This window comes from Triticum aestivum, chromosome 1D (genome assembly GCF_018294505.1).
Source record: "Triticum aestivum cultivar Chinese Spring chromosome 1D, IWGSC CS RefSeq v2.1, whole genome shotgun sequence".
In the NCBI taxonomy this organism is placed as follows: domain Eukaryota; kingdom Viridiplantae; phylum Streptophyta; class Magnoliopsida; order Poales; family Poaceae; genus Triticum; species Triticum aestivum.
The window spans coordinates 56459479-56531567 of record NC_057796.1 but is presented as its reverse complement, the minus strand read 5'-3'; the positions used below and the strand labels follow the sequence as shown (position 1 = coordinate 56531567).

At 44.7% G+C, this 72089-nt stretch overlaps 3 protein-coding genes across 5 annotated transcripts; 2 read left to right on the top strand and 1 right to left on the bottom strand.

Annotated features, from left to right (window-relative positions):
- Positions 1-19081: 19081 nt before the first annotated feature.
- LOC123180278 (dnaJ homolog subfamily B member 13) lies at positions 19082-24481 on the top strand. Its single transcript, XM_044592267.1, has 3 exons — positions 19082-19366; positions 19462-19901; positions 23794-24481. The coding sequence occupies exons 1-3, from the start codon at positions 19208-19210 to the stop codon at positions 24227-24229; spliced, it is 1035 nt and encodes a 344-aa protein (XP_044448202.1). The 5' UTR covers positions 19082-19207; the 3' UTR covers positions 24230-24481.
- A 646-nt stretch (positions 24482-25127) lies between these two features.
- LOC123180277 (uncharacterized) lies at positions 25128-27764 on the top strand. 3 transcript variants are annotated; one of them, XM_044592265.1, is made up of 4 exons: positions 25148-25712; positions 26426-26529; positions 26694-26857; positions 27023-27764. In XM_044592265.1, exons 1-4 carry the CDS (start codon positions 25618-25620, stop codon positions 27188-27190), a joined length of 531 nt encoding a protein of 176 aa, XP_044448200.1. In that variant the 5' UTR covers positions 25148-25617; the 3' UTR covers positions 27191-27764. The 3 variants fall into 3 exon arrangements, 1 of the variants encoding a protein (XP_044448200.1); XR_006490843.1 differs by having other exon boundaries at positions 25128-25414; positions 25568-25712; positions 26426-27764; XR_006490842.1 differs by lacking the exon at positions 26694-26857 and having other exon boundaries at positions 25165-25712; positions 27023-27759.
- Positions 27765-46226: 18462 nt separating this feature from the next.
- LOC123180276 (jasmonate-induced oxygenase 1) lies at positions 46227-50979 on the bottom strand. The gene is made up of 3 exons (XM_044592264.1): positions 50418-50979; positions 49971-50307; positions 46227-46674 (listed from the first exon to the last, which is right to left on the bottom strand). Exons 1-3 carry the CDS (start codon positions 50900-50902, stop codon positions 46420-46422), a joined length of 1077 nt encoding a protein of 358 aa, XP_044448199.1. The 5' UTR covers positions 50903-50979; the 3' UTR covers positions 46227-46419.
- Positions 50980-72089: the final 21110 nt, after the last annotated feature.

The following is a 72089-nucleotide window of genomic DNA, read 5'->3' as shown; positions in this document are numbered from 1 at the left end:
ACAGGTACCAGATAGTATGTGGCATGCATGCAAATCTAATAATAGATTCTGCAGATGACTCCGGAGTGAATCCAGAGGTCGTGATAGGGAATGAGCCGCATGCCCAACGACAGCTAAAGGCTGGTGAGCGTGTGCTTAAAAAGGTTAGGCAGGAGAAAAACAATCTCCAATATGCCAATATCCAGCTGGGCGTGGAACTGAAAGATGTTCGGGCCCAGCTTGCTGACTCCGTAAAGGAGAATGAGAGGCTTCAACGCGGCATTTTTAGTAAGTGCTTGAACGAACTTTTAAAGAGTTCGGCGAAGAAACCGGCTAACAGAGTTATATCTGCAGGTATGCTGACGGGTCGTCCCGAGGAGGAGATGCCCGGGTCTGCGGGTGATCTTCTGCCAGAGCTCTCACAACTGCACGAACAAGTTCGGCAGGTGATGCAGGGCATTGCCCAAGCCTTGTGGCCATCCGTCTCCCTGCCAGGAGGCATGGGGGAGCTTGTAGAGAAGCTCAAGGGAGCGCGGCGGCGCTTCCGATTATGGAAGATATCAGCCTGCCGACAAGGTGCGAGGGAAGCCTGGGCCATGGTGAAGACGCGGTATACCAAGGCTGACCCTAACCACATGGCCGAGGTCGGACCTGTGGGGCCTGATGGGAAAGAGATCCCCGTCAGTTTGGTGTATGACCAAGTAGAATTAGCCGCAAAGTATTCCCAACAGGATTGTAGGCTAGACAGCCTGTTGGATGGTATAGAAGAAGAATTTAGTCAGTCTAAGTGACTGTGTACTTCAAGTGACATATATTGTCCCTAGCCGGATTGTAAATCATTTGTCATGGCGGACCTTTTCGCTTCGACCTCTGGACCCGATAGTCCGGAGTGTATCCGAATACCCGCTCAGTTATGTAAAAACCGGGGTACGCGTGGAAACCAGGCGTAGGGGTCATAAGTGCTTGAACAGACAAGTACCCAACTAGCTATGTTATATTACATGGATAGTAAGAAACATCTTCCAGGGAGAATAGTTCCGTTAAGGGTTCCTTTCCCTGGGTACGCATGCCCTAATGTGCATGTCCGAACTGCGAAAAGAGACGCAGGCTATAAACATCTGGGGGCATGTATTAAAATAAATAAAAGTCATCTTTTGTTCACCGACCGAGTATTCCCTTAAGAACGCTAGCTTTCGGCTTCACCCAGTCTGAGGTACACATCCGGCTGACCCGGCAGTAACAATCGCAGAGGTGCTCCCCTTATGCCCTAGCCGAATTAACGGGAACGTAGGGCATAAACACAAGAGCCAGGCAACCCAGCTTGGCCAAAACTTAAGTCATATCGATGCATATAATGGCGAAAAAGGTACATGTGGAAGAATAACACATGTGTGGGGCATAGAGCCCGGAAAATAGTTATATTAAGCTTCTGTATAAGAAGCCCCCAGGTATAATGAGCGCGGTTAGCGCGTCAAGATTGTGTAGTCAAGACACAATTTAGCCTTTTAAGGCCTTGAAGAAAAAGGAAAAAAGAAAGAGATAAAAGACAGATAACGGATATGTAAAAAATTGACGGAGGTAAGGAGACGAACATAGAGTCCGGCACTAGGCGTAGAACCTTCGGAGTCTGGCTGCGTTCCATGGGTTTGGCTCGAGTCGATTGTCCGATGCATCCCGCAGACGGTACGCTCCACCGGTCAGAACTTGGTCAATAATGAAGGGACCTTCCCATTTGGGCTTGAGCTTGTTCTTTTTCTTCTCCGGTAGGCGTAGAACGAGTTCGCCAACGTTATAAGTTTTGGCCCGTACTTCTCTGCTTTGATACCTTCGAGCCTGTTGCTGATAGAATGCGGAACGGGCTTTTGCCACGTCACGCTCCTCCTCCAGGGCGTCCAAACTGTCCTGCCGATCAAGCTCGGCTTCTTTCTCTTCATACATGCGCACTCGAGGTGAGTCATGAATTATGTCGCAGGGCAGTACCGCCTCTGCGCCGTACACCATAAAAACGGTGTGTATCCGGTAGTGCGATTCGGCATGGTCCGCAGCTCGCATAGTACGGAGTCGAGCTCCTCTACCCAGTGCGTCATTGATTCCTTTAAGGACCGCACTAATCTGGGTTTAATGCTGCTCATGATAAGACCATTTGCTCGCTCGACTTGATCGTTAGTTTGCGGGTGATAGACAGAAGCATAATCGAGCTTGATGCCCATGTTGCTGCACCAAAGTTTTACCTCGTCGGCTGTAAAGTTCGAGCCGTTATCGGTGATGATGCTGTGGGGGACGCCATAACGGTGTACAACCCCAGATATGAAGTCTATCACTGGTCCGGATTCGGCCATTTTGACTGGTTTGGCTTCTATCCATTTGGTGAATTTATCCACCATGACCAATAAGTATTTTTTCTTATGGCTTCCCCCTTTGAGGGGTCCGACCATATCAAGCCCCCAGACCGCAAAGGGCCAAGTAATGGGGATTGTTTGGAGAGCGGTAGGCGGCATATGGCTTTGATTTGCAAAAAGCTGGCAACCGACGCAACGTTGGACGAGGTCCTGTGCGTCTGCTCGGGCCGTCGGCTAGTAAAAACCTGTACGGAAGGCCTTGCTTACAAGGGCCCGAGCTGCGGCGTGGTGACCGCCGAGTCCAGCATGAATTTCTGCCAAAAGTTGCCGTCCTTCCTCTTCGGAGATGCACCTTTGAAGGACTCCGGTAGCGCTTTCTTATAAAGCTCTCCCTCGTGGACCTTGTAGGCTTTAGACCGCCGCACAATGCAACGTGCCTCATTTGGGTCCTCAGGTAGTTCCTGCCTAGTTAGGTAGGCCAGGAAGGGTTCTGTCCACGGGGCGATGACAGCCATAATCACGTGGGCGGAAGGTGTTATTTCGGTGGCAAAGCCGCCGATTACGTCAGAGTGTTCGGTATCTGGTTGTGTGGCCGGGTCCGGACTATTGTTACCGGTCTCTCCTTCCCATACCACGGATGGCTTAAACAGCCTTTCCAAGAAGATATTAGGTAGGACAGGGTTGCGTTTAGCGCCTATGCGGGCGAGGATATCCGCCGCCTGATTGTTTTCCCGGGCCACATGGTGGAATTCAAGCCCCTCGAACCGAGCTGACATTTTGAGGACGGCATTGCGATAAGCCGCCATTTTTGGATCCTTGGCGTTGAAGTCTCCATTTATTTGAGATATTGCGAGGTTCGAATCCCCCCGCACCTCTAGGCGTTGAATGCCCATGGAGACTGCCATCCGGAGACCGTGTAACAGGGCCTCGTATTCTGCTGCGTTGTTGGAGTCTGTGTATAGTATTTGGAGTACGTACTGGACTGTATCTCCGGTGGGGGATGTCAGGACGACACCAGCCCCCAGACCCGCTAGCATTTTATAGCCGTCAAAGTGCATGATCCAATTGGAGTACGCGCCGTATTCTTTAGGGAGTTCGGCTTCTGTCCATTCGGCGACAAAATCAGCCAGTACTTGCGACTTAATGGCTCGTCGTGGTTTATATGTTATGTCGAACGGGAGGAGCTCGATAGCCCATTTAGCAATCCGGCCCGTGGCATCGCGGTTATTTATTATGTCATTGAGTGGTACTTCTGAGGCCACCGTAATTGAACACTCTTGAAAGTAGTGTCGTAATTTCCGGGATGCCATGAATACCGCGTATGCTATCTTTTGATAATGTGGGTACCGTGATTTGCATGGAGTGAGGACAGTGGATACATAGTATACCGGCTTTTGAAGTGGGAACTTTATGTCCGTCCGTCTCTCGTTCGACGACGAGCACTGCGCTTACAACTTGGTGCGTTGCCGCTATATATAACAGCATCGGTTCGCCGACATTTGGCGCGGCCAAGATTGGGTTGGTGGCCAGGATGGCTTTTATTTCTTCCAATCCGGCCGTGGCCGCATCCGTCCACTCGAAGTGTTCGGTGCGCCGAATAAGGCGATAAAGGGGTAGTGCCTTTTCTCCTAATCGGGAGATAAAGCGGCTTAAGGCCGCCACGCATCCAGTTAATTTCTGAATTTGCTTGAGGTCTGTTGGGATAGCCAACTGTGACAGAGCTCGGATTTTAGCCGGATTTGCTTCGATTCCTCTACTGGAGACGATGAATCCCAGGAGCTTTCCGGCGGGCACGCCGAAAACGCATTTTTCCGGATTGAGCTTGATGTCGTATGTTCGGAGATTGTCGAACGTGAGCCTCAAGTCGTCTATTAAGGATTCGACGTGTCTGGTTTTAACGACCACATCGTCTACGTATGCCTCCACTGTTTTGCCGATCTGTGTTTCCAGGCATGTCTGAATCATGCGTTGATAGGTTGCACCGGCGTTCTTAAGCCCGAAAGGCATGGTGTTAAAACAGAAGGGGCCGTATGGGGTGATAAATGCCGTTGCGGCTTGGTCGGACTCCGCCATCTTGATTTGATGGTATCCGGAGTATGCGTCGAGGAAACACAATGAGTCGTGTCCTGCAGTAGCGTCGATAATTTGATCGATGCGGGGGAGGGGGAAGGGATCCTTGGGGCAAGCCTTGTTAAGGTCCTTGAAATCGACACATAGGCGCCAGGATTTATCCTTCTTTGGTACCATCACCAGGTTTGCTAGCCAGTCCGGATGTTTTATTTCTCTAATGAATCCGGCCTCCAGTAACTTGGCTAGCTCCTCTCCCATGGCTTGTCGCTTAGGTTCAGAGAAACGCCGAAGAGTCTGCTTGACCGGCTTGAATCCCTTTAGAATGTTAAGGCTATGCTCGGCCAGCCTGCGTGGGATTCCTGGCATGTCTGAAGGATGCCAGGCGAATATGTCCCAATTCTCGCGCAAGAACTCCCGTAGTGCGGCGTCTACAGTGGGGTTTAACTGTGCCCCGATGGATGCTGTTTTTGTAGGGTCCGTTGGGTGGACTTGGAATTTGACTATTTCATCCGCTGGTTTAAAAGAGGTGGACTTGGATCTTTTGTCGAGTATCACGTCGTCCCTGTCCACTGTGGAGCGCAGCGCAGTTAATTCCTCGGCCGCGAGGGCTTCGGATAACGCCTCGAGGGCCAGTGCGGCTGTTTTGTTTTCGGCGCGGAGTGCTATGTCCGGATCACTAGCTAGAGTGATGATTCCATTGGGCCCGGGCATTTTGAGCTTCATGTACCCGTAATGGGGTATGGCTTGGAAGATCGTGAATGCCTCCCGCCCTAGAAGGGCGTGGTATCCGCTATTGAACGGGGCCACTTGGAATGTGATTTCTTCGGACCTATAATTCTCCGGCGTGCCGAATACCACATCTAGTGTGATTTTCCCAGCACATCGTGCCTCCCGACTAGGGATGATTCCTCTGAAGGTCGTGCTGCTTTGCTCAATGCGGTTTCTGTCTATTTCCATTTTTTGAAGAGTCTCCTCATAGATGAGGTTTAATCCGCTGCCGCCGTCCATGAGCACTTTAGTAAGCCGGAAGCCGTCCACAATTGGACTAAGGACCAAGGCGGCTGGTGCTCGGGCTGTTCGGAATTTAGGTTCGTCACTGGCATTGAAGGTGATAGCCGTATCGCTCCATGGATTTATTGCTGCCACGTGGCAGACTTCGGCAAGGCTGCGGAGTGCTCGCTTACGCCTATTATTTGAGGCGAAGGTCTCGAAGACTGTCAATACTGTATTGTTGTTTTCCACGGGATGGTGCTCTGCGGTATTGTTAATGAGGAGATCCTCACCGCTCTTGGCCACCTGCCGGAGTACCCAACATGCTCTAAGGCTGTGTGTTGGTATGGTATCCGCTGTACTGTGAATTTTGCATGGCCCATTAAGCCATCCCTCCAATACGGTTCCACGCCCTGTAGTGGGCTTTTGCTTCTTTGTAATTGGGTCGGGCGACTTACGAGAGTGCACCCTTTTAGTTCGGACTGGGGGTTTTGTCAGAGCCGGAGGATCCCAAAATTTTGTTTGGGTTTTCCAGGCGCTTTCCATCGCACAGTACTTCCGTACTATGGCCGCCAAGTCAGCGAAGTGTGCTATGTCACGGCGACTTATGGCGTTGAGGATTCCCTTGTCCGTGCAATTATTGCAAAAGAATGAAATTGCGTCTTCCTCGCGACAGTCCTTGACCTTGTTCATTACAAGGAGGAATCTGGCCCAATAGTGGTGTACTGTCTCCTGGGGCTCTTGTCTAATGTGGGAAAGATCGTTTATATCTGGGTGGGTGGGTGGATTTAAGTCCGAACCTTGACCCGATCTGAGACCCAGGGGCGGAGGAGTTTCCGATCTTGGAAGTTCGGGCTCCGGGATGTTGCCCAATAGGTCTGGCCCGCTGCCTGATTCTAGGTTCAGGGTTTGGGCGATGTCCTCCCGTAGACGGGTATCCGGCTCGGAGAGCTCGGGAATCCGGACATAGTTTGTCCTCAAGATAGAGGAAGAATCGCCGCATTGCTCCTCCACCACCGCTATCTGATGGGTGACCGGCGGGGAGTTAATCTCCCTTTGGTCGGGTTTAAGCCCGATCTGATCATAGTCCGTAGCGACTCCCAAAGCGGCGATGCGATCCAAGAGCTCGTTCAAGGAAGAGAGCTCTATTGGATCCAACTGCTCGGCGAGTCCCGAGCTGACGTGGAGGTTGTTTTCGATGACCCGAGAAGTCATCGTCGGCGCAGCGGCCGAACAGGCGGACATGACGAAACCGCCTAGTCGGAGAGTTTGGCCTACAGCCAGGGCTCCCCCAGAGGTGATGTTGTCCTTGACAACAAGGCGAGCCATCCAGCCTTATGATGACGGCACAGTGGAACTCTCAATGAAAGCACCAATGTCGGTGTCAAAACCGGCGGATCTCGGGTAGGGGGTCCCGAACTGTGCATCTAAGGCGGATGGTAACAGGAGGCGGGGGACACGATGTTTACCCAGGTTCGGGCCCTCTCGATGGAGGTAATACCCTACTTCCTGCTTGATTGATCTTGATGATATGAGTATTACAAGAGTTGATCTGCCACGAGATCGTAGAGGCTAAACCCTAGAAGCTAGCCTATGGTATGATTGTTGTTGTCCTACGGACTAAAACCCTCCAGTTTATATAGACACCGGAGGGGGCTAGGGTTACACAGAGTCGGTTACAAGGGAGGAGATCTACATATCCGTATTGCCAAGCTTGCCTTCCACGCCAAGGAGAGTCCCATCCGGACACAGGTCGAAGTCTTCAATCTTGTATCTTCATAGTCCAACAGTCCGGCCAAAGGATATAGTCTAGCTGTCCGAGGACCCCCTAATCCAGGACTCCCTCAGATAGAGCATAGCCAGAATATATGATTTTGTAGGGATAGCTTTCTTTGGCCATGTTATTTTGAGAAGACATGATTGCTTTGTTAGTATGCTTGAACTACTATTATTTTCATGTCAATATTAAACTTTTGTCCTGAATCTTTCGGATCTGAACATTCATGCCACAATAAAGGAAATTACATTGAGAAATATGCTAGGTAGCATTCCACATCAAAAATTCTGTTTTTATCATTTACCTACTCGAGAACGAGCATGAATTAAGCTTGGGGATGCTTGATACGTCTCCAACATATCTATAATTTTTTTATTGTTCCATGCTATTATATTATCTGTTTTGGATGTTTAATGGGCTTTACTAAGCACTTTTATATTATTTTTGAGACTAACCTATTAACCGAAGGCCCAGTGCAAATTGTTGTTTTTTTGCCTATTTCAGTGTTTCGCAGAAAAGGAATATCAAACGGAATGAAACCTTCGGGAGAGTTATTTTTGGAACAAACGTGATCCAGGGGACTTGGAGTGGACGTCAAGAAAGAAGCGGGGAGGCCACGAGGCAGGGAGGCGCGCCTCCACCCTCGTGGGCCCCTCGCAGCTCCACCGACCTACTTCTTCCTCCTATATATCCATATACCCCACGAAACCCTATTTCCACCGCCGCAACCTTCTGTACCCGTGAGATCCCATCTTGGGGCATTTTCCGGCGCTCCTCCGGAGGGGGAATCGATCATGAAGGGCTTCTACATCAACACCATAGCCTCTCCGATGATGTGTGAGTAGTTTACTACAGACCTTCGGGTCCATAGTTATTAGCTAGATGGCTTCTTCTCTCTCTTTGGATCTCAATACAAAGTTCTCATCGATTCTCTTGGAGATCTATTCGATGTAATTCTTTTTGCTGTGTGTTTGTCGAGATCCGATGAATTGTGGGTTTATGATCAAGATCATCTATGAACAATATTTGAATCTCCTCTTAATTCTTTATGTATGATTTGTTATCTTTGCAAGTGTCTTCGAATTATCAGTTTGGTTTGGCCTACTAGATTGATCTTTCTTGCAATGGGAGAAGTGCTTAGCTTTGGGTTCAATCTTGCGGTGTCCTTTCCCAGTGATAGCAGGGGCAGCAAGGCACGTATTGTATTGTTGACATCGAGGATAAAAAGATGGGGTTTATATCATATTGCTTGAGTTTATCCCTCTACATCATGTCATCTTGCGTAATGCGTTACTCTGTTCTTATGAACTTAATACTCTAGATGCATGCTGGATAGCGGTCGATGTGTGGAGTAATAGTAGTAAATGCAGAATCGTTTCGGTCTACTTGTCGTAGACGTGATGCCTATATACATGATCATGCCTAGATATTCTCATAACTATGCACTTTTCTATCAATTGCTCGACAGTAATTTGTTCACCCACCGTAATACTTATGCTATCTTGAGAGAAGCCACTAGTGAAACCTATGGCCCCCGGGTCTATTTTCCATCATATAAGTTTCCAATCTATTTTACTTTGCAATCTTTACTTTCAATCTTTATCATAAAAAAACCAAAAATATTTATCTTATTATCTCTATCAGATCTCACTTTTGCAAGTGGCCGTGAAGGGATTGACAACCCTTTTATCGCGTTGGTTGCAAGGTTCTTATTTGTTTGTGTAGGTACGAGGCGACTTGTGTGTAGTCTCCTACTTGATTGATACCTTGGTTCTCAAAAACTGAGGGAAATACTTACGCTACTTTGCTGCATCACCCTTTCCTCTTCAAGGGAAAACCAATGCAGTGCTCAAGAGGTACCAGGAGCATCATGGAATTGGCGATGGAGAAGGGTTGGTGATGATGAAGAACGAAGATCCCCCTCTCCGAAGCCCCAAATGAACTCCAGATCTGGCCTCCCGATGAAGAACAGGAGGTGACGGCGGCTCCGTGTCGTGGATCGCAATAAATCTTTCTCCTTGATTTTTTTATGGAAAAATAGGATTTTATAGCGCCGGTTTCAGGGTCTGCGGGGCCACCAAGTGGGGACAACCCACCTGGGCGTGCCAGGAGAGGGGGGCGCACCCTGGTGGGTTGTGCCCACCCAGGTGCCCCTCTCCGGTGGATCTTGGCTCCAGAAATTATTATTTATTGTATAAAAAATCCTCACAAAGTTTCGTTCCATTCCGAGAACTTTTATTTCTGCACAAAAACAACACCATGGTAGTTCTGCTGAAAACAGTGTCAGTCCGGGGTTAGTTTCATTCAAATCATGCAAATTAGAGTCGAAAAGTGTTAGGAAAAGTAGATATGTTGGAGACGTATCAACTCCCCCAAGCTTAAACCTTTGCTTGTCCTCAAGCAATTCAGTTGATAAACTGAAAGTGAAAAAGAAAAACTTCTACGAACTTTTTTGCTCTTGTTTGCATAAATAAGCTTAAACAGCACCCAGGTTTTCGGCCAAGATTATAACTAACCATGCCGACAATAACTCTTAAAGATTATAATGACTCATATCAATGACATAATCAACTAGCGAGCAATAATAAGGTATCTCAAATGGCAACACGTTGTCAAAACAACCATGATATAATATGACAATAGTGGTATCTCGCTAGCCCTTTATGAGACGCAAAACATAAATGCATGCACCTCCAAAGTTCAAGCAGCGACTAAACATTGTAATTCATGGTAGAAAAGATCCAGTCATGATGCACCCAACATTAGCTACACACAATGCATAAGTCATGACAACTGTGCTGTCAGGTTCTAGCGCTTGTTTTAGAAGGTAATGACACAACATAAAACTAAATAGATAGTCCCTTCGCAGAGGGAAGCAGTGATTTGTAGAGGTGCGAGAGCTCTGTTTTTTTAAACAGAGATAAATGATATTTTGAGACATGCACCCTTCTCATTTACTTCACGACTATCAGTTATCAATATCTTCCATGCTAAGCATGCTAGTGGCGGTTCCCAAGCGATAGAAGTAAAGGTTTACTCCCCCTCCACCAAAAATCACATTCCACGGCTTGTCCGAAACAACGGGTGCCGTCCAAACCAACAACAGTCCCGGGGGAGTTTTGTTTAATTATTTGCATTTTTTAGTTCGGGAATGGGAATCCCTATTACCGCCCTTTTCTCGTGCGATGGCGAGTGAATAAACACTCAACCTGAGAATAAACCGCTTAGCATGGAAGATACCGACCACCTCCTGTCGTTTCATGAACGATCCGGGCACACAAAAGGGATATTTATTTAGAAGTTTTTTAGAGGTGGCACATGCAAATTTACTTAGGACAGCAGGGTAATACCGCATATAGGTAGGTATGGTGGACTCATCTGGAATAACTTTGGGTTCAAGGTTTTTGATGTACAAGCAGAATTCCCACTTAGTACAGGCGAAGGCTAGCAATTAGATTGAGAAGCGGCCAGCTAGAGAGCAACAACGGTCATGAACATGCATTATGCATAAGTAACATTGGACACTAGCATGAGTAGGATATGAACACCATGAACATAAATATCATAGAGGCTATGTTGGTTTTGATTCGACTACATGCATGAACATGTACCAAGTCAAGCCACTCGAACATTCGAAGGAGGATACCATATCATCATACTACATCACAATCATTTTAATGCAATGTTGATATCCAAGATAAATCATTATCCACTCCCAGCTACTTATGCATGGCATGAGAAACTATAATCTCTAATTGTCATTGCAAACATGTTTAATCATAATGAGCTGTATCATGGATACTAGGTTAAACATATTTACACAAACAGAACAAGTCGAGTTCATACCAGTTTCTCTCTGCCACGGCCAGTTCATCGAATGTCGTCATTATTGCCTTTCACTTGCACGACCGAACGAATATGAAAATAATAATAGTGCAAGAGAGCCATGGACTAAGCTGGAATCTGCAAACATTTTATTCAACGGGAGAAGACAAGGTAAATTGTGCTCTTTATTAGATCAACAATTATTCATATGAGAGCCACTCAACATTTTCATCGTGGTCTTCTCCTCGGTACGACTCGAATAAAAGAAAAGAAATTCAGAGAAACACACTGATTTTTTTGGAGTTTTTGGTTTTCTTGAACAAGGAAATAAAAGGGAAAAGCAAAAACGAGAAAAACTATTTACACGGGAAAGCTCCAACAAGCAAAAGAAGAACAAGGAAATCTTTTGGGGTTTTCTTTTTAATATTACTACTAAGCTACAACTATTTTTTTTTAAGTTTTTCAAACACACAAGAAGAAAGCATGAAAATAAATTTAACATGGATAATACAATGAAAAAGTGTGAACACCGACTAATGGAATAAGTGAACATGAATGTAATGTCAGTGGAAACACGTACTCCCCCAAGCTTAGGCTTTTGGCCTAACTTGGTAGTCGATCAGTAGCCTGGATAGTAGTTGGCGTGGTAGCTCACGGAGGCTCTCGGTGCGGATGCCTCGGCCCGCCGTGCTGCCTCCATTGCCGCGTTGTGAGCTCGGGCCTCGCTCTCAAGGACAAAGTATCTTCCTTTGCTCTGAAATGTAGGGACCGAGACCGGCATTGTGAACATATTGCTCAAATTCCTCCTTAATGCCCACACACATCATATACTCATCGCAAGGCCATATGCATGTTTTGGTGGTGGGATCTCGTGTGGAACTTTCACTTGGTTCAACATAAGACCGACGAGCGGAGCTGTCACTAGAAGATGCCCCCGAGGATCGCCTACTCGAAGAACTCCTTCCAAAAAAGTTCATCGTGTTCACGTACAATTTTCTAAAAAAAATTGAGTGTCAAAAATTTATCAACAAAAATTTACAAAAATGATACCAACTACTCATAGGGATACATAGAGGCCATAGCAAGCATTCAAACTACTTAGAACTCTAAGAATTCAACATGCAAGCTCATCTACAGCAACACCAAGAGTAGCTAATTATTCAAAATATAAACCACTAAAACAAAAACTAATTGGACAAACGATGGGGTCACATACCAAGCAACAATCCCCCGAAACAGTTTCGGAAACGGAGCTTCGAGCAAAGAGATCGAAATCTGCGGGTTTGAGAGCAAGAACACGGGAGAGAGAGCAACGGAGATTTTTTCGTGAGGTAAGTGATGATGTGGTGTGAAGGGATAAGTGGAGGGGCCCACATGGGGACCACAACCCACCATGGTGCGCCTGGGGGTCCTGGCACGCCCAGGTGGGTTGTGCCCACCTGGTGCACCTCCCTCTGCTATTATTTGCACCAGGAATTCAGAAATATTCAGAAAAAAATCGTATTAAATTTTCAGGGCATTCTGAGAACTTTTATTTTTTGGTCATTTTTTATTGCACAGGAAATTCAGAAAACAGATAAAACATGGCATTTTATTTTATTTAACTAATAAAAACAGAAAACAAAAAGTAGGGACAAAAGGTAGTGCTTACTAAATTCATCAACTTCATACCGCTCAAAAATGATCCATTAATAAGGTTGATCAGGTCTTATTAACAACCACTTTCGATTAGCATGAAACCGAAGAACTTTCGTAAATCACTAAGTTACCTCAACAGGGATATGAACATCCCTGGCAATAAGCATTTCATATTTCTTTTTTACAGTAGGTAGAGGTATTTGAAAACTTCCAATAGTGATTGTCAGAGATTTTTCAATAACATTAATACCATTCACTTGGAATTGTTTCTTCGGAAAGTGCACCATATGCTCATTACCATCGATATGAAAAGTGACCTTGCTTTTATTGCAATCAATAACAGCCCCTGCAATATTCAAGAAGGGTCTACCAAGGATAATCGACATGTTGTCATCCTCGGGCATCTCAAGTATAACAAAGTCAGTCAAAATAGTAACATTAGCAACAACAACGGGCACATCCTTATAGATATCGATGGGTATGGCAGTTGATTTGTCAGCCATTTGCAAAGATATTCAGTAGGTATGAGTTTATTCAAGTCAAGTCTTTTATATAAAGAGAAAGGCATAACACTAACACAAGCTCCTAAATCACACAAAGCAGTTTTCACATAATTCTTTTTGATAGAGCAAGGTATAATTGGCATTCCCCGATCTCCAAGTTTTTTAGGTACTGCATCTTTAAAAGTATAATTAGCAAGCATAGTGGAGATTTCAGCTTCCGGTATTTTTCTCTTATTGGTGATGATGTCTTTCATATACTTTGTGTAAGGAGGCATTTTCAAGATATCAGTCAAGCGAGTACGCAAAAAGACTAGCCTCAGCATTTTAGCAAAGCGTTCAAATTCTTCATCATCTTTCTTTTTAGTTGACTTGGGCGGAAAAGGCATAGGTTTTTGAACCCACGGTTCTCTTTCTTTACCGTGTTTTCTAGCAATGAAGTCTCTTTTATCATATCTTTTATTCTTAGGTTGTGGGCTATCAAGATCAATAGGTGGTTCTATCTCAACATCATTATCTGGTTCTTTTTCATTATTTGTTTGAGAGTCTTCATGAACCTCCTCATTATCTTTTTGCATTATCAGAAGGTGAGTGTTCATTACCAGATTGAGTTTCAGCATCAGAGATAGAAGTTTCATTATCATTATCACGAGGTTTTTCTATTTCAGGTTCACTAGAAGTATGCAAAGTCTTATCATTTTTCTTCTTCTTTTTCTTTTTAGAAGGACTACGTGCATCAGTGTTAAATCTTTGTGAATCTTGTTCAATTCTTTTTGGGTGTCCCTCAGGATAAAGTGGTTCCTGAGTCATTTTACCTCCTCTAGTTGCAACTCTAACAGCAAAGTCATGTATATTATTATTCATTTCATCAAGCAATTCTCTTTGAGATTTAGCAACATGTTCTAACTGAGTTTGAACCATAGAAGCACGCTTTCCAACACCTCTAACATCATTTGAGATTCTAAATAACAAGTCACTCAAGCGAGCAATCATATCAGAATTGTATTTCAATTGTTTTATAACATTTGCATTGAAGTGATCTTGTTTTCTAATGTAGTTTTCAAACCCATAAAGACATTGGCTAGGGTGCATATTGTGAGAGTTGTCGTTATCATTGAACTTCATTAGAGAATTTACCTCTACCACCTTAGGCAGTGGTGGTGTATTAAGCCCATGTATTTCTTCAATAGGAGGCAAATTTTTAACATCCTCGGCTTTAATACCTTTTTCCTTCATAGATTTCTTTGCCTCTTGCATATCTTCATGACTGAGATATAATATACCCATCTTCTTCGGAGTGGGTTTAGGAGGTGGTTCAGGAATAGTCCAATCATCATAATTTTTCAATATCTTATTCAATAATTCTTTAGCTTGTCCAACAGTTCGTTCCGTGAAAACACAACCAGCACAACTATCTAGGAAATCCCTAGAAGCATCAGTTAGCCCATTATAGAAGATATCAAGTATTTCATTTTTCTTAAGAGGATGATCAGGCAAAGCATTAAGTAACTGGCAAAGCCTCCCCCAAGCTTGTGGGAGACTCTCTTCTTTAATTTGCACAAAGTTAAATATTTCCTGTAAAGCAGCTTGTTTCTTATGAGCAGGGAAATATTTTTCAGAGAAGTAATAAATCATATCCTGGGGACTACGCACACAACCAGGAGCAAGAGTATGGTACCAAGCTTTATTAGCATCACCTTTTAATGAGAACGGAAATAATTTGAGAATAAAATAATAGCGAGTTTTCTCATCATGAGTAAAAAGGGTGGCTATGTCATTCAACTTAGTAAGATGTGCCACAACAGTTTCAGTTTCATAACCATGGAAAGGATCAGATTCAGCCAAAGTAATTAACTCTGGGTCGACAGAGAATTCATAATCCTTATCATCAATAAAGATAGGTGAAGTAGCAAACTTAGGATCATATTTCATTCTAGCATTCAGAGATTTTTCTTTATACTTGCATAATAATTTCTCTAGATCATCTTTATCTCTGCAAGCAAGAATATCTCTAGTTGTCTCCTCATTCATAACATAACCTTCCGGTACCTTAGTCAATTAATATCTAGGAGGGCTAGTTCTAGCAGGTGTTTCAGGAGTTTCAGTTCCAAACTCATCATCAGATTCAACAACATCATGTTGTATTACTCTAGCAATTTGTTTATCAAGAAAGTCACCAAGTGGCACATCATCATTATCAAGCAAGGTACTAGCATCATCATAAGCATTATCCATAGCCGAAGTAGCATCATCAATAACTTGCGACATATCAAAATTAATAGCATGTGGTGGTGTTGCAAGTTACTTATAACAGAAGGTGAATCTAAAGTAGAACTGGATGGCAGTTCCTTACCTCCCCTCGTCTTAGAGGGAAATATCTTAGTCTTAGCATCCTTCAGTTTCTTCATAGTGATAAATTGATAATAATCCCAAGTGACTCAACAAATATAGCTATGCTCCCTGGCAACGGCGCCAGAAAAAGGTCTTGATAACCCACAAGTATAGGGGATCACAACAGTTTTCGAGGGTAGAGTATTTAACCCAAATTTATAGATTCGACACAAGGGGAGCCAAAGAATATTTGAAGGTATTAGCAGCTAAGTTGTCAATTCAATCACACCTGGAGATTAATTATCTGCAGCAAAGTGATCAGTAGCAAAGTAATATGATAGTTTTGATAGTAGTGACAGCAGTAACAGTAAACGGTAACAGTGATAGCAGTAATTTTGTAGCAAGTGTAACAGTGATGATAGCAGTAGTAACTTAGCAAGAATAATATAGGATAAATTCGTAGGCATTGGATCGGTGACTTGTTGGATGATATTCATCATGAGACAGTTATAACCTAGGGTGATACGGCACTAGCTCCAGTTCGTCGATACAATGTAGGCATGTATTCTGTAAATAGTCGTACGTGCTTATGGAAAGAACTTGCATGACATCTTTTGTCCTACCCTCCCGTGGCAGCAGGGTCCAATTGGAAACTAAGGGATATTAAGACCTCCTTTTAATAGAGAACCGGAACAAAGCATTAACACATAGTGAATACATGAACTCCTCAAACTACAATCATCACCGGGAGTGGTCCCGACTATTGTCACTCCGGGGTTGCCTGATCATAACACGTAGTAGGTGACTATAACTTGCAAGATCGGATCTAGAACATGGATATAATTGTGATAACATAAATGGTTCAGATCGAGTTCATGGCACCCGGGCCCAAAGTGACAAGCATTAAGCATGACAAAGTCATAGCAACATCAATCTTAGAACATAGTGGATGCTAGGGATCAAACCCTAACAAAGCTAACTCGATTACATGATGAATCTCATCCAACTCCTCACCGACCAGCGAGCCTACGAAGAAATTACTCACTCCCGGTGGGGAGCATCATGGAATTGGCGATGGAGAAGGGTTGGTGATGACGAAGAACAAAGATCCCCCTCTCCAGAGCCCCAAACGGACTCCAGATCTGGCCTCCCGATGAAGAACAGGAGGTGACGGTGGCTCTATCTTGTGGATCGCGATAATTCCTTCTCCCTGTTTTTTTTCCTGAAAAAATAGGATTTTATAGCGTCGGTTTCAGGGTCTACGGGGCCACCAGGTGGGACAACCCACCTGGGCGCGCCAGGAGAGGGGTGCGCGCCCTGGTGGTTTGTGCCCACCCAGGTGCCCCTCTCCGGTGGATCTTGGCTTCAGAAATTCTTATTTATTGTATAAAAAATCCTCGCAAAGTTTTGTTCCATTCCGAGAACTTTTATTTCTGCACAAAAACAACACCATGGTAGTTCTGCTGAAAACAGTGTCGGTCCGGGGTAGTTTCATTCAAATCACGCAAATTAGAGTCCAAAACAAGAGGAAAAGCGTTAGGAAAAGTAGATACGTTGGAGACGTATCAGTTGCCTCCCAACAAGCGCCATCATTTCACACCCCTAGGCTAGGCATAATGCATAGATTCAAGTATTGTAATAGAAGTGAGGGAGATCATCCATGCTCATCTCATATTCCCTCCTTTCATCTGCAAGTTTCCTTTGTGACAAGAAAAAATAATCAAAAGGGCTAAATTTAATTGGGTAGGTATCTATGAGATCAAATTTGGGAGGCTCATAAATACCCTTCTCCACTTTTTGTTGGGACGATTACTATTGGGATACTTACATGAAGGTGCTACAATACCATGTGTGTCTTGTGTATGTTATGTGCCTAATGGGAAGATGTGTTGATTGAAACTAAAAGAGCAAAATAAGAAATTACATAACTATTTGTGTGATAAATTCTTTGAGTTAACTTGCTATTTTCATGAGAAATAAAATTGACAAGTCGAATTTGGAGATTATTTTCTTCTTGCAAGAGATCCTGCTGGAAAAGTGTTGCTAAATTTCTACCCTCAAAAAGAAGAGGAAGACACACTAGCCAAGAGACAGAAAAAGGTAGAGACCAACCACCGAAACAAGGGAGTAAGGGCTAGGGGGATATGGGCCAAGAAAGGTCCGATGTATCGGTCAGCTATACCTAATCCTTCACTCAAAAACGCATCACACCCTTTGTAGGTTCAAGCCGAAGTCAAGCATGATCACCTACTGCAAACTCCAAATATCGTGGTCGGCGTACCTGGTCCTGAACTGCTTTTAATCTAGAATAAGTGGAATCTTCTCGGCACTCTCCTTCATCTTCTGTGGCCCCGTTGGTCGGTACGTGCCAACCCCAACAAATCGGGGTACGACAAAGGTTCCCGTCGCTTTCAGAGGCGAAAGGCCATGGGGAGAGATTTTTCTGTGATCCATGGATCTCCGATCGGCACCTGTTCCCCCGGGGCAGGGGTATATGCCCGTAGCTTTCTTCTGTCACTTCTTTCGCGGCATTGCTCCGTCAGGCTTTCGCCCATTGCGGAAAATTCCCCGCTGCTGCCTCCCGTAGGAGTCTGGGCCGTGTCTCAGTCCCAGTGTGGCTGATCATCCTCTCGGACCAGCTACTGATCATCGCCTTGGTAAGCTATTACCTCACCAACTAGCTAATCAGACGGCTACATAAAAAATTATAAGTGTTGCACTAGTGCACTGGTCTTTTGGGGGCTTAGCACGACGGCTTCCCGATTATCTACTACAACAATTTTGCCCGACTCCTTTGAGGGAGAGGCAATGACAGCGGCGCGTCTTTGGCTCGCTCTAGTGCTTGTAGTCGTCGCTAGGTGATTCATGGATCAGGTTGTTTTATTACCTCTAGTGTTCTCTCTACTGCCATGATTGACGAATAGATTAAAAATTTCTCTCATAAAAAAACAAAGTGCAGGTTCCATGAAATATCATTGTTGAAAAAAATGTATAAGCTCTAGAAAAGGCCGCAATAAAATACAAAGACGAAAACTTGACAACCATAAAGGTTGGTAAGAGAGAGAAAAAAAGGCTATATACGAATGGAGAACGAATATCAGCTCTCAATTAGCAGTTAAGAAAGAAAAGTTAGCATTATTCTATGGAACTACACAAAGTCAAACTATTGATAGGTTTGTTGAATTAAGTCATAGTCCACAGTCCATGATTGTAGGCGGATAGAGAAATAAAGTTTTGAAACCAACAGGAAAAATATATCAAGCGACGATAAAAGCAAAATTTGTTATCTAGAAATCTCTACTAATTTACCGACATCACCTGACACAACTTGTTACAATTAAGATTGAGAAATACAAAGATAGATCATTTGAGTAGATAACAAGCTAATGGTGGACCCAAAATCTCTTTCAGCCAGTAAAAATATATTAGTAATAGCTATGAATAATTACTATTTTCTCAATATTCTTATGCACACATACTAAATACAGGCAAGATGCTTAAGCTTTGTTTGAGAATATATATATACATGGTTCGATATAGCAAGAATTATATGTCGCTCCAACAACAAATAGAACAAGAGTCACTCACCAAAAATAATGACACAACAAAAAGAGAAAAGCCCAAAACAAACCCCATCTCATCAAGGACGAACAGAGGGGAAGCAAAACCCTCGTCCTCCCCCTCCCTGGTCCGCAACCAGCCAAAGCCAATCCCAAGTTGGGAGCCGCAACCACCTGCCGCATCAGCCGTCGCCGTCGATGGAGGCGGACTACTACAAGGTGCTCGGCGTCGGCCGCGGCGCCACCGACGACGAGCTCAAGAAGGCCTACCGCCGCCTCGTCATGAAGTACCACCCAGACAAGAACCCCTCTCCGCAGGCCGACACCCTCTTCAAGCAGGTCTCCGTGGCCTACGACGTACGTCCCTCCCTCCCTCCCTCCATTGCCGCCGCCGCCGCCGCCGAGAACCCTCTGAATCTGTCGCCTTACGGTCTCTCTCTGTCTCCTCGCAGGTGCTCAGCGACCCGGATAAGCGCGCCATCTACGACCAGTACGGCGAGGAGGGGATCAAGGCGGGCGTCGCCACGCCCTCCCCCTCCGCCGCGCACGCGCACGCGCACGCCCACGGCTTCGGCGGCGGCAGCGGTCCCGGGTTCCGCTTCCATCCGAGGAGCGCCGACGAGATCTTCCAGGAGATGTTCGGGGGTTCGTTCTTCGGGCAGGGGCCGCGCGGCCCTTGGAGCGGAGGCAGCGCTCCGCAGTCTGTCCCGGGGTGCGCAGCCAGCGTTGCCGCCGCCGCTGCAGGATTCTCTCCCGGGTCAGGGGAGGCGTCCGGGGGGTCGGCGAGGAAGGGAGCGGCGATCGAGCGGCAGCTAGCATGCAGTCTGGAAGACCTGCACAAGGGCGCCACCAAGAAGATGAAGATCTCCAGGGATGTCCTCGACTCCGTCGGGTGAGATGGATTCTTTTGCTCTTTCATTCTCTACTCATCTTGTTTCTAGACTAAATTAATCGGATTTATTCGTAATTACTCCCTCCGTTCCAAAATAGATGACTCAACTTTATACTAAGTTTAGTACAAAGTTGGGTCATCTATTTTGGAACGGAGGGAGTAGTTTTTAAGCATAGCATTGTTGTGATATTGATGATTGATTCGGTCTGATTGTGGTAGTAACCAGCTCTTGCCTCTTGGTATGGATTTTTTTTCATGCAATTTTATATGCCTGTGTTGACTAGAGGAAAGTCTGTGCCTTTGTGCGGTAGCTCTTTCTGTCACCGGCTGACTGTCAGGATCACTGCTATTTCTAAATAGTCGATGGATCGAAGAAAATAAGGGCAGCAAAAAATAAGGACCTAAGAAGGAATGGTTGAGAAGGGAGGAATTTGATAGGCATGTTGGATAAGAGTAGAGGAGAGAGGGTGGGAGATTCGGAGCAACACTAAGCAACGGTTGTTTAACTTGTTTGTTTTCTCTTATGCTAAAGCACTACATATTCTGAGCTGCACATACCAACTCAAAACTGACATGTCATGTAAATCATAGACGGACCTTAGTGTGGGTCGATCCATGATGCTCCTGTTGGAATGTAGCCAATGTTTAGGATATCAGTAACCGGTAGCTGCTCGGTCAGGGGCTGAGTGGAGATTAATTATTGGTGAATCGGCCTATTAACTGAATTTATCGGTAGGTTTAACTAGGGCCATATCTATATATCCTAGGCTACATAGCAACATGCACTATACTAGATGTCTAGATATGTTATTGTACACATTAGTAGCAGCACGACAACATACATACACATCATTACCAGGAGAGAGGAGGCTCCTGGAGGAGGGGGGAGGCACGGGCTTGCTGACTTCACCGGTGGCTACTCGGGGCAGAGGCAGCTGCTCCTCTAGGACAAGGGGCGGGAACCTGGACACCTAGATCGCGGAGCGGCTGGGAGAGGGGAGGGAAACGGGCTACATTTTGGGCCAGATAAGCTATGTACCTCCTCTGGCAGTTACTCCGGTCACCTGATAATTCGGCCTTTTATTGGCTGTCAGACCGATAAACCGGTTGGACCATTTAATGAGCCAATTAGGGGTTATTCGATTTGGTGAGGTGCCGAGTAGCAGTTAATTTAAATATCGGCTCGTATTTCGAAAGGTGAATGTAGCCTCTCAGTACTTCCCCCTACTTATTATGTAGTTGTATATTTATACTTTGACAATGACCTAGATGCCTGAAAAAAAGCATGAGCTCTAGGCTCTAGCTCTTATTGGTGTGGTTTTTGGGCAGTTTAGACCTCTGTAATTAACTTTAAGTTTGAGCTGCACATGGCACACATGATTTCCTTGGAGTGGGCAATATGCTTTCGTTATGACATTGAGATGCTTATGTGGCTCATACTTATTGCTCAATTTGCCTCGAAGAGTTTATTCATTGTGTACTCCTTATATCACTATTTTTTCAATGTACTACCTTTGTACCAAAATATAAGATGTTTTTGCAGTTCAATGATGTTTTTGCAGTTCAAATTGAACTGCAAAAACATCTTATATTTTGATACGGAGGGAGCACTAGATTAATCCGATCTATGTGCAGCCAAACACGGTGTCTCTGTCTTCTAGTAATATGATACCTTGTCTTGAGTAAAATCATAAATTCTACTTTGACAACCTTTCCAGTTTTAGAACAAATCCTCCTTTTAGGCACTTGGGGGTATTGCAGAAAGCCAGAAACGAGTTAGTCTATAAATAAGTCAATTGATAGTGTTATAGCTCTATAGCGTTTACTGGTACCTGCACGTATCCTTATGTGCCTTTCTGTTTCCATTATATCGTTTCTCATTACCTAATGTATTTGCTCATAAATAAAAAGGTCATTACCACCTTCCCGCCTAAAGATCCAACATGGAGACTGTTTGAGGATGATTTTTTTTATGTTCATAGCTCATTCTTATTATTGCTGCAATTATGGATTCTCTTAAAAAATGAGTTTGGAGGGTTTTACCTTTAGAATCCCATAAGCGAAAATGCATGGCGGGGGCATAATGAGCTTCTTTAATAAGCTCTCCAGTTCACAAATAAGGAAATTTTTAGACGGTTACATGGTTTTTCAGGATGTACTAACTTCGGCCACTTATTTCTGGCAGTGTTATGTATAACACAGAATAAAATTATATACTCAGGAAAGTACTTCTAGAGACAAATCTATGAGTATGGTTTTGAAGTTTATAATCCAAAATTTTAAAATGGTATTAAAAGTTAAAAAAAATGAATGTTTGAACTAAGATATGTCCAGAACATCACTTTTTCATGAACTGGAGGGAACAATAGGCTAAGGTCTCAACCTTCAGTGAGTTCAGTCATAAGCCCAGATCCTACTCCGTTCAACAGATATCACAGCTGTTAGGGCTCTGACATTGGGTATAGTTACGTAATTGGGCTTCTACTGTTTGAGAGAGATTTAGTAAAGATCATCAGAGGTAGACTGTTTGTTTTAACTCAGAACTCAGAACAGTTATATTATGTTGTAGTGTTTATTTTCTGAGGTGTTTGTGTAAAATGGTTCAGTACAACAGTGCCCTTTTTATGCTGCGTTTGGCATTGAGGTGGATTGTGATAATCCAGCTTTTGCCTATTTTTCTGTCTGGCTTACCAACAGCTGTGATAATGTCAGAGGTGGATTGTGATAATGACAGAGCCCTAACAGCTGTGATAATCCATCGAGGTGGATTGTAGTGTTTATTCTCTGAGGTGTTTGTGTAAAATGGTTCAGTACAACAGTGCCCTTTTTATGCTGCGTTTGGCATCGAGGTGGATTGTGATAATCCAGCTTTTGCCTATTTTTCTGTCTGGCTTACCAACTTTATTCAGCTTCCGTGGCTATTTTTCCACAGCAAATTGTATAAAATAAGTTCAGCACAATACACTTAAGCAAACCGCAAACGAGTGTGGATTTCTGCCATGCAGACTGAGTCTTTGACGTATACACACCTATGTGAGAACATGAACTATGGTGTGTCAATCATTTTGAATTGAATCGGCCAGGTCATGTCTTTGATGTAAAATATATACTTTTGACACATATTGAAGGACAGTAGGTGGGTTTTTCTTTGCTCCAATGAACATATGTATGACAAGTTGGCTTCTGGGTTCCTCGCAGAAAAACAATCAGTGTCTGGGTAAGTATATTGTTTCAAGGATAAGTATAATTGTTTCAAGGAAGGCCAAATATGAGATGTTGATCACCTAAGCTATTATTTTCAAGGAAGTTTTTTAGAAACACCGATCACAACATAGATGCACACACTCACACACCACACACATGGAGTAGAAATGCTGCCAATGCATGAGAATTGCTACTTGTATATAGGTCCACTCTGCACCAGCATTTAGTTAGCAGGATGGTATGTAGCAATTGTTTGAAGTTGCCTATCCTTGTATGCTTTGCTTGCACTTCCTCCCCAGTTAACTGATGTGGACGCAGAGGGATTGATAGTGAACCAGTTCTTTTAAAAGGTATGAAAAAGGAAACAAATACATGGTACTATAGAAAACTGGAACTTAACAAATTGTACAGATGCAGCTTGTTTGCCCTTGTTAAGGTTATCTGGAGTGATGCATAACCGAAGTATAGCTTCGCCTATCTGTGATTGATGATTATTGCAGACAATATTTGTGATTCTAGGGTATTTATTTACGATACACTGCATGGATAAGGCTTCCTAGTTTCGTATGTCAAGTCGGTATGATGCCCTAGAGTTGCTAAAGCTTTAATTTCCAGACAAAAAAAAAGGATCTCATTATTTACATATCTTTCTTTTTATGGAAACATATGTTGATGTTTGTTTCTGCAGGAAACCGATGAGTGTGGAGGAGATCCTAACAATTGATATCAAGCCTGGATGGAAGAAGGGCACAAAGATCACCTTTCCAGAGAAAGGCAACGAGACACGTAACGTCATACCATCAGATCTCGTCTTCATAATAGAAGAACGGGCACACCCGAAATTCAAGAGAGATGGGAACGACCTTGTTTACACGCATAAGATTTCGCTCGTGGATGCATTGACTGGTTGCGCAGTCCAGCTGACTACTCTGGACGGGCGAAGTTTAACCGTTCCCGTGAAGTCTGTCATCAGTCCCACCTACGAAGAAGTTGTTCAGGGCGAAGGAATGCCGATCACAAGGGAGCCGTCTAAGAAAGGGAACCTAAGGATCAAGTTTCAGATCAAGTTCCCCACCGCTCTAACAGCTGACCAGAAGGCAGGGGTCCAGCAACTTCTGTCTTAGCTGTTGGTACAATGTGAGTCCGCCTTCTTTTCCTTTTGTCGAGCAGTTGGGAATAGACGGGTGAAATGGTTGCAGAATTTGCTGAATGTAAGATCACTATTTCGTGCTAGTGTAAAGCGCATGCTTTCCGTACTGATTCCAGCTTGACTCTTGATTGCTAAAATGCTAACTGCTGACATGCTAGCAGCTGTTGCCCTAGTGGATCTGCCTTCCTTTTAGAAGTTAACAGCATTAATCAGATTCTGAGTTTCACATTTGCTACGGGATGCGATAGTTCTTCTATCATGTCCCAGTCTTCTTGGCATATTTTTTTCTAGAAAATTACCATGTTTCTGATTTTGCCATGTTACTTTGATAGAATCAGGCACCAACTGGCTATGTTCTGAGTGAAATGCGTACTGATCTATATGGGTGAAACTTGAACCTGAGGTTTCATCCAGTTCAACAAGATTCCTTGACTAGGTTTTGCTGCCATTCTTCTGCATTGAGTGGGATGTCTCTCATCATCATTTGATTTTCCTGCTACCTTAGTTTTGGTATAATATGCTGTTTCCAATGATCGCCCGATATTGGTCCAAGAGAGATAGACACGGGCTCGTCGACGATCATTGTCGGTGCAGGATGTCCTGTCGATAAGCAACGATTTATGTGTGTGTGTGTTTCACTAGAGAACACTGCAACAAAATGTGGATTCTTTTCTTTGTTTTCTCTACTACTATTAAACAAGCAAACATTATTTTCTCTAAGTGCACCCCGTCTAACGTACACACAACAACACCAAGTAATCACAGCCTCACGATTAGGCTAACTTATTCCAATCTAACCGTCAAACAACAACTAAATATCCCAAAAAGTACGTTTAGCAATTTAATGTGGCGGACGAAAACTCTGCGAGCGAGCGAGCGAAAAAAAAATAGAAAGGTTCAATCGGCAACCACGTAATCGCACCCTTAATTACCGCTAACTGCCCACCCAATCCCACCTCGAAATTAGCGCTAACCCAAAATTTAACCCTCCCAGATCTTGGTCTCAGGAAATCCACCGGGGCGTCCCTGCCCCATCCGGCCGCCTCCTCCATGGCGACTGGCTCCCATCCGGCCGCCTCCTCCATGGCGAGAACCGTGTCCAGAGGAGGACCATCACGACCATGAGTTCCCCGTCGTCGTCTCTCTCCGTGCTTAACCGGTGTGCTGAAACCCCTCCCAAGCTTCGCCTGCTGCTACCCCGACACAGCAGCATGGATCTGACGTCTCCCGGCCGTCCCGAAGCGGCGGCCCATGGGATCCGAGCGAAGAAGAGGCCTCGCGATATGATGGCCTTGGTTCTCCTCTTATGCAGGCTAGATCTTGTTGGCCTCAAGCAGCACCACCAACAGGATCCAGGCGAGCATGCGGCTGCTCCTCCACCGTCATGTGACGCGTGTAGTGGCCGTTCACCGGGAGAGACCGAGCTCCACGATCACCACCACTCACTTGATGTGCATGTACGGCCAACCACCCCATCTCCCTCTTAATCCATACATCTTTTCTGCCCTCATATGGCTGCATGTAGAGGTAGAGATTAGAGAGCATATGCACTTGCAAGCCTTTCGTGTTGAAGACATGTCTTGGAATCAACTGACTCACGGTACCATTATGTCACCGTTTATTTAGACATCTGCATATTACTGTTGCCACTAAAACTCACACTCATTGCCTCAACGCCGCACACGTACGGGAGTTGCCGCCCCCGCGAGGATGTGAATGCACGAGGGCGGCCGCTGGCAAACGAGGCCGCACTTGCGCCCACATGGGAACGGCCACATCAGTTGTACGCTTGCTTTGATATATGAGTTGTACTGAATTTTGCTATATTCAAATTGATTTGGTCAGTTAGCAGCGTGCATGTCTCTTGAACTGACATGTGTTTGCTTAATTTAGTGAGGCTCATTATATTTGGTAAATGCAAAATTCAGCAAAGTATACTTTGTGTGCAGCAAGTTACCGAGGTAGGCTGACTTACGTACGCCCTATATATGCAAAATTCAGTAATGTGTCATACATCTCAAGGTGCATGCTTTATGTGGGATTTACCTGATTGTGCAGTACAAGGATTGGATTATTTTTCATTGACTTGTTTGAGGACAGGACTTAGGCTTTGTTTGTGTTACGCTCTCACCTCTCACTAACGCGACGCCGGGCATCGATCGAGTTGCAGGTCCACACGCCATCGACAAGTCGACCCGCGAAAGAAGCTGGCCCTACCGATCAGGATGACATCGATGAGGAGGAAGCAATGGTGTGACGTCATGGATCCCACCTGTAAGTGCGTGAGTGTGTGGCTACAGTTTTCTACAATATTGTGAAAACCACGATGTGTTTGGCAGTCACGGTATTTGCCACTATATTTGGTGATCCGGTCATCAATATGTTCATGTTCTACAACCCTATCGGCCCCGGGCAAAGAATCACACACTTTATCATAGGCGAGGACTGGTCGTGGCTATATGCAAGTGTGGTCGCCGACACCCAGGCAGGCTCAACGTATCGCATGCATACACGGGCTCTTTTCTTCATACTATGCACCTTGAATTCTGTGAGATATACACGTACATTGCTCCCAAGTACATTGCTCCCAAGTCATATAGAGGTTAATGCTCAATCTTTGTTTCATTTTTAAGAAACTAATTGGTGATGCTTTGTACATAATAGTCAGGATCTGGTTCACATGACTATGTTGCCCTGCATAAATGATCTTCACCACTCTTTATACCCTTTTATATATTGTTTGACATTTGTACTTTTCTATCTGCAGATGAGTAAGAGAAGAAAAATGAATGTGCCCCTGTTTACATCAAGAGAATGTACCCCATATAAGGACCTAACAAACACAACTATGGATGGTAGTGCTAATATCCCACATAATCAAACGGACGATCCTAAAAGGAAAAGTGTTCAATCATGGTATGCCAATGTCGGATGAGAAGAAAGCGGAATACAACGCGAAGTGTCATATATCCTGACAACAAACGAGAGTTGCAGCTCTAGACTGTCTTAACCAGGACCAATTATCACAAACATGTGTTTCTCCGTTAGACTGTGCTATGGTTCATCTCTACAACAGTTTCCCTATCTAACATCATGTGTATCTAAGTGCAGCTTCTGGTCAGGCCCCACTTGTTTCTGGCGATCCCAGGTTCCAGTCAAATGCAATAGGATATGTAATGCTTATTTGTCACATTCATTCATTATGTACTAACTCTTCTCTCCTGTGACGGTAATGTGTCACAAATTCATCAAAAAATGTGCCACTCCCTCTGATGCTCCCTCATGGTGCTAGAAGAACTCCCAGGTCAGAAAAATTATCACGGTTGCTTCAACATTTATCTCTTCGAGCTGTAATAAGAGTTTTGCGACAAGGCTGCCTTGCAATATAATGTACGACCGTATTATTTTCTAAAGATTTTGTATTGCCTGACCATTAATTTGGCTTCAAATGCTCCTGATGAGGCTTGAAAGTTCATTAAGTGTGGTAAGACCACTCTCACATTCAGGTTTATTCACTTTATATTTCTATAAAGGGGCTTGCCAATCCATCTAACACACCATAGAGAAAAATAGTGTCTTCCAGAGAGCATGACAACTGAAATGCATCTGACACACCTTTGGGCAGGGGAACTTTGTGAAACACGGCATGGTCATGAAATGTCTTAGAAAATCAATTTATAATGAGAAGTTATGTTCTAATTTGCTCCAGCTTTACAATTTTTGAAGATGTCAAGCCTTGAGGCTCTTTTGTTCAGTGTTGCACATGTCAAGCGTCGGTCCTAAAAGAAAGAAACAACTAAATTTCTGGAAGATAATATGTACATATGCACATTCTTGAAACAACTTTAGTATCTAGAAGATACTATGTACATTCTTTATTATTTTGGCAAGTAAAGGTTATTTATGGTCCACATTTACTTTTTGTAAGTTGAGATCTAATTTTTTGGATGAAGTTGTGATTATTCCCACAATTATTCAATGTCTTTATTACCTCACTTACATTTTTGTTCATTTTATTGATATATTTTCTTCCTAGGACGGTTGATAAAAACATAACCATGATAATACGTGCGTTGCACGTGCATGTTTACTAGTTGTATCAGATGGTTGCTATCGGTAGCGGGACCACCAGATCTACGGAGAGAAAAGAGCATGTGTTTAGACTGGAACGTTGTCGGGGGGCATATTTTGCTTTCCCATTGTGGCTGCCAAGCGATTCTTTTCTCGTCCTAAGAGCATCTCCAATAGATAGTCCAAATTTTGACTGTCCAAAACCGGAGATGTAAATTTTGGACCGTCAAAAAGTGCGTTTTGAAGCTCCGAAAAAAGGCCAACTCCAACAGATGGTCCAAATTCATGGTCCAAAAGAGCAACTCCAATAAATGGTCCAAATTCATGGTCCAAAACCGGCCAGCAGCTGCCCGGCTGCTGTTCAGCCGCGGTGGAAGAAGATGGCCGCCGGTTGGATTGGCTGCTGCTGACGGCTGCGGTCGGCTCCGGACAGCGGCGGTGATAAGAAATGAGGTTGGAGGCCGGCCAAGAGGAGCTCGGTGGGCGGCGAAGACTAGTTCGGCAGCCGGGCGGAGGGCGGCGGGGAGGCGGTCGTGTGGCCGGCGCAACGGCCGTGGACAGGCTCACGGCCGACGGGAGGAGGTCGGCGGCAGCCTAAAAGACCCGGCGGAGGCCTACCACGGCAGCCAGACTGCCGGAGGGGCCAAATCCCGCGCCGGCTACCACTCGATTCGGCGGCGGACGGGCGGCGGCGGGGGGGGGGGGGGGACGGGGGCGGAGGGCGGCGGCGGCAGAGGGGATGTGGGGTGGTGGCGGCGCCGACGGCGAGGTTTTGGGCGGTCACGGCGGCGGATTCCGGCCGGCTATGTCGCGGGCGGGCGGACGAGCGCGGGCGGGAACGGAAATGAAGTGGCGGTTGGGCATTTGCGGGCGACGGCTAGTTTTGGACCAGATGCATCTCGTGATGTATATTTGCATCGCGAGGTGTTGCATTTTACATCACGAAGAGGCCGCGGTCCAATTCTTTTTCATATAAACCGTCTGTTGGAGCAGCGTTTTTTGCCCCAAACGGTCCAAAAGTTAGTTATTTTTACCTTTGAACCATTTATTGAAGATGCTCTAATCAGTCTGAAAAGCACACCTTTGGACGAGCTGCGGCGCGGCATCGGCCAGGAAAAAGGAAGACGATTGCCGGCATGTTGTTCCAAGGGATTTGAACAAGTGGGGTGGGATAAAAAGACGTGATTGCTGTACGCACATGTCGTTGACAAACGCCGGGACTAGGAGCGATGGGCGATCCATCTTGTTCACGTGCATGCGATAGAGATGGGGCATTTTCGTGTCTTCTATCAGCTGGAATGCATCCCGGGGAATTCAGCCCACGCTTCATCGTTTGGGCTTTTATCATTTCTCCTTTCTTTTTATTTCAGAAAAAAAGGAGAAAGTGCCACCGGCGCCTGCGTTCCAGAAAAGTACACGTTTGGCTGAGCTGCGGCGCGGCATCGGCCAAGAAAAAGGAAGACGATTGCCGGCGTGCGTGGTTCCAAGGGATTTTTCGGATGAGCTGGCAACACGTAGAACATGTCGTTGACAAGCGCCGCTTTAGGAGCGATGGTGTTCACGTGCATGCGATAGAGACCGGGAATATTTGTTTCTTGCATCAACTGGACGGATCTCGGCAAATTCTTTCCTGATGGACTTTGGCTTTATTTATTCGGAAAAGCTTACCTTCGGCCGGCCGATCGCGTGTGAGCATCCGCCGTTTTCGTGTCCGTCAGATTGATTCTTGATCAGACGGTCGAGATCAACCTCTCCGTGTCAACGTTTCTGCAACTCATGCTTTGTTTCAGAAAATAGAGTCTGCAATTGACTGGCTAGATCCCGTGGCGAGCGGAGACTCATGTGGCTGGGAGGGCGACGCCTGCGAGGATTCCAGCCGGATCTCACCGGATCCGCCAAGGATGGCGAGCGGGGCAAGAGGAAGGGACATCCGGGAGCGGCAGGGGCTTTGTTGGGCGAGGTCTGACGGTTGAGGACCCGCGATGACGGCGACGCACGACGCTCCCACGACAAGAGGCGGACAGACGAAAAAAAAGGAAGGGATGGCAGCGAGGCGACCTGGTCGGAGGTCTGATGCTCGTCGGCGGCGGCATGAAGGCAAGGACGGGCGGCGTCGATCCTCCCTCACCACCATCTGGCGGAGCTCGTGGCCCGCTCTTGCTGCTATCGGGTGATGAAGAAGACGATCTCTGCTCGCCATTGACGACGGCAAGGCCGCCGTCCACTTCTGCAACATCAGTTCTGTTGCAAAAAACAAATATGCAACAAGACCTTTGTTGCAGGAAAAAAATCTGCAACAAGACCGCTGTTGCAAAAAAAATCCGCAACAAGACCTTTGTTGCAATTTTTTTTACGACGGACACGACTGCAAGCTGATTGCAAGCTGCAGATGCTTTTCTGAAACATAGATCTTGTTGCAAAAAATAATGCAACAAGTATGTTGTTGCAATTTTTCTTCACAACATGACCTCTGTTGCAAAAGTTTTTGCAACACGACCTTTGTTTTAAAAAATTCTACAACATTACCTCTGTTGCAATGGAAAGGACGACGCTCGGTCACTTGATGGTGTGAGATTTGATGGGTGGGTTGGCAGCGGCGCTGCGCGAGGCGTAGCTCTGTCGGGGCCGGAAGCAAGAGTGTATTGTTTCTGCGACAAGAGCGTTTGTTGCGGGAAATAACGAGTAGGCGTGCAGGACGCGGACACTAGATCGAACGGCTATCAGCTCGGGCATCCAATGGCCGTCGAGGCGATTTGATAATATCTAAACATCGGCCGACGGACGCGTAGCAGTGCCCTTATTTATTTCTAAAAGGAGAAAGTGCCACCAGCGTCTACGTTCCAGAAACTGCTAGTAGTACAACCATTACCATCGCATCTCCTCGTTTTGAGATGTATCCTAATTCTTTTCTCATCCTAATTCTGAAAAGTACACGTTTGGCTGAGCTGCGCTGCGGCATTGGCCAAGAAAGGGGATGACGATTGCCGGCATGTTGTTCCAAGGGATTTGAAGGAGGACAACAAAAACAACAAAGTCTTTAATACCAAATAAGTTGGCATAGAATAGAGATGAAATTCATAAGATTTCACAACTAACTTATGGTTCTGGCACATGGATAGTAAATCCATGGCTAGTTCTCTTATGAGTCCTTCATGTCCCTCTTTACGAACTTCTCCCATGTCAATTCGGTCTATCCTGACTTCTTTTGACATTATTGGCTCGCTTTAACCGTACGCAATACACTCGCGCTTCCGGAGGCCTGCGCTGAATATGCTTAAACCATCTCAAACGATGTTGGACAAACTTCTTTTCAATCGGTACTACCCCACCCTATCTTCTATATCATCATTTCGGACTCGGTCCTTCCTTGTGTGGCCACACATCCACCTCAGCATGCGCTTCTCCGCCACACCTAACTGTTGAACATGTTGCCTTTTAGTCGGCCAACACTCAGTGTCATACAACATTGCGGGTCGAACCATCGTCCTATAGAATTTGTCTTTTAGCTTTTGTGGCACTCTCTGTTCACGGAGAATGTCAGAACTTTGGCGCCACTTCATCCATCTGACTTTGATTCGATGGTTCACATCTTCATCAATATCCCCATCTTTATGCAGTATTGACCCCAAATATCGAAAAGTGCCCTTCTGAGGCACCACCTGCCCATCAAGGCTAACCCCCCCTCTTGTGCTTAGTAGTACTGAAATCACATCTTATGTACTCGGTTTTAGTTCTACTAAGTCTAAAATCTTTTGATTCCAAGGTTTATCTTCATAGCTCTAACTTCCTATTAACCCTCGCCCGACTATCATCGACTAGCACCACATCATCCGCAAAGAGTATACACCATGGATATCTCCTTGTATATCCCTCGTGACCTCATCTATCACCAAAGCAAAAAAAAAAAGATAATGGCTCAAAGCTGATACCTGGTGCAGTCCTTTTTAATCGGGAAATCATCAGTGTCACCACCACTTATTTGAATGCTTGTCACAACATTATGGTGCATGTCCTTGATGAGGGGTAATGTACTTTGTGTTTCTCCAAGGTCCAACACATGATATTCTGTGATATCTTATCATAGGCCTTCTCCAAGTCAATGACCACCATGTGCAGGTTCTTCTTTTGCTCCCTATATCTTTTCATGAGTTGTCGTAGCAAGAGAATGACTTTCATGGTCGACCTTCCAGGCATGAAACCATACTGATTTTTTGTCACGCTTGTCATTCTTAAACAGTGTTCAGTGACTCTCTCCCATAGCTTTACTGTATGTGTTGGAAAACGTAGCATGCAACTTCAAAAATTCCTACGCTCACACAAGATCTATCTAGGAGATGCATAGCAACGAGAGGGGGAGAGTGTGTCTACGTACCCTCGTGGACCGAAAGCGGAAGCATTTGACAAGGCGGTTGATGTAGTCGTACATCTTCACGATCCGTCCCGATCAAGTACCGAACGTACGGCACCTCCGCGTTTTCAGCACACGTTCAGCTCGATGACGTCCTCGCCTTCTTGATCCAGCAAGACGGGCGAAGTAGTAGATGAGTTCCGGCAGCACGACGACGTTGTTATGGTGTTGGTGAAGAACAATCTCCGCAGGGCTTCGCCAAGCACAACGGAAACTATGCAGAGGATAAACTAGAGGGGACGGGGTTGCCGGCACATGGCTTGGTGATTCTTGATGTGTCTTGGGTGCTAGCCCTGCCCCTTTATTTATATGTTGAGCCCTGGGGTCGAAACTTGGAGTAAAAGCCTCCTCAAAGTCGGTTTTGCCCGAAAGGCAAGAGTCCTACTCGGACTCCAGGGCTAGACGCCAGGGTTCCCAGCGTCTACCCCCTAGACGCCAGGATTCCTGGCGTCTAGCCTCTGGTCTCCGCAAAACTCCCTTTTGCACTTTCCAAAAGCCTCGTGGGCTTTCCCCTTTGGCCCAAATAAAGTGTTCTCGTACCCAAACATTTCGGGAAACATCCGGAACCCCTTCTGGTGAACTCTGGAACCCTTCCGGAGACCAAACACTATTATCCCATATATCAACCTTTACCTCCGGACCATTCCAGAGCTCCTCGTCATGTCCGTGATCACATCCGGGATTCTGAACAACATTCGGTTACCAACATACATTACTCATATAGTACTATATCGTCAACGAAACGTTAAGTGTGCGGACCCTACGGGTTCGAGAACTATGTAGACATGACCGAGACACTTCTCCGGTCAATAACCAATAGGGGAACCTGGATGCCCATATTGGCTCCTACATATTCTACGAAGATCTTTATCGGTCGAACCTTATGACAACATACGTAATTCCCTTTGTCCATCGGTATGTTACTTGCCCGAGATTCGATCGTCGGTATCCACATACCTAGTTCAATCTCGTTACCGGCAAGTCTCTTTACTCATTCCGTAATACATCATCCTGTAACTAACTCATTAGTCACTTTGCTTGCAAGGCTTCTTATGATGTGCATTACCGAGAGGGCCCAGAGATACCTCTCAGATACTCGGAGTGACAAATCATAATCTTGATCTATGCCAACCCAACAAACACCTTCGGAGATACTTGTAGAGCATCTTTATAATCACCCAGTTATGTTGTGACGTTTGATAGCACACAAGGCATTCCTCCTGTATCCGGGAGTTGCATAATCTCATAGTCGAAGGAATATGTATTTGACATGAAGAAACCAATAGCAATAAAATTGAACGATCAATATGCTATGCTAACGGATGGGTCTTGTCCATCACATCATTCTCCTAATGACGTGATCCCGTTCATCAAATGACAACACATGTCTATGGTTAGGAAACTTAACCATCTTTGATTAACGAGCAAGTCTAGCAGAGGCTTACTAGGGACACAGTGTTTTGTCTATGTATCCACACATGTATGAAGTTTCCGATTAATACAATTCTAGCATGAATAATAAACATTTGTCATGATATAAGGAAATATAAAATAACAACTTTATTATTGCCTCTAGGGCATATTTCCTTGAGTCTCCCACTTGCACTAGAGTCAATAATCTAGATTACATTGTAATGATTCTAACACCCATGGAGTCTTGGTGTTGATCATGTTTTTCTCGTGGAAGAGGCTTTTTCAACGGGTCTGCCACATTCATATCCGTATGTATTTTGCAAATCTCTATGTCTCCCTCGTTGACTTGATCACGGATGGAGTTGAAGCGTCTCTTGATGTGTTTGGTTCTTTTGTGAAATCTGGATTCCTTCGCCAAAGCAATTGCTCCAGTATTGTCACAAAAAAATTTCATTGAACCCGATGCACTAGGTATTACACCTAGATCAGATATGAACTCCTTCATCCAAACTCCTTCATTCGCTGCTTCCGAAGCAGCTATATACTCCGCTTCACACGTAGATCCTGCCATGACACTCTGCTTGGAAATGCACCAGCTGACATCTCCACCATTCAATATAAATACGTATTCGGTTTGTGACTTAGAGTCATCCGGATCAGTGTCAAAGCTAGCATCGACGTAGCCATTTACGATGAGCTCTTTGTCACCTCCATAAACGATAAACAGATCCTTAGTCCTTGTCAAGTAATTGAGGATGTTCTTGACCATTGTCCAGTGATTCACTCCTGGATTACTTTGGTACCTCCCTGCTAAACTTATAGCAAGGCACACATCAGGTATGGTACACATCATATCATACATGATAGAACCTATGGCTGAGGCATAGGGAATGACTTTCATTTTCTCTCTATCTTCTGTAGTGGTCGGGCATTAAGTCTGACTCAACTTCACACCTTGTAACACAGGCAAGAACCCTTTCTTTGGCTGATCCATTTTGAACTTCTTCAAAACTTTATCAAGGTATGTGCTTTGTGAAAGTCCAATTAAGCGTCTTGATCTATCTCTATAGATCTTGGTGCCTAATATATAAGCAGCTTCACCGAGGTCTTTCATTGAAAAACTCTTATTCAAGTATCCTTTTATGCTATCCAGAAATTCTATATCATTTCCAATCAACAATATGCCATCCACATATAATATTAGAAATGCTACAGAGCTCCCACTCACTTTCTTGTAAATACAGGCTTCTCCAAAAGTCTGTATAAAACCATACGCTTTGATCACCTCATCAAAGTGTATATTCCAACTCCAAGATGCTTGCACCAGTCCATAAATGGATCGCTGGAGTTCGCACACTTTGTTAGCACCTTTAGGATCGACAAAACCTTCTGGTTGCATCATATACAACTCTTCTTTAAGAAATCCTTTAAGGAATACAGTTTTGACGGCCATTTCCCAGATTTCATAATCATAAAATGCGGCAATTGCTAACATGATTCGGACAGACTTAAGCATAGCTACGGGTGAGAAAGTCTCATTGTAGTCAAATCCTTGAACTTGTCGAAAACCTTTTGCGACAAGTCAAGCTTTGTAGACAGTAATATTACCATCAACGTCAGTCTTCTTCTTGAAGATCCATTTATTCTCTATGGCTCGCCGATCATCGGGCAAGTCAACCAAACACTACTAGGAAAACGCTTATAGATAGAAGTTTACCAGTAGCGTTTGTTTATGACCCCACGCTACTAGTAGTTAGTAGTAGCGCTGGCTAGAAAGAGCGCTACTGGTATCAGTTAGCAGCAGCACTTGTCATCTAAACCAACACTACTGCTAAGTGTAACACACCACAATATCTAATCAATAAATATTAGCAACGCTTGTCGCCCAACCAGCGCTACAACTAGTGGGCTTAGCAGTAGCGCCGGCCCATTCCCCGCGCTGCTGTTAAGCCCACTACCTCCCCCCGCGCGCCCCCCGGCCCGGCATCATCACTCTCACTCACACTCCACACTCCTCCCTCGATCCCCCGCGCGCCGCCGTCGACCCCCGCACGCTACCGTCCCCCACTCCGGCCCTCCTCCCTGCGTCGGCCGCCCTCGCCCGCGCCGGCCCTCCTCCCCGCCGGCCGCCCAGCTCCCCCGCGTCGGCCTCCTCCTCCGCCCGCCGCCCCGGCCCCCACGCCGGCTCTCCTCCCGCGCCGGCCCTCCTCCACTGAGAGGTACTCCTCCCTCCTTCCTCCTCCTCCCTCCCTCCCTAGTTATAGTTATTAGAGTAGTTATTTTGAATCCTATGTAGTTGAAAAAATGTAGGTTATTAGAATAATGTAGGTTATGATCGAACCCTAGCTAGGACAGATTAGGTATGAACCCTAGGTTTTTAAATTTAGCTAGGTTTTAAGGTTAGGACAGAAATTTAGCTAGGTTTTTAATTAGATATAGTTAATAGAATTTAGGTGTTTTAAGTGTATTTAAAAGAGTTTTAGGTGTTTTAGTTGTTTTAGGTGTAGTTAACAGAATTTTAGGTGTTTTAGTTGTTTTAGGTGTAGTTAACAGAATTCTAGGTATTTTTTTAGTTAAAGCAATTGTTGTTATTTTTTTAGTTAAAGCAATTTTTCCTGTTATATGCAAATTTGCACTGGACATGTCATATTTTGAACATGTCATATTTTTCCGAGTGGCCTATGTTTTGCCAGAAATGTCGATTCGTTTACGTTCTGGCAAATTTCAGGCGCTCGATATGTCCTGTTTTTAGCAAAGGTCATGCCAAATTTTTCTAAGTGTTTATTAATTTTGTTTTCATAATTAAGCATTTTGTTCTCGACGTCGATGATGCCTATCCCGCATCCTCGTCGTCGACTCGGCGGAGGACTCCTGGTTGAGCCGAGGGGCCATGTCCGGGACTGGGCTCCGCCGGGCTGGTACTGGGTTGTGCTACCTTCTGGTGAGCGCAGCTTAGTGAGGAGCCAGCCCGTCGTCGACCCGGCGCTTCTTTGGTGGCGGTCACGTGGGCCTGCATCGGTGGAGAGGCTTGAGTCCCCCGCGCAGGTGGTACAGCACCATGTCACGGAGGAGAACGCGCACGTCCAGCGCTAGTTGGTTACGTTGGCGAACGGCCGGTTCTCCAATACCTGGCAGATTCTTTGGGGATCTCACCGGAGCTATGATCCGGTGATGGTTCCTTCTCTTTGGGTGTCCACCGCGGCCCACTGAACCTAGAGGAGCTATTATTCGATATGTATTAGTGATATTATATGATGATCTTTGCTACAAACTACTATATATGTATTCAATGATGGATTATTAATTACCTATTAGTTATTTGCGTATTAAATGCAAAAGATGAGCGCGGTTTGTGCTACAAACTACTATATATGTATTCATGATGGATTATATGATGATCTTTGCTACAAACTACTACAAACTACAAATTTTAGGTGTTTTAGTTGTTATATGATGATCTTTGCTACAAACTACTATATATGTATTCGATGATGGATTATTAATTGCCTATTAGGAAATGTCTGACGATGAAAGGGAATTCGCTATGTGCGAGTACTGCGAAGATGAGCGCGGTCTGTGCGACAGGCCTCACCTGGTAGAAGGTCGGCGCTTCAGCATCAAGCTCCAAGAGACCTTCAATGTTGAAACGGTACGCAACGATGACAAGTGTTTTTGTTATTTTTTGCACGACTTCTCTGCTTCTTCAACGTGTAATTTCCGTATTTTACAATTCGACTAGCTTATCCCATGCCATGCAAGACGCTATGTCTTGGAGAAGATGGGTTTTGAAGATCATGAAAGAATGGAGACAAAGATAATTCAACTAAGGACCCATCATGGTTATGATTTTGTTGTAAATCTATACAATTCTGTGAACTCATCCAATTTTGGTTGCCTGAATTGGGAAGCCCTTTGCAAGCCGTATGATTTTCATGAGGGTATGCTTCTCACCTTCGATCTTGGTGATCATGACATCGATGAAAATGATATGACCATTTGGGTCCTTGTTGACACGCTTCCAGTTCTACCGCTGTGTGAGTTTCTTAAACATATTTACTAAGTAATTTATATTGTTTATTTCAAAATATTTGACAGCTTATTTCCATTTACAGCTTATTTTCATTCTTCAAAAAATGTACGGAAAATGGTAGACAGACCTACTACTACAATGATGAAGCACAATTAACTTATAAGGAGCAAGATGGTCTTATCGCATTTTTACTAATCTTGAGAATTACAATAGCTATTATCAAACTCCTCCACATTATGGTCAATACGTGCCACTAGTGCACGTGTTGAACTACGGTAACATCAATGGAGATATCATGGTAAGATTTTCTACTATTACGACATCCGTGCATCTTTTTGCATAAATTCTTCTAAAACTAAACTACATTGCTAACTACAAAGTTATTACTATGTTTTCGAACAAAAAATCCCGATAGATTGTGTGCCTCATCTGATGTTGCCGAGAGGTCGCGTTAATGTTATGAGCTTACGGCCACCACGGCCAGGTCAGCCGCAGTATCCACATCACTCCTGTCCATACCGGATTTCTATAAGCGAGGAAGTCATGATAATAAATGATTTCAAAAAATGTTTGAACCATCGTAGAGAGCTACTTGGAAGCAACATTCTGCGTAGGCCAAGACTTGGAGACAGGATGATCTCCGTTCTTTATTATGGAGAGTCAATTTTCCTTAATGGAGAGTCAACACCTATCTTGTTTTATGATATTTTACCTAAGAGAGGGTAGAGTAAGTCCTATGAGAGGAGTAGGTCGTAGCTAGAATGTGTATTTATGTGCTACAATGTGTTAGAGTTGATGATGATGATGAGTTATGATTATGACTAGTGACCAACTTGTTATATGATGTCTCATTGACGAACATTTTTTGGTGGTGATGACAAGTGGTAATGAATATGCTATTTAAACAGACTAGTTCATGATGAGTTGTTATTGTATAATAGATATATCTGTTTAAACATGTACATCGCCAAAATGCTAAAAAAACATAAATGTTAGCAGTACTGTTGGCTAAAAATGCGCTACTAGTACTTGAACTTACCTGTAGCGCTGGCCTAAAAACGCGCTACTGCTACAAAATAGTTGTAGCGCCGTAGCAGTAGCGCTGGTGCCCGCGCTACTGGTAGCACAAAAAGTAGCGCTACTGGTAAGCTTTTCTCTAGTAGTGAAAGTCCATACTTTGTTCTCATACATGGATCCTATCTCAGATTTCATGGCCTCAAGCCATTTTGCGGAATCTGGGCTCATCATCGATTCCTCATAGTTTGTAGGTTCATCATGGTCTAGTAACATGACTTCCAGAACAGGATTACCGTACCACTCTGGTGCGGAACGTGCTCTCTACGAGGTTTGGTAGTAACTTTATCCAAAGTTTCATGATCATTATCATTAGCTTCTTCTCTAGTTGGTGTAGGCATCACGGGAACGGTTTTCTGTGATGAGCTGCTTTTCAATTCGAGAGAAGGTACAATTACCTCATCAAATTCTACTTTTCTCCAACTCACTTCTTTCGAGAGAAACTCCTTCTCTAGAAAGGATCCATTCTTAGCAACAAAGATCTTGCCTTCGGATCTGTGATAGAAGGTGTACCCAACAGTTTATTTTGGGTATCGTATGAAAACGCACTTCTCCGATTTGAGTTTGAGCTTATCAGGCTGAAGCTTTTTCACATAAGCATCGCAGCCCCAAACTTTAAGAAATGACAGCTTAGGTTTCTTGCCAAACCACAGTTCATACGGTGTCGTCTCAACGGATTTAGATGGTGCCCTATTTAATGTGAATGCAGTTGTCTCTAATGCATAACCCCAAAACGATAGTGGTAATCGGTAAGAGACATGATAGATCGCACCATATCTAATAAAGTACGGTTACGACGTTTGGACACACCATTACGTTGTGGTGTTCCAGGTGGCGTGAGTTGTGAAACTATTCCACATTGTTTTAAATGAAGGCCAAACTCATAACTCAAATATTCGCCTCCACGATCAGATCGTAGAAACTTTATTTTCTTGTTACGATGATTCTCCACTTCACTCTAAAATTCTTTGAACTTTTCAAATGTTTCAGACTTGTGTTTCATTAAGTAAATATATTCATATCTGCTCAAATCATCTATGAAGGTTAGAAAATAATGATACCCGCTGCGAGCCTCAACACTCATCGGACCGCATACATCAGTATCTATTATTTCCAATAAGTCAGTAGCTCGCTCCATTGTTCCGGAGAACGGAGCCTTAGTCATCTTGGCCATCAGGCATGGTTCGCAAGCATCAAATGATTCATAATCAAGTGATTCCAAAAGTCCATCCGCATGGAGTTTCTTCATGCGCTTTACACCAATATGACCTAAACAGCAGTGCCACAAATATGTTGCACTATTATTATCAACTTTGCATCTTTTGGCATCAATATTATGAATATGTGTATCACCACGATCGAGATTCAACAAAAATAGACCACTCTTCAAGGGTGCATGACCATAAAAGATATTACTCATATAAATAGAACAACCATTATTCTCTGATTTAAACGAATATCCATCTAGCATCAAACAAGATCCGGATATAATGTTCATGCTCAACGTTGGCACCAAATAACAATTACTCGGGTCTAAAACTAATCCCGAAGATAGATGTAGAGGTAGCGTGCCGACGGCGATCACGTTGACCTTGGAACCATTCCCGACGCGCATCGTCACCTCGTCCTTAGCCAATCTTCGTTTAATTTGTAGCCCCTATTTCGAGTTGCAAATATGAGCAACAGAACAAGTATCAAATACCCAGGCGCTACTATGAGCACTAGTAAGGTACACATCAATAACATGTATATCAAATATACCTTTGTTCACTTTACCATCCTTCTTATCCGCCAAATACTTGGGGTAGTTCCGCTTCCAGTGACCAGTACCTTCGCAGTAGAAACACTCAGTTTCACGCTTGGGTCCAGACTTGGGCTTCTTCCCGGGAGTGGCAACTTGCTTGCCATTCTTCTTGAAGTGCCCCTTCTTTCCTTTGCCCTTTTTCTTGAAACTAGTAGTCTTGTTAACCATCAACACTTGATGTTCTTTCTTGATTTCTACCTCCGCAGCTTTAAGCATAGCGAAGAGCTCGGGAATGGTCTTATCCATCCCTTGCATATTATAGTTCATCATGAAGCCTTTGTAGCTTGGTGGCAGTGATTGAAGAACTCTGTCAATAACACTATCATCCGGAAGATTAACTCCCAGTTGAGTCAAGTGGTTATCATACACAGACATTCAGAGTATGTGTTCACTGACAGAACTGTTCTCCTCCATCTTGCAGCTATAGAACTTGTTGTAGACTTCATATCTCTCAACTAAGGCATTTGCTTGAAATATTAACTTAAACTCCTGGAACATCTCATTTGGTCCATGACGTTCAAAACGTATTTGAAGTCCCGAATCTAAGCCATAGAGCATGGCACACTGAACTATATAGTAGCCATCAGACCGCGTCTGCCAGACGTTCAAAGCGTCTACATTAGCGGGAGGGGGCTTGTGACCTAGTGGGAGGAGGCTTGTCTCCAAAGCACTGTCATGATTTCCATCGTCACCGGCTTGACACCTTGATCTCCATCGTAGCGTCGTTGTCGTCTCGCCAACTATTGCTTCTACAACTATCGCTAACGCATAGTGATAAAGTAAAGCAATTACATGGCATTGTCATTTCATACAATAAAGCGACAACCATAAGGCTCCTGCCAGTTGCCGATAACTTTTACAAAACATGATCATCTCATACAACAACTTATATCACATCATGTCTTGACCATATCACATCACAACATGCCCTGCAAAAACAAGTTAGACGTCCTCTACTTTGTTGTTGCAAGTTTACGGGCTTCTAGTAAGAACTGTTCTTACCTACGCATCAAAACCACAATGGTGATTTATCAAGTTTGCTGTTTTAACCTTCAACAAGGACCGGCTGCAGTCAAATTCGATTCAACTAAAGTAGGAGAAACAGACACCCGCCAACCACCTTTATGCAAAACTAGTTGCATGTCTGTCGGTGGAACCGGTCTCATGAACGTGGTCATGTAAGGTTGGTCTGGGCCGCTTCATCCAACAATACCGCCGAATCAAAATAAGACATTGGTGGTAAGCAGTATGACGATCACCGCCCACAACTCTTTGTGCTCTACTCGTGCATATCATCTACGCATAGACCTAGCTCTGATACCACTGTTGGGAAACATAGCATGCAATTTCAAAATTTTCCTACACTCACGCAAGATCTATCAAGGAGATGAATAGCAACGAGAGGGGGAGAGTGTGTCTACGTACCCTCGTAAACCAAAAGCGGAAGCATTTGACAACACGGTTGATGTAGTCGTACACCTTCACGATCCGTCCCGATCAAGTACCGAACATACGACACCTCCACGTTCAGCTAGGGATGGCAACGGGGCCCCATACCCGCCAAACCCGTGGGGATTTCATCTATTAGGGGGTGGGCATGGGCGAAAAACATCCCCATGGGGATGTTTACCAAACTAATTTATTCCCCATAGGGTACAACGGGGATGGGGACGATATCCTATTCCCCAGACCCGATATCCATCGAGGACCCGGTTAGTAACTGTGACACTACGGTCAACCTTAAAATATTCACAAACAAACTTGCGAAAACAAAAAAAAAGCTCTGAAAAAAACCTTAAACCTATCTCACATCCTCACCTCAGCTGCCACCATGACCAAGAAGTCAATACGAGCTAGATAGGCATTAGCAAGACAAGGACAACACCATGTATGTATGTTGATTATAGGGTGTCATATTATGTATATGAGTATTTGTTTATGGGGATGGGACCCTAATGGGGCCCCGTTCCCCAGTGGGGCATGGGTATGGGGAAATTTCATCCCCAGTCATGTAAACGGTGATGGGGATGGGATGATAGGGAATATATGGGGATGGGAATGTTGTAGGTATCCCCATAGGCGATTGTCCCCATTGCCATCCCTACGTCCAGCACACGTTCAGATCGATGACCTCCTCGCCTTCTTGATCCAGCAAGACGGGCGAAGTAGTAGATGAGTTCCGGCAGCACGACGGCGTGGTGATGGTGTTGGTGAAGAACAATCTCCGCAGGGCTTCGCCAAGCACAACGGAAACAATGACGGAGGATAACCTAGAGGGGACGGGGTTGCCGGCACACGGCTTGGTGATTCTTGATGTGTCTTGGGTGCTAGCTCTGCCCCTGTCTTTATATATTGAGCCCTGGGGTCGAAACTTGGAGTAAAAGCCTTCTCAAAGTAGGTTTTGCCCGAAAGGCAATAGTCCTACTTGGACTCCAGGGCTAGACGCCAAGGTTCCCGGCGTCTACCCCCTAGACGCTAGGGTTTCTGGCGTCTAGCCTCTGGTCTCCGCAAAACTCCCTTTTGCACTTTCCAAAAGCCTTGTGGGCTTTCCCCTTTGGCCCAAATAAAGTGTTCTCGTACCCAAACATTTCGGGAAACATCCGGAACCCCTTCCGGTGAACTCCGGAACCCTTCCAGAGACCAAACACTATTATCCCAAATATCAATTTTTACCTCCGGAGCTCCTCATCATGCCCGTGTTCACATCCGGGATTCCGAACAACATTCGGTTACCAACATACATTACTCATATAGTACTATATCATCAACGAAACGTTAAGCGTGCGGACCCTACGGGTTCGAGAACTATGTAGACATGACCGAGACACTTCTTCGGTCAATAACCAATAGCGGAACCTAGATGCCCATATTGGCTCCTACATAATCTACGAAGATCTTTATCGGTCGAACCTTATGACAACATACGTAATTCCCTTTGTCCATCGGTATGTTACTTGCCCGAGATTCGATCGTCGGTATCCACATACCTAGTTCAATATCGTTACCGGCAAGTCTCTTTACTCGTTCCGTAATACATCATCCCGCAACTAACTCATTAGCCACTTTGCTTGCAAGACTTCTTATGATGTGCATTACCGAGAGGGCCCAGAGATACCTCTCCGATACTCGGAGTGACAAATCCAAATCTCGATCTATGCCAACCCAACAAACACCTTCGGAGATACCTGTAGAGCATCTTTATAATCACCCAGTTACGTTGTGACGTTTGATAGCACACAAGGCATTCCTCCGGTATCCGGGAGTTGCATAATCTCATAGTCAAAGGAATATGTATTTGATATGAAGAAAACAATAGCAATAAAATTGAACGATCAATATGCTATGCTAACGGATGGGTCTTGTCCATCACATCATTCTCCTAATAATGTGATCCCGTTCATCAAATGACAACACATGTCTATGGTTAGGAAACTTAACCATCTTTGATTAACGAGCCAGTCTAGTAGAGGCTTACTAGGGACACAGTGTTTTGTCTATGTATCCACACATGCATCAAGTTTCCGGTTAATACAATTCTAGCATGAATAATAAACATTTGTCATGATATAAGGAAATATAAAATAACAACTTTATTATTGCCTTTAGGGCGTATTTCCTTCAGTATGGTTCATCAACTTAATTCCACGGTAATTAGTACAACTTTGAACATCCCCTTGTTCTTGAAGATTGGTATTGTGCTCTGTCTTCATTCTTCTGGCATCTTATTTGCCCGAAAAATAAGGTTGAAAAGCTTAGTTAGCCATACTATGGCTATGTCTCCGAGGCCTCTCCACACCTCAATGGAGATACAATCAGGGTCCATCACCTTGCCTCCTTTCATCCTTTTTATGGTCTCCTTGACCTCATACTCCGGATTCGCCGCACAAAACGCCTGCTGGTATCATCAAAGGAGTCGTCCATGTCAATGGTAGAGATCTCATTCTCCCCATTGAACAACTTATCGAAGTACTCCTGCCATCTATGCTTAATCTCCTCGTCCTTCACCAGGAGCTGGTTTGCTCCGTCCTTGATACATTTGACTTGATCAACATCCCTTGTCTTGCTCTCTCGGATCTTGGCCATCTTATAGATGTCCCTTTCGCCTTTCTTCGTGTCTAACCGCTGGTAGACATCCTTATACGCCCGACCCCTTACTTCACTCACAGCTCGCTTTGCAGCCTTCTTCTCCATCTTGTACTTCTCGATGTTGTCTGCACTCCTATCCAGGTATAGGCGTCTAAAACAATCTTTCTTCTCCTTAATAACCTTTTGAATATCATCATTCCACCACCAGGTATCTTTAGTTTCGCTTCTACTTTCCTTGGACACTCCACACTTCTCTGAGGCCACCTTACGAATGCAAGTTGCCATCTTCGTCCACATATTGTCTGGATCACCTCCTTCCCCCCAAAGGCCGTCCTTAATGACCCTCTCTTTGAACGCCGGAGGTACCTCCCCCTTGAGCTTTCACCACTTCATTCTAGCGACTTTGACTCGCTTATCCCGCTGGACATGAATCCGAAAGCGAAAGTCAGCCACCACAACTTATGCTGGGGGACAATACTCTTTTCAGGTATCACCTTACAATCTAGGCACGCATGCCCGTCTTCTCTTCTCCAGAGGATGAAATCAATTTGGCTAGAATGTTGACCACTACTAAAAGCCACTAGATGTGATTCTCTCTTTTTAAAGAGTGTGTTAGCTACGATCATGTCGTAGGCTAGAACAAAGCTTAAAACATCTTTCCCTTCTTGATTCCTGATGCCATGGCCAAAGCCCTCGTGCACCTCTTCAAAACCTGTGTTAGATGTACCCATGTGGCCATTGAGGTCTCTTTCTATCGGGACACTCCTAACCATGTCCTCCAGGTCTTCTCAGAACTCCCTCTTAGTGTTTTTATTGTAGCCTACTTGCGGGGCGTACATGCTGATAACATGAACTAAGTCTGCAACTACCAGTTTGACCAGGATAATCCGGTCCCCATGCTCTTGAATGTCTACCACTCCATGTGACTGATGCACGCGCATGTCGTTGACAAACGCTTTAGGAGCGATGGTGTTCACGTGCATGCGATTGAGATTGGGAATATTTGTTTCTCGCATCAACTGGACGGATCGATGCGTCTCGCCAAGTTCTTTCCTCGTCGCCGTCCATCATCTTTTGGACTTATATATTTCTCCTTTTATATTATTTATTTATTTCAAGAAGGAGAAAGTGCCACCGGCGTCTGCGTTCCAGAAATTGCTAGTAGTACAAACATCGCATCTCCTCGTTTGGAGATGTATACCGTTCTAATTAAACACTCGCCACCAGTTAGCCATTTTTATTGGAGGCTCCATCGTGATGGTGAACAGGTGGCCATCATCATCTGTCTCCATGGGCCTTGAGCGACTCGACCTGGCTCTTCCCGCGGGGGCCCTTCCGCCGGATGTAGAGGCGGTACTCGTCGAAGGTCATGGGCTTGTACAGCGCCGGCGCCCCGGGCGACACCAGCTCCGCCATGGGCGCCAGCGGCAGGTCGCTCCTCGGGTTGTAGAACATGGCCACCGACAGCCGCTCCGCGTCCGCGTTCACCATCACCCGGTGCTCCACGCTCCGGTACGTCGCGTTTGTCAGCACCTGCGTTGCACCATATCACACGACATCCAAACGATAAAATAAATCAACAAAAGAGCATAAATAGATCGAGTGGACGTGACAAAAAACCCATCGGAAAACGTCGTCTACTTTTCAAAGCTTTCAAGACGGGAATGATGATCCGTGTACCGGCCTGGCAAAGGAACAGTAAGCGCCATGGTCCTTCGCCGGGCTGGTTGGTCGGTGGAGCCAGCGGGCAGCGGCATGTGACAAACGTGCAGTTCTTTCTTCTGCTGACCAAAATAAAGCAGCAGATGGGCGGTGGCGTCCGTGTGCTGCGCCAGCAGAGCAGAGCAGCAGCGCATGCAGATTGCAGGATCCTCGGACAGCTAGCGAGGCTGGCTGGACCCCACCCATATGCCGCGCTGGTGGCCAGTGGATCAAGGTCAGATCTGAGGGGACAAATGGCACGTGCTTCTCCATTTATCACTTTGCCCTAGTATTTTCATGCAGTATCGTTCCCTGCAAGATCCGCCCGGCCTTCATTGCCGCCACCTTCTTGATAGATGTCATCGATCGGTCCTCACCCATGTGAGAGATGTTTCGTTTATTATGACAATATATCTCGGACGTGAGTATGTGATCCCGAGCTTCAGTGATCTCGGATGAACAGTAAAATCTAAAAATATTTAAAAAAAATCTGATTTCTTTTGGCAAGAAACTACGATGTTTTGTCTGCATGCATGCAAAATTTTCATGATGAAATAACATTTGTGGATGTGTGGGCAAAATAATTTTTTGCATGCATGTAGAAAAAACATTAAAGTTTGTTGCCAAGAAACAACATTATATGCCCATGAGTACTTTCGCTGGAGCTCAGGATCACTAGAGCTCGGGATCACATGAGTATTTTCGCAATGTATCGACCCTTTCTATACCATGAATCCACCCATGGATTTTTATCTTCCAAAAACAACATTATATTTTATCCAAATCAACCTATTACGAATGTGATCCATCCATATCTAAGTTCTGATTTCCACAACCTTGTACTATTTGACGAGCTCAAGACACAGCCCACCATATCTATAAGTTCGATCCACGGAGCTTAAATGAAACTAGTATGGATTGTCTGAGTTTCACCGGCACGCACGGATCTCGATGTAGGACCGCGCGCAGGCAAAAATTTGGCCACATCCAGCCCGGTTCGTTCAGATTCGTTTTCTTGAATACATGTACATATGCCTGCCTCTACGCCGAGCGAGAGGGCCGTTTTATGCCTCCTCGCGTAGTGATGGACCACGGTACCGTACTACGTACCGCGTGGCTCAACTGTGCATGGTACGACACCATCGTCCAACACAAGGCAGTAAAACGCACGCGACCGTGTTCGTGTTGCATGCACAACCCGACGAGATGTGTCGTACTGGTACGTGCTGTATCCACACATTGGACCAGCCAGCCAACACGGTCGGTCGGTCGGTCAGGGCATCCGGCCGGTTTTAGCAACGCCGTATCAGCTGATCGAGCACGACCTCTTTTTCTTTACTTTTTTTTTGAGGGGTAGCTCTTTTTTCGTAACTGAGAATTAAGCATGGGCTTTGTTTCAAAGAATATTAAGGAGGCGAGATGGGGAAAGGTGATATACCCCGACGTGTCATGTCAAGAGCAAATTACGGCGGGAAAGCATGGGAAAACCGAAGCAGCGGTGAGTGAGCGAGCGAGTCGGTACGTCAAGATCAGGCTAAATATTATACGGACTAAATAAATAATTGTGAGCGTACGTAGTTCGTTGCTGCCCACATCACATGACTGCACGGCTGCACGTTGGCGCATGCCTAATCAGGAATACCGTCCCGTACTGTGCGCTGCTGCTGACTCCGCCTCGTGATCGGTACCCTACGTACCCTCTCTTTTCTCCTTTCGATTGGGAATCTATGCATTCATGTCGACCGATCACACCACGCCCTGTCAGTCCGGCCGATCTGCTTACACAAAGTAATCGCGTAACCCCGCGTCCTTAACCACTAATCTCACCTAACTGCTTGTCTAATTAACCTAAAAACTGCTTCATTGCTTTTTACTCCAACTAGCAGCAGTACGACTGTTCATTCCAAATTACTCCAACTAGGAGTACTTTCTACTACTGCATGACTCCCACGTGCATATTATGTAAGCCAACCGCATAGCACGGCTAGCCGGTGCAGGTGACGCTTGACCGTCGGATGGATCCAATCCACAGCTAACTAACGTACGTCGTCATGCATACCTCCGCAGAGCACGTGGAAGCTCGTGTCCGAGAACACATCCTAAACTTCATTAGGGCATGTACATGATGGCATTTGGATACATATGCCCCATGACAAAAAGTAATTTGAAGCATCTACATTAATTTTTTTCTCTAATACAATCTATCACTAGTGGGTCTCATTAAAAAATAGAAAATAAAGACTCTAGTACACATGCATCTCTACTCTTCACTTAAATCTTTTCAGCTTTTGTCAGTGGACCACACTTTTTCTTCTCAAGCACCCGTCTCCTGAAGAGGATCCCGTTTCCCTATCAAACCTACTTTACGTTATATCCGATCCTACATGACCTGTGAGGCATCATCTTGAGGCTATGCATTGTACATGCCCTTATGCATATTCTTCGTATATAGCTGTGCTAACCCGACGGAGGAAGTTGACCCCCGAAACTAATCACGCTGACACCTGATGCTGCTCTCATCACTGCTTTAATTAGTTTTTTAATACTATTCCTATGTTGGTACGTACAGTACTTAGTTTTTGATACGTAATACGTAGCGACACGTCATGCCGCTGTCTGACAGGTGGGTGATAAGGCCCGCGCGTCAGCGGGAGAACCCGGCCAGCGGCGTCGAGGGACTGCCGTATACGTACGTGGCGACGACAACTCCCTTTCGCCACGCACGGCGATATAGATATGGGAGGATAACGGCAAAACGGGCACGTGCTTGAAATGGACACGTGACGCATCCCTGACCTACCGCTCCTACCCTAGCCTAGCGAGACTTGGGCACAGTAATGGGAGCGCCGCTACCACGACGTCGGCATCATATTTCATTTCAGCAAATGAAATAGGACTAGCACAGATCAAAGCAGATCACGGCCGTTGCCGTGACGTGTAGCACTCTAATGGCGATCGATCATCGTGAGCGCATTTTTCCGGCTGGGATGAGCGCTCGCAGGCGGCTCGTGGCCACCACACGTGCCTAACTACCGGCCGCTAAAATCGCAGAGAAAACAAAATAAAAGCGGCATGCATGTGTGCAACATGCATGGTGGTTGTGTGCTCGGTTTTTTAGCTGTTGGTACCTGGATCTGGTCCCCGACGTTGACGATGAAGGCGTCGGCGATGGGGTCGACGGTGACCCACTCGCCGCCGCGGCCGCGCACCTGGAGGCCCCTCACGCGCTCGTCGGCGAGCAGCACCGTCATGCCGCCGGGGTCCGAGTGCGAGGAGAGGCCCAGCGTCAGCTCCGGCTGCGGGCACCGCGGGTAGTAGTTCACCCGCACGCACACCCCGGCGCCCTCCGCCCCGCCGAACTCCTCCTGCAGCCTCCCCGGCCCGACGCCCAGCCCCGCCGACATCGCCGCCATAAGCCGCTCGCACAGCGAGGCCACCTCCCTCCCGTACTCCTCCGTCGCGTCCCTGACGACCCGCCAAAAGTAATGGAGGTTAAGCACACTTGCACCGGCGGGCTTGGCTGACTAGACTAGAGTGTGACGGTACGGATGTATGTACGGACGGGCGTGGATTACCGGAGGTCGGGAGGGAGGCGGGGCCACTTGTCGGCGGCGGAGAGGCTGCTGGGCGGGCGGAGGTGCAGGAAGTAGTAGTCGCCCCAGTCCAGGACGGCGCCCCTCTCCACGCCGAGCCGGCTGCCGTACCCTTCGTACGTCGCCGGCGAGTTGGCGTACCGCTGCTTGGCCTCCACGGGGAGGCGGAAGAACCCGCGCCAGGCGGCGCGCGCGCGGCGGAGGAGCTCACGCGGCACGCCGTGGTTCACCGCCTGGAAGAAGCCCCACTCCCGGCAAGCCTCCGACACCGCGCGCGCCGTCGCCGCGCTCCCATCCGGCGACGAGAGGTCCACGACGGGGATGCTCACGCTGCCGCTGGTGGTGCCGTTGTGGACGGACGGGCGGTCGTGCACCGGCTTCACGTAGCGGTCCGGGATGGTGGCCGCGCCGCTCTCAGACAGCGACTGCACCCGCACCACCGGCTCCGGCCAACCTGCGGCTTCCATGGGGCGCCACCGGCTAATAAGCTCGATCGTTGCCGCAATGCCGCTCGGCCTTCTCGTCGTACTTGTGGCGTCCGGGTTCGCTTGTATATATAGGATCGGTCGCCAGCTCTACCTTTTTCTCCTGTTTGTCTTCGTGTGCTTGGGGCGGTAGTGTATACTACATGTTTCAGTTACAAATTCGTTAGGTGGCAGTTGAGATCAATCAGTTCGTTAATCCGTTGGGTTAGCTACATAGTTTATGCACATCGCAAAAAAAAGTAATATTGTCAAGAGCCACAGAACTTACGCTAAATGTTCAGTTTGGTGCTAAAATTTTAAAAATACGGATTCTTGCGTTAATACTGTCACCTTGCTCGTATTTAGAAGTATCCCGCGCTGACTGGAACCGCTCGGTGCCATGCTCTCGTTTATTCTTTTGCAGAAGCATCCCTCATTCTATATTTAATTAAACAGAAGCCCCTTAATAATATGTGCGGGTCCCACCTGTTAGGACTAATGGTGGGAGAATAAAAAAGGGGCTGGGGTGAATCAAACCCATAACCTCGTTTACAATAAGCGTGCTAGCCAATGACTCCACCAACTATATGTTCGTGCACATATATATTGGCTACAGTTTTGTTACACTATTTTTTTTCCCGAGTTCTAAAAAAATCTGAGCTTTTTTCGCCAAAAAAAATCAACAGAAAAAACCGCATCAAAATATATAATGCTTAACCCACAACGTACAAAACTTAGCGGCCAGAAAAAAAATCCGAGTTTCATAATACCTAGGAAATTCCACTTTTTTGGCATAAAATGTCAAAATAAATTTTGAATTCAAATATTTTTATTGTCTAATTATTTAGTTTATCAAAAAAAATAAGTTATAAAATATTCGGCCTGGGAAAAAACATAAATACAAGTAGTTATTGTGGCTAAAATATAAAACTGATCAGGGTTTCTCTTTATAGTCACTAAGGGCATCTAAAATGCTAATTGCTTGCATAGGTGCTTAGGGAAAAATAATTGTACAAAGTTTAGGGTAGCGTTCGTGTTAGAGTCCCTACTTCCAAACTATGCGCAAAAAAAAAAAGAGTCCCTACTTCCAACGAGGCGCTAGACGGAGTTGAAGAAAAAAAAATATTAGGTAGCCTGTGAGAGAAAAAGTCGGGGCGCCCGGGGACTATTTTTGCATCGACGCCAGCCGGAATCCAGGATCGGAACTACTGGATGCCCGATACTATATGGCCGATGTTCAGACGATGATCAATCTAATGAGTGTGCTCCACTTTGCTATACACATGGATGGTTGGATTTGCCACATCGTGCAAAGATCGGGTGAAAAAGATCGTGTGTATAGCAGCGCTCATCCTGGATTCAGATGGGAATAGCACGTAACTACCTGGAATTAAACCCTCGCGCTCATCCTTAGCGCCCCTGTTGTAGATGCCCTAACAGGTACTTGGTGTCGTGGTTAGCTCCTACGCTCTTTTTTTCTACAAAATTATCCATGCGCTCGGGTTACGAACTCCTGGTTGACCCAATGGGCCCTATATGGATTAGCCTAACTTGTTGTTAGTATCCTACTGATTAGTGGCCTCACCCTTAAATTACCCATTAGACATATGAGCATCTTTAAGTAATTGACCGACACAAACTTGACAACCTATTCCGTGTAATTAAATAACGTTTTGTTGTGCATGTTCATGTCAACCGGGACTGGTGAGATGGATGCATGTCCGAGTGTTTTATTAATAGGTCCTGGCGAACCTCATCTGGCGCATCTTTTTTCATTATACATGAGGCCTTTTGCGTGTAATTAAATAAACTGCAAAGAGTTTTCTAAAAAAATCCAGCATGGGAGGGTCAGCCAATGCCTTGTGCACTCCCAAACATTGACAGGTAGGCCTCCGCTGGGCTGGCGCACAGAAAAAGCAGTCTATATGTATTTGCACAAGAACGCAAGTTGAATGTCCACAAATCCATATTTTTAAAGTTTCAGCACTAAACTGAACATCGAGTGCAAGTTCTGTGACTACCGATAATATTACCTAAAAAAACTAGGAGTACATAGTTTATGCAAGTGTTGCTGATCGGCGTGGAAGCCGGGGAGTAGTAACATAACGTAACCTAAAATAATTGCTTATGTAGCTTCTTTTAACACGGTACAGACGCAAGCGCTCATATAAACGTGCATACACTCCCCCCTATGAATGCACACACGTACACCCTACCTCTATGAGCATCTCCGAGAGACTGAGCCGGCATATCATCTTGAGATTTTACAAAGTCGTTGTAGACGCCTCGTAGTCGACGGGAACGTCTCCTCTCACTAAAAGTGTATCGCCGGAAATTCTGAGATAAATTCAGGATAAATGCGAGCACCAGGACTTGAATCCTGGTGGGCTGGGATACCACTGTCCACCTAACCATCTCAACCACAGGTTGGTTCGCAATTGCTTCTCTAGCTAGTATTTAATGAGTAGAGAGGTGTTTCTTATAACATAATATGTTACTCTAACATAACGCATCCCAAGACAAAATAATTTACGTCTAAATAAACAAAGGCTTACATTGACTCCACACATGTTACTACACATTATGGAGGCAGTAATCAATTTGTGATTGGATGGTTAGGAGGATAGTGATATCCCTAACCCACCAGGGTTCAAGTCCCGGTGGTCGTATTTTACTAAATTTGTTTCATAATTTCCGGCGATGCGCGTTCAGTGATAGGAGACGTCTCCGACGACTAAAAGGCGCTTGTGGTGACTTTATCAATTTCAAGATGATATCTGTGTGTCTTCATAGAGGTGAGTGTACACATACATATGAGTGTATGCGTCCGTACTGTGTTCTAAAGAAAAAAAAAATAGTAATATAGACTTGTAACATATACATGTTATTAGTCTAAGTTTTACTTCCCGCTAATGACCAGCCTAAAGCTATAAAGATTATTGATTCAAACTGCAGCCGGTTTTCCTTATTTAATCACTTTATTTACGGTAATGTCATATCTAGACAAATCTGAATCAACTAATTCGGGATGAAAGGAGTATAATTTTGGTCTCTCAACTACACACGAGTTCAGATGGGTGAGGCGATCTACCAATTTGGCAGCTCATAATTTAGCTACGGATGGTTGTTTAAATAAAGCTTCTGAAACTTGGTTACATGTTCCTCCGGGTTGTATCATGGACGTTTTGAACTCAGACTACAGCCGAGGTGAATAAATAAAGCAGCAAATTCCCTTAAAAAGAAACTACAAGAGGAGTTCATTTCTAGTCTCTCAACTTTAATACCGTCCAAAAAACCTTAATACCAACTAAATTAGTGCAACTATTCAAACCAAATACTTTTAACCATGTTGTGAGAAGAGGTAGTTTTATGAAGTGGTGTGGTTTCAGACTTAATGACACTTGGCGTCCAAATTGGTATCCCGCTCACCTTCTTATTATGTGTTATCCTCTTCCTTCTGAAATGGGTATTTCATCGAGCACTTGGCGTGAGGTACTCCATCTTGGTGTTGCTATCTGTGGTGGGCATTCGACGAGTTAACGTTGTTGACCTGCATGAGGTACCAGAGGTTGATGCTAGCGGTAAGATTGTTCACACCCACATCGGTCCTTCTTTTCCTTTTTGTCAAGCTTGACTTCATGCCAAAATCCTCTGGTGCACCTCCCTCCAACCATAGACCCCAACGCCGGCACCGAGGCTAGCCACCATGTGCCACCTCCAATCGGCGAGTATCGTTACCTTCTTTGATCATGTTGTGATTATTGAGGTGCTGGCATCACCAATGTTGCAGGCGCTTATTGTCCACGCGCACCACCCTCTAGTCGGTGGTGTCCCTACACCGAAAGACCACCTTGAGATCGAGTGTGCAAGTGCATGTTGCACTCAGCCAATTCTACAACGAGACACACACATCGAGAACCAAGGTGGATGCCTCCAACTCCTCCGCCACATGGTCGGACTATGTGGTATCGAGAACAGAGACGGATGCCTCCAACTCCACCGCCACCTGGACGAACTATGTGGTCTACGGTACAACACGACTGTTGTGCCAGGCTTGCGACACTAGTTGTGCTACCACTCCTGCTCAACCCCATAAGTTTGAGTATGTCCTCTCGGACAACTAACGGTTCTTCAATTCCTTGGCCCTCTGTTGGTTCGATGCTCAATATGCTTGAGTGGCCACCAAGAGGTGCTTGCCTTCCCTCCCATGCATGTTCTTCAATTCCTTGGCCCTCCGTTGGTTCGATGCTCACCCGATGCTTCACGTTGGACCCATATTCCTCCTCCTCTTGGATCACCCTGAGCCAGCACAACAAGGTAAGCTCGGTTATCACGTATGTGTTGGTGAATTGTGTGTTGAAATGTGTCGTCTGTTATGGCATGCATCTCATGGAGAGGGGGGGGGAGCTGAAGTGAATGCAATTTGGACCTCCATGTGTCAGTTTTAGTAACAAAAACACGCAACGTCATGGACTGATTCAAGTCGGGAGAATGACCAAATGTGTTCAGTTTGAAATGTTAGGGGTCTAGTATATCTATTTTTAAAATTGAGAGACCAAAAGTGAAATCCTTGTATAGTTTGGAGATGAAAATGAGTTATGTCATGTTCATCAACTTAGGAATAGGCCCACTTCTTAACTAAAAAGAAACCAGTTTCTCATAGTGACATGCTCTTAAGCTCAAGATGCAGGATGAGGACGAATGTGAATGTAGTGGTGGGTCGGATTGAGAAGGGGAACAGTGGAATGTTATTTGGAAGGCTAATGTGTCTCATAAGATTAGAGTTTTGTGTGGTTGTGGCGTCAATAGTCTAACGATTCAATTAATTGTATATTTTTCATGTCATAGTGTCTTGTATAAAGACACATGCTTTGCTTACGACTTTCACGAAAGTTTGGGAGCTACCAGAAGAAGATCTTTTTTATCAACACTCGCCCTGATTGGTTGTTGGCTATGCTCTATAAATCTAGTATCTCTGGTCGATCCAAGATTGTCTTTCACTTTTGAAGAGCTTGGCATATAAGGAATGATCTGATTTTTGGGGAAGGGAGCTCGCACACACACATTTCTTTTGAATTTTGGAATGCTATTGGTTCTCCTATTCCGGTTGTCGGGTTGTATCGCCATGTGAGCATGAGACTCATATCAATTGCACTCATAGGGCTACACAATCTCGCGAGACAAACTAGGCTCATATTGCGTGGGAGTCCAATCAATTTGAGAGTCTAATATGAAGAATTGCATTAGAATTAATGTGGATGCTAGCTTTTTTGGTGATCGTAGCTCCGCTATGATGGGGTTTTGTGGTAAGGGAATCGGTAGGCGAGGTATTTCTTTCTGATGGGAATTTTATTCCGGTATGCTCAACTTTGCAAGAAGTTGAGTTTGACACGTGTCTGATATGTTTCTACAGGGGAATTACTTTGCACTTTTCCATCATTTTGGAAATTGGTTGCTTATTTGTGCACACATTTTTTCTTCTAATAACCATTTGGGAAATTTTCGCAAAAAATGATTATTTGGACATGTTCACCTATGTCTATCCGAATAAAGAAGCGCTTGGGTCACCTAACTTTTGCTGAGATTTAGTTCAATTAAAATTAGAATAGGGGCTAATAAATGAGATTTCAATTTTTTCTTCGCTTTAGTATTAGTTCTGATTTTCTGTGTGGAAAGTCATCCGATTTGTTAATAATATATCATGGCGGTATATAGATCAAGAAGTAAGAAGAACTACAACAAGATCCGTGGAGCACTTAGCAACGACTAGAAGCACTGGAGCGAGTCGAAGGTGTGCCGCTGTAATCGCATCCCCCTCCCTTACCGGAGTCCGGCTAACCTTATTGTAGTAGGCAGTGAAAAAGTCAGTATGCTCAGGACAAAGGACCAGCGCACCAGAATAAAACCGTCACCGAAGATGAGAAGTATAGATCGAAAAGGTCATACATGTAAGCGTTTAGATCTACATTCTCGTAATCTTTTTTGGTTAGGGAGAGTTGGGCGAAAAAAGGTGCTCCAACAGTTACTTTAAAATTGATTTTTTGAGGGGACACCGTATAATCAGCCAACTCCCCCTCCATCTACCGGGAGATCACCCTTTTCGTAAACCCCCCTAAACATGGTGCCAAGGAACTTCCTCGTCCACTTGAACTTTCATCGCCTCTTCGTCTCCTACCGCCGCCCGAGCGCTGATGGCCACCGCCGACCACGTCGCCGACCCTGTTGCCAATCCAACACCGGCTCCATTGTTTCATGGGGTGCCGTCGTCTTCCCGCCTCCTCGCCTAGTGTCATCACCTGTCCCGACGATCCCGACTTGGTCCGCCCTACCCTCGTCAATCCTTCCGTCACCGCTGGGCCGTCACGGGAGACCAGTCGACGTTGTTATGCTTTAATTTTAATTTGAAGTTTGAATCATATTTTTTTATATTTGTGATTTTTTATATGATCTTGAATTACATGTGTTGGAATAACATTATTTGCAAGTAGTATGTTAATATAACAGGCATGTAAATTTCATTTGTATATTAATATGCAGAGAAATATGAAAGAAAGAAAACTGAACTTCAAGGAAGATGTTTACGAGGCCTGCAAAAGCAGCTCACCTGTCCATCTCCCTTAAATCATATGGTCACTCTGCAAACCTGAATTTAGGGGGAGTTTTATATGGGACTCATTGGTGATGCTCTAAGCTCCTTGACATCATGTCTGCTGCGGAGGATCATTGGTGAATATGCGGAACGGCGACTATGGCGGCATGCCAGCGACTCATTCCGACGAGATTTGGGGATGTTGCTCCCTGGGGGCTTTGTTGTAACTTTTCTTCTTTGCAGGGTGCTGCTTGTAGTTGGATGAAAAAGGAAGAAAAAGCACGTGAACAAAAACAACGGCCGGCTGAATCTAGATGAATCCGTTAGAGACAAACACGGTTTGTTGCTAAGTACTCCCTCCGTCCGAAAATAAGTGTCTTAATTTTGTATTAATTTTAATAAAAATTATATTAAGATTAAGACATTTATTTTAGGACGGAGGAAGTACTCCCTTCGTTTCATAATTCTCGTCGACAAGAATTATGGAAGCGAGGTCTTTAGTGTTCTGCCTTGCGTGTTCACATTCCTAATTGCTATTTTTTCTGCGGTAGGCTAAATTGTTCTTTTCAATACGGGGTAATGTTTGAAAAAAATCACTAAAAAAATGTGAATAAATAATTAGGCAAACTTCTCGCTTATCCACACTACCGAGTGCCCTCGACGTCCATGTCGACGGGGCAGAGCTCTCTCACCGCGCTTTCGAGCTCGTACGAGCTATAGCAAACGCAATGCCAAGACCCCCAACAGCTCAGGTGCCGGGCTGGCTTCTACAGTAGCTACTACTCTGTCAGAGGTGTGTCGCACAGTACGCTTATAAAAGGCATTAAAAAAATATGTGGCGCGCAGAATCAAACTGCTGTCCAATCTAAAAAAAGAATCAAACTGCTGTCAAATCTCGCCGAAATCCACGCCCTAGGAACGAAACAAAAGACTCGTGATGATGGAGCGTATCGTCCCCATCGGTTCAGTTTAGGGTGTGACAGAGACCTGACAAAGCATTGACCGCTGCCGCTGGCAGTTTGGCACGGATCAATGGATTCTTTCTCCATGGGCCCTTTTTTCCTCTACCTATATGTTTCCGGCTTTTTTTCTCTCTCTATGGAGCCTACATTGCCTGAAATAGGGGCCTCACGACTTTTGCAGGGCTGCTGCCTCTGTTAAGCTGTCCTGGCCCATGTCGGACATTTCAATACTGTGGTATTTTTTTGTTCTTTTAAAAGGCAAAAAATAGTGAGGCTCTAGTGGTTATCTTATCTAACAGTCAAGCGATAGTCTCTTCGTGTCCCCTGCGAATCAAAAACAGCGGCAAAGATAGCGCATCTGCCCCATATGCATTGATCGGTCCATATCACACGTCGATCGATGGTGGAAAACAATAGGGTCGATGGTGGAAAAAAGAGATTCACTGCCCCATATGCATTGATCAGTTCATATCACACGTCAATCCATGGTGGAAAACAATAGGATCGATGGTGGGAAAAAAAGGATTCAGCGATCTGCACTAGTACTCGCAATAGACCATAGAGTTTGGTACCTTTGTTTTGTTGCTGCAGATAGACATGTGCGCAAAAAAGAAGGCGACCGAGTCACGAGTGGTCCGTGTCACCGCTGCACATTGTGTTTCTTTCGTCTGTGTGCCGTTCCCTCGCATCTTTGAATTTTCCACGATCGATGACCCTACCCTACGCTACGAGTAGCAGTACCACAGGAGATTCACCTGTCGCAAAAGAGAAAAGGTGGAGCAGTACATGTCGCTGAATTTTCTCCCGACTTCCGTAGATGGAAATCTCAATATCTCCGTCCATGGACGGCGAGGCGCTGTCTTTCTTTACTAGCCTGGCCGTTTTTGTGTGGGGCAGCTCGTGCTGCTGCTGTGCCCCGTGCTTGCCCGGTTCCTCCGATGGGCGGTGGCAACTGGCAAGGGGGTTTCCTGGCTTTTGGGCCGATGAGTTATATCTGTGACGGTTTTCAGGTGGGAGTTAATTTGCCTTTCTCGTCATACAGTACTTTAGCGCGCAATTTCAGGCCCGTATGACGGCCGACGCCCATCATCGGATGACGACCGTCGACTTTGCTTCACTTTACCTTGTGAGGTCATGTTATGGGTGTTCATGTGCACATCTATTAGAGCAGCTCCAACACGCCGACTCATTTCGTCTGTGCGTGTTCGTTTGAACCAAAACAGACACAAAAATCGGTCCAACACGCGGACTCAAACGGATGCGCGTCTGCTTTTCATCCGTCGAACGACCCATTCCAGGCCAAATATGGGCCTCACTTTCGTCGGCAAACACGAGGCGGACGCCCGCCTACTCCTTCTCCTGGCCCGCTGATCGGTGGCACGTAGGCCATTCTCTTCATCCCATCGACAGAAAGCACCTACCCGCCCCACCCCGTTGCCGCTGGCGCCTTTGCCAGCCCTCCGCACCCACATACCTCCCTTGTAGCACGCCACCTTCCAACGTTGCCGCCACTACCGCCTCGTCGCCGGGCCATCGCAGCTTCCCCCGACGTCGCCGCCCGCACCACATCCCCCCCCCCCCGGCCAGCTCCTTCAACAATGCCGCCATGCTCGTCTCACGCCACCACGCTCGCCAGACGTCGCCAGGCCAGCTACCTAGCTAGGGGTGGCACGCGACTCTTCATCGGCCTGCTTCTTCGACGACGCCCACAAGTTGTGCGACGGTTTGCCCGCAAGGTACAAGTGGACTCCGCCGACGAGTTCTTTTTCCACAATTTCATTTGCGACTCGGATGGTTCTTTATCTGACGATGAGGAGATGGATGGCTCCAGTGTTGGTCGTCCATGACCACTTGAGTAGGCAGCGGCTGTTGTTTCGGTGCTCGATCCCAACCCGCTCTTCAAGCATCACCTATTCCGGCGTCGTTTCCGTATGGCTAGACATGTTTTCACCGTATCCGGGAGGGGGTGGTGGCATACGAAAGTATTTAGAGTGCAAGGAGGATGCCCTAGGAAAGATTGGCTTCTTCTCTTATCAGAAATGCACTGCAGCTATTTGGATGCTTGCATACGGAGTTTCCGGTGATCTCAATAATGAGTATGTCCGTATGGGCGAGTCCACGTGCCTAGAGTCCATGTACAAGTTCTGCAAGGATGTGGTAGCGGTGTTTGTCCCTGAGTACTTGAGAGAGCCAAATGTTGATGATAAGCCCGCTTGTTTTGGGAAACGTAGCATGCAATTTCAAAAAATTCCTACGCTCACGCAAGATCTATTTAGGAAATGCATAGCAACGAGAGGGGGAGAGTGTGTCCATGTACCCTCATAGACCGAAAGCGGAAGCGTTTGTTAACACGGTTGATGTAGTAGAACTTCTTCTCGTTCCGACCGATCAAGCACCGAACGTATGATACGTCTCCAACGTATCTATAATTTTTTATTGTTCCATGCTATATTATATTCTGTTTTAGATGTTAATTAGGCTTTATTATACATTTTTATATTATTTTTGGGACTAACCTATTAACCGGAGGCCCAGCCCAAATTGTTGATTTTTTGCCTATTTCAGTGTTTCGAAGGAAAAGGATATCAAACGGAGTCCAAACGGAATGAAACCTTCGGGAACATGATTTTCGGAACAAACGTGATCCAGAGGACTCGGTGTCTACGTAAAGTAATCAACGAGGAAGGCACGAGGCAGGGGGTGCGCCTACCTCCCCCCCAGGCGCGCCCTCCACCCTCGTGGGGCCCATGTTGCTCCACCGACGTACTTCTTCCTCCTATATATACCCATGTACCCTGGAAACATCAGATACGGAGCAAAAACCCTATTTCCACCACCGCAACCTTCTGTACCCGTGAGATCCCATCTTGGGGCCTTTTCTGGCACTCCGCCGAAGGGGGCATTGATCATGGAGGGCTTCTACATCAACACCATAGCCTCTCCGATGATGTGTGAGTAGTTTACCTCAGACCTTCGGGTCCATAGTTATTAGCTAGATGGCTTCTTCTCTCTCTTTGGATCTCAATACAAAGTTCTCCTCGATCTTCTTGGAGATCTATTCGATGTAACTCTTCTTTTTGCGTTGTGTTTGTCGGGACCGATGAATTGTGGGTTTATGATCAATTTTATCTATGAACAATATTTGAATCTCCTCTGAATTCTTTTATGTATGGTTAGTTATCTTTGCAAGTCTCTTCGAATTATCAGTTTGGTTTGGCCTACTAGATTGATCTTTCTTGCAATGGGAGAAGTGCTTAGCTTTGGGTTCAATCTTGCGGTGTCCTTTCCCAGTGACAGCAGGGGCAGCAAGGCACGTATTGTATTGTTGCCATCGAGGATAAAAAGATGGGGTTTATATCATATTGCATGAGTTTATCCCTCTACATCATGTCATCTTACTTAAAGCATTACTCTGTTCTTATGAACTTAATACTCTAGATGCATGCTGGATAGCAGTCGATGTGTGGAGTAATAGAAGTAGATGCAGGCAGGAGTCGGTCTACTTGTCACGGACGTGATGCCTATATACATGATCATACCTAGATATTCTCATAAATATGCTCAATTCTATCAATTGCTCGACAGTAATTTGTTCACGCACCGTAATACTTATGCTCTTGAGAGAAGCCACTAGTGAAACCTATGGCCCCCGGGTCTATTTTCCATCATATTAATCTCCCAACACTTAGTTATTTCTATTGCCATTTATTTTAGTTTGCATCTTTATTTCTCTTTATCATAAAAATACCAAAAATATTATCTTATCTTCTCTATCAGATCTCACTCTCGTAAGTGACCGTGAAGGGATTGACAACCCCTTTATCACGTTGGTTGTGAGGTTCTTATTTGTTTGTGTAGGTGCACGGGACTTGAGCCTGGTCTCCTACTGGATTGATACCTTGGTTCTCAAAAACTGAGGGAAATACTTACGCTACTTTGCTGCATCACCCTTTCCTCTTCAAGGAAAAACCAACGCAGTGCTCAAGAGGTAGCAAGAAGGATTTCTGGCGCCGTTGCCGGGGAGATTCGCGCCAAGTCAAGTCAAGATTTGATTGCCCGTCAACGAGCCATTTCTGGCGCCGTTGCCGGGGAGTCTACGCAAAAGTCAAGACATACTAAGTACCCATCACAAACTCTTATCCCTCGCATTACATTATTTGCCATTTGCTTCTCGTTTTCCTCTCCCCCACTTTACCCTTGCCGTTTTATTCACCCTCTTTTCCGTTCGCCTCTTTTTCGCTTGCTTCTTGTTTGCTCGCGTGTTGGATTGCTTGCTTGTCACGATGGCTCAAGACAATACTAAATTGTATGACTTTACCAATACCAACAACAATGATTTTCTTAGCACTCCGATTGCTCCTCTTACCGATGCTGAATCTTGTGAAATTAATGATGCTTCGTTGAATCTTGTCATGAAAGATCAATTCGTCGGCCTTCCTAGTGAAGATGCCGCTACCCATCTAAATAGCTTCGTTGATTTGTGTGACATGCAAAACAAGAAAGATGTGGACAATGATATTGTTAAATTGAAGCTATTTCCTTTTTCGCTTAGAGATCGTGCTAAAGCTTGGTTTTCGTCTTTGCCTAAAAATAGTATTGATTCATGGAATAAGTGCAAAGATGCTTTTATCTCTAAGTATTTTCCTCCCGCTAAAATCATCTCTCTTAGAAATGATATCATGAATTTTAAGCAACTTGATCATGAACATGTTGCACAAGCTTGGGAGAGGATGAAATTAATGATACGTAATTGCCCTACACATGGTTTGAATCTTTGGATGATTATACAAAATTTTTATGCCGGATTGAATTTTGCTTCTAGAAATCTTTTAGATTCGGCCGCGGGAGGCACTTTTATGGAAATCACTTTAGCAGAAGCTACTAAACTCCTAGATAATATTATGGTTAATTATTCTCAATGGCATACCGAAAGATCTACTAATAAAAAAGTGCATGCGATAGAAGAAATTAATGTTTTGAGTGGAAAGATGGATGAACTTATGAAATTATTTGCTACTAAAAGTGTTTCTTCTGATCCTAATGATATGCCTTTGTCTACTTTGATTGAGAATAATAACGAATCTATGGATGTGAATTTTGTTGGTAGGAATAATTTTGGTAACAATGCGTATAGAGGAAACTATAATCCTAGGCCGTTCCCTAGTAATTCATCTAATAATTATGGTAATTCCTACAACAATTCTTATGGAAATTTTAATAAGATGCCCTCTGAATTTGAGACTATTGTTAAGGAGTTTATGAATTCACAAAAGAATTTCAATGCTTTGCTTGAAGAAAAATTGCTTAAGGTTGATGAATTGGCTAGGAACGTTGATAGAATTTCTCTTCACGTTGATTCTTTGAAACTTAGATCTATTACACCTAAGCATGATATCAATGAGTCTCTCAAATCCATGAGAATTTCCATTGATGAGTGCAAAGAAAGAACCGCTAGGATGCGTGCTAAGAAAGATTGCTTTGTGAAAGCGTGTTCTTCTAATTTTTATGAGAATAAAGATGAAGATCTAAAGGTTATTGATGTGTCCCCTATTAAATCTTTGTTTTGCAATATGAATATTTATAATTATGGGACTGAATATGAGCCACCTTTACCTAGAAGGCGTCCCAAAAATTCGGAGTTTTTAGATCTTGATGATAAAATTGGTAAAAGTGGGATTGAAGAGATCAAAACTTTAGATATTAATGAACCCACTATTCTGGATTTCAAGGAATTTAATTATGATAATTGCTCTTTGATAGATTGTATTTCCTTGTTGCAATTCGTGCTAAATTCTCCTCATGCTTATACTCAAAATAAAGCTTTTACCAAACATATCGTTGATGCTTTAATGCAATCTTATGAAGAAAAACTTGATTTGGAAGTTTCTATCCCTAGAAAACTTTATGATGAGTGGGAACCTACTATTAAAATTAAAATTAAAGATCATGAATGCTATGCTTTGTGTGATTTGGGTGCTAGTGTTTCCACGATTCCAAAAACTTTGTGCGATTTGTTAGGTTTCCGCGAATTTGATGATTGCTCTTTAAACTTACACCTTGTGGATTCCACTATCAAGAAATCTATGGGAAGAATTAATGATGTTCTTATTGTTGCAAATAGGAACTATGTGCCCGTAGATTTCATTGTTCTTGATATAGATTGCAATCCTTCATGTCCTATTATTCTTCGTAGACCTTTCCTTAGAACGATTGGTGCAATTATTGATATGAAGGAAGGGAATATTAGATTCCAATTTCCGTTAAGGAAAGGCATGGAACACTTCCCTAGAAAGAAGGTTAAATTACATATGAATCTATTATGAGAGCCACTTATGGATTGCCTACCAAAGATGGCAATACCTAGATCTATCCTTGCTTTTATGCCTAGCTAGGGGCGTTAAACGACAGCGCTTGTTGGGAGGCAACCCAATTTTTTTTTACTTTTTGCTTCTGTTTAGGAATAAATATTTGATCTAGCCTCTGGTTAGATTTGTTTTTATGTTTTAATTAGTGTTTGTGCCAAGTTAAACCTATAGGATCTTCTTGGATGATAGTTATTTGATCTTGCTGAAAATTCCAGAAACTTTCTGTTCACGAAAACAATTGTTAAAAATCACCAGAACGTGATAAAATATTGATTCCAATTGCAGAAGATAAATAAACAAATTATTTAGGTCTTCCTATTTTGGAAGAATTTTTTAGTTCCAGAAGTTTGCGTTAGTTACAGATTACTACAGACTGTTCTGTTTTTGACAGATTCTGTTTTTCGCGTGTTGTTTGCTTATTTTGATGAATCTATGGCTAGTAAAATAGTTTATAAACCATAGAGAAGTTGGAATACAGTAGGTTTAACACCAATATAAATAAAGAATGAGTTCAATACAGTACCTTGAAGTGGTGTTTTGTTTTCTTTCGCTAACGGAGCTCACGAGATTTTCTGTTAAGTTTTGTGTTGTGAAGTTTTCAAGTTTTGGGTAAGATTTGATGGATTATGGAACAAGGAGTGGCAAGAGCCTAAGCTTGGGGATGCCCATGGAACCCCAAGATAATCTAAGGACACCCAAAAGCCAAAGCTTGGGGATGCCCCGGAAGGCATCCCCTCTTTCGTCTTCGTCCATCGGTAACTTTACTTGGAGCTATATTTTTATTCACCACATGATATGTGTTTTGCTTGGAGCGTCTTGTACAATTTGAGTCTTTGCTTTTTAGTTTACCACAATCATCCTTGCTGGACACACCTTCTGAGAGAGACACACATGATTCGGAATTTATTAGAAAACTCTATGTGCTTCACTTATATCTTTTGAGCTATATAGTTTTTGCTCTAGTGCTTCACTTATATATTTTAGAGCACGGTGGTGGATTTGTTTTATAGAAACTATTGTTCTCTCATGCTTCACTTATATTATTTTGAGAGTCCTACAAAACAACATGGTAATTTGCTTTAATTGTGAAATTAGTCCTAATATGCTAGGTATTCAAGAAAACTTTCTTATGAGTGTGTTGAATACTAAGAGAAGTTTGATGCTTGATAATTGTTTTGAGATATGGAGGTAGTGATATTAAAGTTGTGCTAGTTGAGTAGTTGAGAAATTTGAGAAATACTTGTGTTGAAGTTTGCAAATCCCGTAGCATGCACGTATGGTAAACGTTATGTAACAAATTTGAAACATGAGGTGTTCTTTGATTGTCCTCCTTATGAGTGGCGGTCGGGGACGAGCGATGGTCTTTTCCTACCAATCTATCCCCCTAGGAGCATGCGCGTAGTGCTTGGTTATGTGAGTTCTTTATGACTAATGTTGAGTCCATGAATTATACGCACTCTTACCCTTCCATCATTGCTAGCCTCTTCGGTACCGTGCATTGCCCTTTCTCACCTTGAGAGTTGGCGCAAACTTCGCCGGTGCATCCAAACCCCGTGATACGATACGCTCTATCACACATAAACCTCCTTATATCTTCCTCAAAACCACCACCATACCTACCTATTATGGCATTTCCATAGCCATTCCGAGATATATTGCCATGCAAATTTCCACCATTCTGTTTGTCATGACACATTCATTATTGTCATATTGCCTTGCATGATCATGTAGTTGACATCGTATTTTTGGCAAAGCCACCATTCATATTATTTCATACATGTCACTCTTGATTCATTGCCCATCCCGGTACACTGTCGGAGGCATTCATATAGAGTCATACTTTGTTCTTGTATCGAATTGTAATCATTGAGTTGTAAATGAATAGAAGTGTGATGATCATCATTCATAGAGCATTGTCCCAAAAAAAGAGAAAGGCCAAAAGAAAAAAAGAAAGGACCAAAAAAATAAAAAAGGGCAATGCTACTATCCTTTTTTTCATACTTGTGCTTCAAAGTAGCACCATGATCTTTATGATAGATAATCTCTTGTTTTGTCACATTCATATACTAGTGGGAATTTTTCATTATAGAACTTGGCTTGTATATTCCAACAATGGGCTTCCTCAAATGCCCTAGGTCTCGTGAGCAAGCAAGTTGGATGCACACCCACTTAGTTTCTTTTGTTGAGCTTTCATACATTTATAGCTCTAGTGCATCCGTTGCATGGCAATCCCTACTCCTCACATTAACATCAATTGATGGGCATCTCCATAGCCCGTTGATTAGCCGTGTTGATGTGAGACTTTCTCCTTTTTTGTCTTCTCCGCATAACCCCCATCATTATATTCTATTCCACCCATAGTGCTATATCCATGGCTCACGCTCATGTATTGCGTGAAAGTTGAAAAAAGTTTGAGATTACTAAAGTATGAAACAATTGCTTGGCTTGTCATCGGGGTTGTGCATGATGAGAGCATTCTTGTGTGACAAAAATGGAGCATGACCAAACTATATTATTTTGTAGGGATGAACTTTCTTTGGCCATGTTATTTTGAGAAGACATAATTGCTTAGCTAGTATGCTTGAAGTATTATTACTTTTATGTCAATATTAGACTTTTTATCTTGAATCATTCGAATCTGAACATTCATACCACAATTAAGAGGGTTACATTGAAAACTATGCCAAGTAGCATTCCACATCAAAAATTCTGTTTTTATCATTTACCTACTCGAGGACGAGCAGGAATTAAGCTTGGGGATGATTGATACGTCTCCAACGTATCTATAATTTTTTATTGTTCCATGCTATATTATATTCTGTTTTAGATGTTCATTAGGCTTTATTATACACTTTTATATTATTTTTGGGACTAACCTATTAACCGGAGGCCCATCCCAAATTGCTGTTTTTTGCCTATTTTAGTGTTCCGAAGGAAAAGGATATCAAAGGGAGTCCAAACGGAATGAAACTTTCTGAAACGTGATTTTCGGAACAAACGTGATCCAGAGGACTTGGAGTCTACGTAAAGTAATCAACGAGGGAGGCACGAGGCAGGGGGCGCACCCACCCCCCAGGGACACCCTCCACCCTCGTGGGGCCCACGTTGCTCCACCGACGTACTTCTTCCTCCTATATATACCCATGTACCCTGGAAACATCGGATACGGAGCCAAAACCCTATTTCCACCGCCGCAACCTTCTGTACCCGTGAGATCCCATCTTGGGGCCTTTTCCGGCGCTCCGCCGGAGGGGGCATTGATCACGGAGGGCTTCTACATCAACACCATAGCCTCTCGATGATGTGTGAGTAGTTTACCTCAGACCTTCGGGTCCATAGTTATTAGCTAGATGGCTTCTTCTCTCTCTTTGGATCTCAATACAAAGTTCTCCTTGATCTTCTTCAAGATCTATTCGATGTAACTCTTCTTTTTGCGGTGTGTTTGTCGGGACCGATGAACTGTGGGTTTATGATCAATTTTATCCATGAACAATATTTGAATCTCCTCTGAATTCTTTTATGTATGATTGGTTATATTTGCAAGTCTCTTCGAATTATCAGTTTGGTTTGGCCTACTAGATTGATCTTTCTTGCAATGGGAGAAGTGCTTAGCTTTGGGTTCAATCTTGCGGTGTCCTTTCCCCGTGACAGCAGGGGCAACAAGGCACGTATTGTATTGTTGCCATCGAGGATAAAAAGATGGGGTTTATATCATATTGCATGAGTTTATCCCTCTACATCATGTCATCTTACTTAAAGCATTACTCTGTTCTTATGAACTTAATACTCTAGATGCATGCTGGATAGCGGTCGATGTGTGGAGTAATAGTAGTAGATGCAGGCAGGAGTCGGTCTACTTGTCACGGACGTGATGCCTATATACATGATCATACCTAGATATTCTCATAACTATGCTCAATTCTATCAATTGCTCGACAGTAATTTGTTCACCCACCGTAATACTTATGCTCTTGAGAGAAGCCACTAGTGAAACCTATGCCCCCCGGGTCTATTTTAAATCATATTAATCTCCCAACACTTAGTTATTTCTATTGCCGTTTATTTTACTTTGCATCTTTATTTCTCTTTATCATAAAAAACCAAAAATATTATCTTATCTTCTCTATCAGATCCCACTCTCGTAAGTGACCGTGAAGGGATTGACAACCCCTTTATCGCGTTGGTTGCGAGGTTCTTATTTGTTTGTGTAGGTGCGTGGGACTTGAGCTGTTGGAAATATGCCCTAGAGGCAATAATAAAATGGTTATTATTATATTTCCTTGTTCATGATAATTGTCTATTGTTCATGCTATAATTGTGTTATCCGGAAATCGTAATACATGTGTGACTAGCTCGTTGATCAATAGATGGTTACGGTTTCCTGACCATGGACATTGGATGTCATTGATAACGGGATCACATCATTAGGAGAATGATGTGATGGACAAGACCAATCCTAAGCATAGCACTAGATCGTGTAGTTTGTTTGCTAAAGCTTTCTAATGCCAAGTATCATTTCCTTAGACCATGAGATCGTGCAACTCCCGGATGCCGTAGGAATGCTTTGGGCGTACCAAACGTCACAACGTAACTGGGTGGCTATAAAGGTGCACTACAGGTATCTCCGAAAGTGTCTGTTGGGTTGGCACGGATCGAGACTGGGATTTGTCACTCCGTATGACGAAGAGGTATCTCTGGGCCCACTCGGTAATGCATCATCATAATGAGCTCAATGTGACCAAGTAGTTGGTCAAGGGATCATGCATTACGGAACGAGTAAAGTGACTTGCCGGTAACGAGATTGAACGAGGTATTGGGATACCGACGATCGAATCTCGGGCAAGTAACGTACCGATTGATAAAGGGAATTGTATACGGGATTGCTTGAATCCTCGACATCGTGGTTCATCCGATGAGATCATCGTGGAACGTGTGGGAGCCAACATGGGTATCCAGATCCCGCTATTGGTTATTGGCTAGAGAGGTGTCTCGGTCATGTCTGCATGATTCCCGAACCCGTAGGGTCTATACACTTAGGGTTCGATGACGCTAGGGTTATAAGGAAGGTTTGTATGTGATTACTGAATGTTGTTCGGAGTCCCGGATGAGATCCCGGACGTCACGAGGAGTTCCGGAATGGTCCAGAGACGAAGATTTATATATGGGAAGTCCTTATTCGGTCGCCGGAAGTGTTTGGGGGTATATCGGTATTGTACCAGGACCACCGAAAGGGTTCCGGGGGTCTACCGGGAGGGTCCACCGCCCCAGAGGGCCCTATGGGCTGAATATAGAGGGGAACCAGCCCCTAGGTGGGCTGGGCGCCAAATCCCCCTAGGGCCCATGCGCCTAGGGTTGGGGGGAAACCCTGGAGGGGGCGCCCCCTTGGCTTGGGGGGCAAGCCTCCCCCTTGGCCGCCGCCCTCCCCTCTAGATCCATCTGGAGGGGGCCGGCCCCCCTCTCCCTTGCCCCTATAAATAGAGGGGAGTGGGAGGGCGGCAGCAGCACATCCAAGGCGCAGCCCCTCCCCTCCCCAACACCTCTCCTCCTCCGCGTGAGCTTGGCGAAGCCCTGCCGGAGAACTGCCACTTCACCACCACCACGCCGTCGTGCTGCTGTTGGAGCCTTCTTCCTCAACCTCTCCCTCCTCCTTGCTGGATCAAGGCGCGGGAGACGTCACCGGGCTGCACGTGTGTTGAACGCGGAGGCACCGTTGTTCGGTGCTTGGATCGGATTCTGCCGCGATCTGAATCGCTACGTGTACGACTCCTCCAACCGCGTTCTTGCAACGCTTCCGCATCGCGATCTTCAAAGGTATGAAGATGCACTCCCCTCTCGTTGCTAGTAAACTCCATAGATTGATCTTGGTGATGCGTAGAAATTTTTTAATTTCTGCAACGATCCCCAACAGTGGTATCAGAGCTAGGTCTATGCGTAGTTTCTATGCACGAGTAGAACACAAGTTGTTGTGGGCATCGATTTTGTCAATTTACTTGCCGTTACTAGTCTTATCTTGATTCGGCGACATCGTGGGATGAAGTGGCCCGGACCGACCTTACACGTACGCTTACGTGAGACAGGTTCCACCGACTGACATGCCCTAGTTGCATAAGGTGGCAAGAGGGTGTCTGTCTCTCCCACTTTAGTCGATTGGATTCAATGAAAAGGGTCCTTATGAAGGGTAAATAGAAATTGGCATATCACGTTGTGGTTTTGGCGTAGGTAAGAAACGTTCTTGCTAGAAACCTAGAGCAGCCACGTAAAAATTTGCAACAACAATTAGAGGACGTCTAACTTGTTTTTGCAGCAAGTGTCATGTGATGTGATATGGCCAGAAGGATGTGATGAATGATATATGTGATGTATGAGATTGATCATGTTCTCGTAATAAGAATCACGACTTGCATGTCGATGAGTATGACAACCGGCAGGAGCCATAGGAGTTGTCTTAATTTATTTATGACCTGCGTGTCAACTGGAACGTCATGTAATTACTTTACTTTATTGCTAACCGTTAGCCATAGTAGTAGAAGTAATAGTTGGCGAGACAACTTCATGAAGACACGATGATGGAGATCATGATGATGGAGATCATGGTGTCATGCCGGTGACGAAGATGATCATGGCGCCCCGAAGATGGAGATCAAAAGGAGCCAAATGATATTGGCCATATCATGTCACTATTTGATTGCATGTGATGTTTATCATGTTTTACATCTTATTTGCTTAGAACGATGGTAGCATAAATAAGATGATCCCTCGCTAAAATTTCAAGAAAGTGTTCCCCCTAACTGTGCACCGTTGCGAAGGTTCGTTGTTCCGAAGCACCACGTGATGATTGGGTGTGATAGGTTCTAACGTTCGCATACAACGGGTGTAAGCCAGATTTACACACGCAATACACTTAGGTTGACTTGACGAGCCTAGCATGTACAGACATGGCCTCGGAACACAAGAGACTGAAAGGTCGAGCATGAGTCGTATAGCAGATACGATCAACATGAAGATGTTCACTGATGATGACTAGTCCGTCTCACGTGATGATCGGACACGGCCTAGTTGACTCGGATCATGTATCACTTAGATGACTAGAGGGATGTCTGTCTGAGTGGGAGTTCATTAATAATTTGATTAGATGAACTTAATTATCATGAACTTAGTCTAAAACCTTTACAATATGTCTTGTAGATCAAATGGCCCACGCTAATGTCAACCTCAACTTCAACGCGTTCCTAGAGAAAACCAAGCTGAAAGACGATGGTAGCAACTATACGGAC

Bases quoted from the DNA above. Each gene is read 5' to 3' on its own strand.
- LOC123180278 (XM_044592267.1), top strand. From the start codon at position 19,208: ATGGAGGCGGACTACTACAAGGTGCTCGGCGTCGGCCGCGGCGCCACC. The intron at 19,367-19,461 runs GTACGTCCCTCC...GTCTCCTCGCAG, and splicing joins AGGTCTCCGTGGCCTACGAC to GTGCTCAGCGACCCGGATAA. The intron at 19,902-23,793 runs GTGAGATGGATT...TTGTTTCTGCAG, and splicing joins GATGTCCTCGACTCCGTCGG to GAAACCGATGAGTGTGGAGG.
- LOC123180277 (XM_044592265.1), top strand. From the start codon at position 25,618: ATGCGGCTGCTCCTCCACCGTCATGTGACGCGTGTAGTGGCCGTTCAC. The intron at 26,530-26,693 runs GTAAGTGCGTGA...ACTTTATCATAG, and splicing joins TGACGTCATGGATCCCACCT to GCGAGGACTGGTCGTGGCTA. The intron at 26,858-27,022 runs GTTAATGCTCAA...TTCTATCTGCAG, and splicing joins TGCTCCCAAGTCATATAGAG to ATGAGTAAGAGAAGAAAAAT.
- LOC123180276 (XM_044592264.1), bottom strand. From the start codon at position 50,902: ATGGAAGCCGCAGGTTGGCCGGAGCCGGTGGTGCGGGTGCAGTCGCTG. The intron at 50,308-50,417 runs GTAATCCACGCC...GCGGGTCGTCAG, and splicing joins CGCCTCCCTCCCGACCTCCG to GGACGCGACGGAGGAGTACG. The intron at 46,675-49,970 runs GTACCAACAGCT...GGTGCAACGCAG, and splicing joins ACGTCGGGGACCAGATCCAG to GTGCTGACAAACGCGACGTA.